The 72089-nt window shown below is 31.2% G+C and overlaps 4 protein-coding genes and 2 long non-coding RNA genes across 6 annotated transcripts in view; 2 read left to right on the forward strand and 4 right to left on the reverse strand.

The window, feature by feature from the left end:
- Positions 1–2555: 2555 nt before the first annotated feature.
- LOC139521244 (uncharacterized) lies at positions 2556–5156 on the reverse strand. Its single transcript, XM_071314705.1, has 3 exons — positions 4956–5156; positions 3212–3370; positions 2556–2662 (listed from the first exon to the last, which is right to left on the reverse strand). The coding sequence occupies exons 1-3, from the start codon at positions 5152–5154 to the stop codon at positions 2655–2657; spliced, it is 366 nt and encodes a 121-aa protein (XP_071170806.1). The 5' UTR covers positions 5155–5156; the 3' UTR covers positions 2556–2654.
- A 6292-nt stretch (positions 5157–11448) lies between these two features.
- On the forward strand, positions 11449–13739 carry LOC139518585 (uncharacterized). Its single transcript, XM_071310064.1, has 4 exons — positions 11449–11508; positions 12016–12232; positions 12657–12803; positions 13636–13739. Exons 2-4 carry the CDS (start codon positions 12028–12030, stop codon positions 13641–13643), a joined length of 360 nt encoding a protein of 119 aa, XP_071166165.1. The 5' UTR covers positions 11449–11508; positions 12016–12027; the 3' UTR covers positions 13644–13739.
- A 22649-nt stretch (positions 13740–36388) lies between these two features.
- LOC139518586 (uncharacterized) lies at positions 36389–40514 on the reverse strand. The gene is made up of 3 exons (XR_011663421.1): positions 40261–40514; positions 38650–38829; positions 36389–36841 (listed from the first exon to the last, which is right to left on the reverse strand). It is a non-coding gene; the product is annotated as an uncharacterized lncRNA (long non-coding RNA).
- An 11344-nt stretch (positions 40515–51858) lies between these two features.
- On the reverse strand, positions 51859–53604 carry LOC139518587 (uncharacterized). Its single transcript, XR_011663422.1, has 3 exons — positions 53410–53604; positions 52860–52991; positions 51859–51962 (listed from the first exon to the last, which is right to left on the reverse strand). It is a non-coding gene; the product is annotated as an uncharacterized lncRNA (long non-coding RNA).
- A 5605-nt stretch (positions 53605–59209) lies between these two features.
- Positions 59210–66310, forward strand: LOC139518588 (uncharacterized). Its single transcript, XM_071310066.1, has 4 exons — positions 59210–59322; positions 59853–60056; positions 60806–60946; positions 66217–66310. Exons 2-4 carry the CDS (start codon positions 59858–59860, stop codon positions 66222–66224), a joined length of 348 nt encoding a protein of 115 aa, XP_071166167.1. The 5' UTR covers positions 59210–59322; positions 59853–59857; the 3' UTR covers positions 66225–66310.
- Positions 66311–71381: 5071 nt separating this feature from the next.
- Positions 71382–72089, reverse strand: part of LOC139518589 (uncharacterized) — a 2474-nt gene continuing 1766 nt past the window's right edge. The window contains exons 3-4 of the mRNA XM_071310067.1: positions 71916–72068; positions 71382–71510 (exon numbers count right to left, since the gene is read on the reverse strand). Coding sequence (XP_071166168.1) covers positions 71509–71510; positions 71916–72068 — 155 coding nt within the window. The 3' untranslated portion in view covers positions 71382–71508. The remainder of the gene's footprint in view (positions 71511–71915; positions 72069–72089) is intronic.

The following is a 72089-nucleotide window of genomic DNA, read 5'->3' on the forward strand; positions in this document are numbered from 1 at the left end:
TAAGTTTGATGGGAAACACTTTGTTTTAAACGAGTTGAGTTCCGTTAATTGTATTGTTTACTAAAGAACATTTTACCTTAAATATCTTTATGCATACGGGCGCAGGTGAAAATCGCAGAGTTGTTAAACTTTACTTGTATTGTCTTATTTATACATGTGAAATACTGATGCTTTACATTTTCCAAGTATTTCTTGACTATACAGTGTTATAAACATAAGTGTTAACTATAAATCACAACATTAATACCATGGAATTTTGTCCAATCCGTTCCTAATTAACAGTCGTATTTTATTCAATTAGGTTAGAGCACGCTCTTGTTTTGTGCTGACATAGATATAAACAGATGGCTGATGTATTTTCTTGTTGATTTTTTGTGAATATAATGCCCATACAGTTTTTTTTATTTCTGTTACTTTCTCAAAAGGCTCTAATCAAGAAAAATGTAATTTTAGGTGATAGTAAAGCAAAATCTTTAAATCCAGGTTTCCCGTCTGCATAAGAAAATACCTGTTCCAAGTCAGAAATATGATATTTGTTTAAATTCCACTTGTTGATGTGTTTGAGCTATTGATTTTTCAACTTCTTAAAGGGACTATCTGTTTTGAATTTTCCTTCCAGTTTGGTATTTTTGTCATTTACCAAAACAAAAGATTATATATTGAGGGATTTTCTTACCATTTGAGCTAATGCAAGGTTTGTAGAATGTCTGACATATTTTTCTGTATATGGAGAAATAGTATAACGAATGTGAAGCACTGAATAACAGTGTAGCTTGTAATTCAAAAGTGTGCTACACATATTTTAGGTTAATTCAAATAGGCAGACAAATGTTTACACAGTACTTCCTTATAAACTAATTCTAACTTCTATTTTAAGGTAGATTCACGGTATACCGCCATCTTGGATTTTCAATCACAGAAAAATATCGGTCTAGTTATTTGCCCAAAATCTGCTTGGGAGACAGATTTGCAATTTAATGATTAGACTGTTTTTTATATAAAGAAAAATTTTGTTTGTTTTTAGGAAATTTTTTTTTCAAATGAACCAGTTATAATGATAACTCTCTTAGTAAATAAAATATACTATACTAATAGGGAAGATTTTCATTTTTACTTGTAGCAAGAAAAAAAGTTCGGTGACACCATGTTTCTTTTTATTCTCTTAAAATATATAATAAAACCTATCTTCTCACAATTTATTTTAAAATTCTATTTCATAAAAAAAAATTTATGCACACAAATGTGTTTTTTAATGAACAATCTAACGAAATTTAGACAATTTTCAACGACTCATAGCTTGAGAAATAGCACGGTGATCCACACCTTTTTTTCTTATTTTTGAAAAAAGCATAGTAAAATCTTCATTTTATCAAATTGTAAGAAAATTCTGTCTCAAAAGTCTATACTTATGATCTACCTTAAAGGAATAAATAATATAAAAGACTTTTGATGAAGTCACGGTCACGTGCAAAAATGTTTATAAGGTAATAGGGAGAAAAACCTTCAGCCACCAAGAAGCTGTGTTATATCCAACTGTCATACTAATGCGACTGTTATACATAGAAGTGAGAGGTTTAGCTAGCTATAAAACCAGGTTCAATCCACAATTTTCTACATTAGAAAATGTCTGTACCAAGTCAGGAATCTGACAGTTGTTAACCATTCGTTTGATGTGTTTGGACTTCCTTTTTGAATTTCCCTCGGATCGAGTTCAGTATTTTTGTTATTTTACTTTTTACATCCAAACTATATTATGATTGATTTCTTTAAGTATATTTTGGGCGAGTGATAATATCAGGTGAGGTGACAACTATATGTCAGGTAAAGTGATTTTTGTAGAAGTTGTCGACCTTTAAACCGCTGATAAATATCAAAGGATGGTATACAAAGTTGAAAGTATTGATATTTAACATGACTGATACTTAACACACATCCAATTCGAGGAACAGTTGAAAAAGACTCAATGACAAACGTCCACTAAACGCATTAATTATTAAGCTCATCAGAAAATGTTTATTTAATGTAAACAATTTTGATATTTGTTTTAGTTCACATATTTTTGTAAATATATTGGTATTTTAATGCAACTGTCATACAAAAAAAAAGGTTTAGCCTTCTTTATAACCAGGTTTAATCTAATATGTTCCATATATGTCGGGAATTTTACCAGTTTTTGGTGGGTTTCGTGTTGCTTATTCTTTAGATATATGTTTTTTACATGTGTACTATAGTTTGCCTGTTTGTCTTTTTCATTTTTAGCAATGGCGTCGTCAGTTAATTTTCGATTTACGAGTTTGACTGTCCCGCTGGTATCTTTCGTCCCTCTTTTAAAGCTGTTTTTTCATTCGTTTTATGTGTTGGAGCTTTCGATGTCGTCATAAGCACACAACAATTTAAATAACAACTAATAAGTGTTTCTGTTCCTTAGGTAGGTTTAGACTGGCATGTCATGTTCAGAAGAATATATATATAATTTAGTTAAATTAGTTAATCAAAACTCGTGTATTTAGTAACAAATGAATATGTGGTACTATGAAAAATAAGAAAAAGGTGCATAATAGGTACATTAATTTTATTGGAAAAAGTAAAAAATCTACGGATTATTGATGTCACTTTATGTTGTTGAACACTGCTTGTGTCTTTCTATTTTTTTCTTAATATCCTGTAAAATAAAATATATTATTGTAAACTTGTAAAGAAAAGAAACTTTTGTAATACATAAAATGTTATTAATTTTACCCAATACTTGTTTTCTATTTTGTTACTTAATATCTCTATTATTTCGGTATCAACTATAATATATAGAATACGTCAATAAAATATAAAAAGATGTGGTATAATTGCAAATGAGACATCTCTCCACAAAATGACACTGAAATTACCAACTATAGGTCACCGTACGGCTAAACGTATTGATTTTGTCGCAAATATAAATATTGCTGTACTTAAACATTTACCTACTCTTACCGTTGATCTGATCCTCATCATTTTAATAGTAAATAAGATTTATATCTCAAACAACATAATAATAAATCCCAATGAGCTTGAAAGCTCAAATGATACAAATGACTTATCGTACAGACATACTCAGAGCTAGATTCTTCTCTCAATTTAAATATTAAGTGCATAGTTTTGTATTTGTCCCATTATAATATACATGATTTATGAGAGCTGCTGATAATATTTAATCTGATGTATAATGGAAACCTACCTCTGTGACTCAATCCTGAGTTAGATCTCCATCCCGAATTAGATCTCCATCCTAAATTAGATCTCCTTCCTGAATTAAGTCCCCATCTGTCAGAACGTCCAAATCCACTGTCAAAATGGCTGCTTCTGTATGGATCATATGTAGCTGCTCTTTTGTGTCCTAAAGAAGTTATTACTATTGTTATATCTAATCAGCATTAGTACAAGTATTAGTTCAGATGATACGATATGTTGGTGCTTTAAAAATACATGTAAATATATAGTATGTAGACCTATCATTGCACCTCATCCTATAATAATATGTATCAAAATTATTTTGCATTTGAATTAAAGTAAATTTGGAATAAAGAAACAACGATAGTAACGTGACGTCCACAAAAAGTCAACTTTGAAAAATGAGTAATTTAGATATGTTACATGCATATTTTAATTAAAAAGACAATAATAGTAAATATGGACTATTGTCAAATTTGTTCTAAACATGCAAAATATAAGGTAAATAAAACAAAACATCAGGTATTTGATATTTACTGTTCTGCAAAAGTAAAGCTTGGATACAATTTGCGAAGTACTATTTACAGACACATTTATCGTTTGGAGTTCGGTTCAAATCGGGTTTTCTATTACTCAATATGGTTCAAGATGAAATGTGTGGACATTTATTGTTAAAAAGAATATATCTTTAAAATAAACACAGAATGGATAATTTTTTTTTAACTATATCACAAATAAAAAGTAAAATCACAAAAATACTGAACTTAGAGGAAAATCTAATGGGAAATAAAGGCAACAGTAGTATACCGCTGTTCAAAACTCATAAATCCATGGACAAAAAACAAAATCGGGATAACAAACTAAAACCGAGGGAAACGCATTAAATATAAGAGGAGAACAACGACATAACACTAAAATGTAACACATATAGACAAAATCCCACGAGAATAACAAATATAACATATATATATAACATCAAAACCAAATACATGAATTTGGGATAGACAAGTACCGTGACACGTCTTATCGCAATGTGAATTTACACTCAAAAATAAGAGAAAACAAACGACACAACGTTATAATGTAATACACACAGAAACGAACTATAATATAACAATGACCATATTCCTGACTTGGTACAGGGCATTTTTAAAGGAAAAAATGGTGGGTTGAACCTGGTTTTGTGGCATGCCAAACCTCGCACTTTTATGGCCATGTGAAATATAACATCAAAATGACAACACAGGACTACAATATAAATAAATTGGAGAACACAATTGACAAAGAATCACACGAACAACAGCCAACAAAAGGCAACAAGTTCAAAATTTTAATACGCCAGAAGTGTATTTTGTCCACACAAGACCTATGTGTGACGCACAGATACAAAAGTTTGAAAGCCGAAACGAGTACAAAGTTGAACAGCATCGAGGACCAAAAGATCAAAAAAAAGTCTATAATCACATGGCAAAATAAAATAACAGAAATAAAATAATCGAAGGCAAAAATCTGCCAAAAAGGTGCAATTTGGGTAACCTAATGTTCTATTAAAATGAACACTTTTCGAAATAAATACTTAATATAATACTATCTCATATTAATGCTTTTGTTGGTGAAAAAACGTCATTTGAAAACAAAAGAACGTAGATTATATATTGTAAATATGAAACCCTAATGGCAGATCATAAGGAATAACAATGGATATATGTGAATCTGTGTCTATAACAAATTATAAAGTTTATATAACTTACTTCGATATCCGCCATTTAATCCCCCTGACAGACGTCCACCATTCCAACCACTATTCCATCCATTATTCAGCTGTCTACTATTCCATCTACTTCCTAAAACTCTGGATCCCTGTGAACCCCATGATCGTTGATTGTAACTGTTAGCAGTGACTAAAGTAACCAGCACAGCAAACATAACAACAAAAGCTAAGGTATTCATGGTTTCTGAAAAAAAGAATAAATTGTATCAAAACTATTATATCAAATGTATTTTGTTTAAAACTACAACATATGTATTTATGCTACAACAGGGAAAATTGTGATCTTTTACAAATCAAAATACAAATGAAAAAGTTGCTTCTCTAATAATATGATACAACAAAAAACGTTTGTATAACTTTTCGAAAATGTACATTCAAATTAGTGTACACATTTATCATTTTCTCTCCTGTATGTTTCTGCGACTCAAAACATCTTACAATCAAAATTGATCGTAAGTTATAATGATAAATGTTTGATTGACGAGTATTTTTACTATCAAGGTTTTTTTTGTGTGAAAAGAGCTATTGTATCGTTAAAAGACAATGAGAGAGAAAACAGTATAAAAATGATACATCAAAACAATGCTTTTATAATGCATTTAAAATCTAAAATATTTGTCTACAAAGTTATAACATTTATTTAATTGAAAAACTAGTAAGCCAGTATTATTTCGTTTATATAAAAATGATGATATGATTGAAAAAGCTGAAATGATGAAAATTTATAAATTGATATAAAAAAATAAAGTAAATAACTTACCTTTTTTTTTTTGATAGTATTTGACGAACTAGACCAGCTGTGATAGAATACACTGAGATAGCAATCCGCTTTTATACTATTTTTTGTCAGGAAATACTTCTAAATGGGGAATTTTTTAAAACCCATACCACACAAGTAAACTACGTAGGTTTATAAACAATTAAATGTTGTAAAGGTTACAACTTTGACTAAGATGTCAATGTTATTGGCTAGTAGATCTTATGTCTTTTATGTTAAGTTAATGAGCACATCTGTCATATACAAATTACGTATTTTAAAATCATTATGCATTCAGTTTTACTATAATGGTAAGTATAAATTTTAAAGATCAGTACCAAAAATATAGATATTTTACTTTCTTCCTGTTACTTTTTCACTGTTTCACATTTCCATAATTAATCAACAAAAAATCGAAAAGAATACGTTCATATTTATACTATGTTTTCTTTTAAACTGAAAATAAAACTGAACACACATTTTTTTACGCCACTTGTACTTTTTTTTGCTGATGCAAATGCATTTAATTGGGCTATTAGAAAATAATATTTTATGAGAAATGATTAAAAGATTGGAAAATTATATTTTTTATTATACCTAGTAATTTAAAGTTTTCTGTATATATGTGTCTTTAAATTGTTAGCGAAGCTTATCTAAAATGCAATAAATAATCTCTATATATGGTCAGAAAATTTAATAGTAGATCGAAGCATAAACAGAATAATTAAAAGAGTCATCATTTTTTATTCAATCTTTTCCTCTGAGTAAAACAACTCTAAACATTGGAAACAATATTTTAAAAGAATTGGAATAATAGTTCTTTAAAATTTAGGATGTTTCCTATTATCAAAATATCCGAAATTTAAAAAAGAAATGCAAGGTATTGAATTAAGAAATATTTGATGCAAGCTATACTTATTTGTATTTTTAACATGGGTAGGCATTATATTCATGATTCTTTTTGCCCGAGCGATAGTGAGGGTTAAAATAACACGAATATAATACCTACCCATGTTAACACTACAACAAAGTATAGCTTGCATTAATTATTTCGATTCTGATTAGGAAAATTACGGTAATTTAAATGTCCGATGTATATAACTCATTATTTATAGTCGGGCATGATATGTACAATTCAACAAGGTAAACATGAGCTCTGTAGAGCTCTTAACCGACTTGATCCTTAAAACAAATAACAAATTAAAAATTATCAGCACATTTGACAGACTACACATACAAATAAAACACATGCATAATATAATAGCAAAGCAAACATGCATAAATCAAAGCAAGCTAGCTAAAAGAAAGGAAAAGCAAATTTTGCTTTAACTGGCACAATGACATAAGCTAAGCAAATAAATAAAAATAAAGGCAAACAATAAACAGAACATAGGGCCAGACGATTCCAGCTCTGAGAACAGCAAAGTTAATGTCTACATGAGCTACAGAAGCAGTTTTCTGAAGAACACCATGAACAAATAAAATGTTTGAACTGTTCCAAAGTTGAGAGGCTCCGTGCATGGTTAGGCAGGGAGTTCCACAACTTTGTTGCCTCAAAGCTAAAACTCATTTTGCCATAACTTGTAGTTCTTGGTTGTGGTATATCAACTGTGCGTTTATATCTAAAATTATATGAGTTATCTTTAAAATTCATTATATTGTGTAAAAACCCAGTACTGGATTTTATCAAAATTTTTAAGTTTCTAATGCCATGGTTCTCATGCGACTGATTTTAAGATTTGGTAATTTAGATTGTTCAAGTAGTTGTTCATATGATTTATTGTAGTCATTGTAGATGAATCTGAGCGCTCGTTCTTGCAGTTTTTCAAAAAAAAATTGTTGTTGCGCTCGCTACAAAAATGCCATGCGAGTGGACAGTAACTTAAGTGATTAAAGAATGGTAAATTGTCATTTTTGCCTGTTTGTTAAAGTGTTCAGAACATTTAACTGTCTGGCTGCTTTTTCGCATATATTAGATATGTGTTGGTTAAAGTCAAGCTTAAAATCAATGGTTACTTCAAGTAGTTTGACTTCATCATCGCATTTGATTTTGTTTCCATTTAAGTTAAAGACTATGTTGTTTTTGTGTGTTTTATTACCAATCGCTATGGCTTGAAATTTTTCTGGATTAGCCTGCATTTTATTTTGTAAAAAACCATGAGATTAATAAACCACTATCTTCCTCCAAGGATTTAATAACTGATGCACAAGAAGATCCAGATTTTGAAAGGGTATTGTCATCTGCATCTGTTTAAGTGTAGAACATTTGTGTGGGCTCTTTCATTAACCTCCCGTGTTTATTTATAAAGAGACAAACGACTGTCACTGTGATTTTTCAGAGGGAGGAGTTTTTGGTAGCCAGCATGAACGGTTGTCTTTTATAGATCAAATATGTCAATTTCGACAAGCAACACATTACAGTCATGATAAAATAAATAGTAATAACATGTGCATCATTCAAGACTTTGGAAGTGTTTTAATTAATAAAATATATTAAATGCATGCAAATTTGATAAAATTCATTATTCTTCAGTAGTCAATATACGCATGTGCAAACAAATTTTATTGTATTTAGGGCATGGCTTTATTCACAAAGCGAAAGAAGAACGTCATATTAGAATACCGTATAAGTTTCGAAATGAATATCTTATATGCAAGGGAAGTTGGTTAATTATGTTAATTCACTTAAGATGGGGAGAATTGATAGTTTCAAAATTAAAATTTTCTTTTTGTAATATATTCTGCTACGGAGGTGACCGATTATGTCAAATTCGAGGTATAAGTCTAAAAAGAAGGCATTGGAAGCCTAGTCTCTTGTTTTTTTAATTTCTAGTTATTTATGATATATTAATAAACTCATCATAGATACCAGGACTAAATTTTGTATATACGCCAGATGCGCGTTTCGTCTACAAAAGACTCATCAGTGACGCTCGAATCCAAAAAGGTCAAAAAGGCCAAATAAAGTACGAAGTTGACGAGCATTGAGGACCAAAATAGAACCCTAATAGAACAAAATGGATTATAAATCTATGGAAAAAGTAAAAAAAAATATACCGAATTCCCATGACTATTCAAGTCCCGAATCAACTATCAAAATCAACAGCTTAAACACAGTAACGAATCAAACGAACATCATAAATATATCTAAATGTTAAAGCAAATGTTCTGGTTTTAACATGTTCTCCTTTTTTAAAAGTGCTGGAAGGAACCCTGGCTCATACAAAAGTAAGAAGATGTTGAAAAGAAGAGGTGCAAAGTTCGTTCGATAGGAATTCCGACATTTTATTCATAAATTTAAGGCTCTATACACAATTACATTGTGATTTCTCATTTGTATTTTTCTACTGTAACAGTTAAACTTCCAAACACCACAATCTTTGTATCTAAAACAGGATGTATTTGCTAGTATTTGACTCTATTATTACAAATTCATTAATATTTTAATGCCTATAAGGTTTTGTGTTTCTTAATGTCATATACACAAAGTTGACATGATTATTTTATGCTTTAAACTTTGTACACATTAGACTTATAAATCCTTCAGCTATATTTAACAGACTATTGACTAGAATAGATCATGCGACGTCAAAATGAAAAATCTTGTCATTTCAATGACATTTGTTCCTTTTTCGTCATAGAATAAGTCAAAGTAAGATCACTATTCATATTTTATATAAACCCTCATAACAGTTCTTATCTTTTGCTTTAATACAGTAGAAAAATAATAAACAAATGAGAAAAGTTGGATTATATTTATATAACTTATGCATGGAGTTATAAATGCGATAACAATATATTTGTTATAGCAAACAAAACGTCCATCACAGGAGGGGGTCGCTAGATCGCCACGTAGCAAATAATCGATTACTTAAGTTAACTCTATATGTTACTTATTCTTCGATTAATTTTATGTATTTTCTTTAGTAAAGGAGGTTTCTGCATACCCTGTACGTTTGTGAACGTGATCAAACTTGCTAAGAAGATGATTATAAAACACTTTGTTGTATAAGTTTCATGGAAAACACATATGTCAAAACGGGTTGAGATTCCCTAACGTAATTGTTTACTGAAGAAAATCTTACCTTAGGTACCCTTAAGCATACAGGCACAGCAGATGAATATCTCAGGGTTGTTAAATTTATTTGTATTGTCTTAATGAACATATTTATATATGTTACAAATTCGTGAATGCACAGGTGTACGAACATCAATATATACCATAGATTTGATGGATTTTCTTGACATTTGAACTAGTGCACATTTCAGATGAGCACGTGTCGTTCAATTAAAAAAAAAATAATGCCCTATTTAAGCTACAAGAAGCAGCCGCCACACAAGTGTCCATCTAGAAAATTGGTCTTCACTTGTTTATTTGCTGATTTTAGATATTCTAAGAGGCCTTTGGAAGTGTAACATTTCTGAGTTTCAAACATATCAGACTAAAATGAAGCATTATGCGAGCTTCAATGATAAGTATTATTATTTGCTCTTTGGTCAGGTTTTCGTCTGTTTGGCGAAGAATTTCAAACTCGAAAATTAAAAATAAAATTTCCATTGCTTTGGCAAATCAAAAACCATGACAAAAAAAAAAAAAAAATCTATAAAACACAACATATAAAGGTGATGACAACACGAGAACGACGTTCATAATATAACATTTTAAAGAACAACATGCTTTAAATCAAATACAATGTTTCTGTTTTGGAATCAATAATAAGGAGCTGCTTAAAAATAAGATCTTAAATCATACGTTTTGAATCGACATTTTAGTCGTTAGCTCCAATTTATTTATCGTTTCAAAATGTGTATGCATTCAAAGTTACGACGCACTCTTTTCAGAATTACACATTATTATTTAGTCATTGTTTGTTCTGTGACTGCTTACAGCCCTCGTTTGGGTTTGATCGATTTGTATTCTTCGAATGAACAGTACGTAAAACCACAAAACTACCAAAAACTACCAATCTCCATGGAAATCAAAACGGAAAGACCATATGTAAATAGCTAGAACACATCAAACTAATGAATAATGTAAAATGCATCGATACTTCATGAAATACAAAAACAGCATTTGCATGAGTATCTATACGATAGAAAATATGCATTTTTGAACAAATTAATGTTAACTTTATTATATTCTGATAGTATAAATTCAACGCTACCTTTTGATTTTGACTTCGTAAATTAACAAAATGACTTCTGAATTTTTGTATGAATGAAAAATTAAGTTGCTTAAACAAAAATTGGAGAAAACTTAATTGTTGATAATGGTGCGAAATTATGTAAAAAATATTCCAGATTATAATGAATATTAAAAAAATATCAATATCACATAGAATTTGCTAACATAAAACATAAAATTATTTTAACTTCATATTTCGATAGATATTAGACCTCTTTCTACCAAAAGTAACTGTCAACATATTATTTTTGGAAGGCTGTCTATTAGTTTCTAAATTAAATTATTTCTTGTAATAGTTTACTATCATGTTAAATAAGTAAAGTGAGGGCGTAACCTATAATTTGTAATTGACAGATTTGACCATAACATTACTTAAGCGAGTGACATTGACATGTTGGTCATAACCTTCACAACCTGTAATGGTGTAATAAAATAACCTACGTAGTGTATTTGTCTAATTTTAGGTTTTATTATTCCCCAATTTATATTTCCTTGTTACAAAATAGTATAAAAAGGGAATGCTCTCAGAGCTCTCTATCCACTTGTGTCTTACAAGCCACTCAAGTACATCAAAGGCTAAAACAATAACATGTAAGTTGTACATTGGTTTTGTTTCTTTCATATTTATCTGTATTGTATATGAATTTTAAAGCTCTTAAATCTGAATTAATATTGTATTTAATAGGAAGAAAACTTTCTGTTGTGTTTCAAATACATCTCCTGGATGACCAATAATGTTGTCATAGCACTGTGCATATAAAACAATTGGAGGCATTAAGCCAATAGGAACAACTGTTGTCAATATGTCAATTTGGAAAAATACATAAAGCCTTTCATACTTAGTGTATATATCTCTTACTTGATTCATAAATGAACTTATTTTTCTCATAGACACTCATACCACATCTTCCTTTATCTATTATAATAGAAAACGCTTTAAAAAAGATTTTGCATTATTAAAGATATTAAAGCAGAAATGTACATCCTTTTGAAATAAATCGATAGCAAAGTAAACGCCTCACATTTATGAAATTCACGATCAAATTACGTTTCTTTATCATTGTGTATTTGGTATAATAACGCCGATGTATCTTTTAGTTTACAGAAATCATGAATACATTAGCAATAGTTGTCGGGCTTGCTGTGTTGGTTACTTTAGCCAGTGCTCGCAGTTATAGTTCCAATCGAGGATCATGGGATGGTCTGAATAATGGTTGGAATAATGGACGTCTGAGTAATAGTTGGAATAGTGGACGTTTGACCGGAGGCTGGAATAGTGGACATCTGGGAGGTGGATTGATTGGCGGACACAGAAGTAAGATCTTACAAACATTAAGTCTCATTACCAAACATACTTGAGAAATATCGTTAGGTTTTACTTGAATTAACTATTGTTAGGGTTGGACAGTTCAATGTTGTTTACTACTTAACAAATGAGGCATGTCATTGTACACTCGTATGATGATCTACTCCAAAAGTGTAGCTTTTTTAACGTTAGGCACCTTACAATCAATCAATCAATCAACCATTTTTCATTTCTTTTTAATGTACGTCGAATTTGTTTTTCCTAAACATTGTAAATGTAAATAAGTTAACATTTCAAGATTCATATACAATAAGATTAAAAGACACTGTTCTTTTTTAACTTTTGTTTTCATAGCATCAATAAACTGTAATATTATGCACGGAGATATGGAATGATAATATACCAAATATTATAATAATTCTTAAATTTATAGGATACAGAAGAGCAGCTGTTGGGTATAGATCAGTTGATCCATACAGTCATCTAAACAGTGGATTTGGACGTTTGAACACATGGGGAATTAATTCAGGAAGGAGATCTAATTTAGGGTGGAGATCTGGTTCAAGATGGAGTCAGCTAGGTAGGTTCCGGTTATTATCTAATTAAATGTAACCCGCATTTCTAATCTCTTATTATGTTAAATATGGATAAAAATGCAACCTTTTTTTGATTTCTTATTAAGACATAGATGTTACACCGAGTTTATAAATATAATAAGGAAACGTTGCAATATTTTAATTTTTTCAACTCTCATTAACATTGAACAAGTTAAAGGTCGATTGGCATTTATTTTAATATAATATTCCCTAGTGAAGTGTAAGAAAACCTATCCAAATTTCTAAAAAAAAATCAGAGCAAAATACCGAAATCCAAGGTAAATTAAAAAAAGGGGAGGTACATAAAAACTGACAACTTGTGACGTTATCCAACAAAGGAACAAGTAAAAAAGAAATCAGCTGTCATATTCCTATGGGGCAGGATATGTCTAACCTACCAAGGTCTCTGATATTTCCACTAAATTATGATTGGATTGTTTTGCCCAGTTTTTGGTTTTCTAATTTATATATTACGTTCTGTTTTCGACTAATGAGTTTTGGTATCTTATAGATATCTTTTATCCTTTCTTTTTCCTGACTTGTTACAGGCATTTGGCAAATAAAACTTGGTTACATACACTGAATTACACATGAAAAATAAAAGAAACTAACAAGCACATGATACGATAATATTACTTTTTCGTACTGGTTAAATATAAAATAAGGTTTTAATTTTGAGATAGAAAACAACCCAGTAATAAACCGATTTTTTCTTACGTGGCCTCTAAGAGTTTATATCATTAATTTCATGCGTACATTATAAAATAAAACAATCAGTTTATCTTCGAATTTACAAAAAGTACTTTTATTTTACAGGATATTGAGTAAAGAGGAGGATATAAGGAGGACATTACAACTTCTGAACATGACATTAATAATCCGTAGATTTTATACTTTTAAAAATAAAACTATAAATATAATATGCATTTGTACATTTTTTTATAATGCTGAAAATGCATTTGAAACTAAATAACAAGATATTGTTGGTGTGAGCTGTTGGTCATGTTTATACATATAAATACGAAAAAACACACACAAACAATCACTCAAAATTATTCATATTTTCTAGAATAACCTTAAACAAACACAATCATAACATAATGAGAGACAAGAATGCATAACTGTCTGAACACTTGAGGAGCTTTGTATGGGAGGTATGGGCTTTGCTCATTTTCGAAGGCCGTACGGTGTCCTATAGGTGGTAATTTCTGTGTCATTTGTTTTATTGTGGAGAGTTGTCTCATTGGCAATCATACTATATCTTCTATTTTATATTTGTGATAAAAATGGCCTTAAATGAATAACCAAACTTTTTTTTTTGGAATTTCGGACCTCTGTTTTTATATTAATTTATCAATTGAGAATTGATTTACAAAAGTAGGTTATCGACTATTTTTGTTTCGAAACCACGACTGCTGAACTGATGATACCATACCATCGTGGATTTACAATATAATAAAAGATTTGGTATTATTGCAATAAGGAAACTATCCATAAAATTCATATGAAAAACGAAATTAACAAAAAAAACATAACTCCGATGAAATTCATAGTTGACTATGTTATTCAAAACCAAATATTTGTATCTATAACAGGCTTTAATTGCTGGCAATTGACTATGTTATAGGTGTTTTATGAATACGTTGATACTTAGAAAGAAAATCTAAGATTATTTGTATGTCAATGATATAAACACAAACTTGACATGATTATTTTATGCAATACATTTTGTAAACATTAGATATATATAGCATTGAGCTATATTTAACAGACTTTGACTAGAATAGATCAAGAGACGTCAAAATGAAAATGTTGTCATTTGAATGACATTTGTTACTTTGCGTCACTCTATAAGTCAAGGTATGATCTTTATTTATTTCCTTATTACCCCTCATCTCATTTCTCTTCTTCTTGTGTCATAACGGATAAAATTATAATACAATAAAATAAAATGAAAAATTAAATGAATAACGTTTGAAGGTTCTTTTTCACATTGAGTTCTAAAAGAATTGAATAAAAAGTAAATTAACAAAAATACCAAACTCCGAGGAAAATTTAAAACGTAAATTCCATAATCAAATGGCAAAATGAAAAATGCAAAATAAAGGCAACAGTAGTATACCGCTGTTCAAAACTCATAAATCGATGGACAAAACACAAAATCGGGATAACAAACTAAAACTGAGGGAAACGCATTAAATATAAGAGGAGAACAACGACACAACATTTAAATTTATTTCATATCGTTTAAGAATAAGCGTATCTTATTGGATAAAAAGGGGCAACATGACATTCTTTATTCTTCAGTAATAAATTCCACCGGTCATTAACAGAACGAAACGGACCGGAAAACCGGTCGTTAACAGATTTTTAAATGATAATGACCGGTGGGGCGTGGTTTCTCTGTTTGAGTGACGTCCCGTAATAAAAAAAAAACAATTGCGAATCAGACGGTCTGCAGTTTACAGTTAGGAAAATGGAAGACACGTCTGTTAGTGCAGCCAACTCTAATGACCGTTTTGCTACTTATAAAATCATAGTAAACTTTATTTTGTATTTCATATACTAAAGTGACTTATAGTTATTTAAAACTATGACTGGTCTTCACTCTTTCCAATAGAAATCGTACATTATCAAGAGGTTACCACCAACAATTTGAACTTACGAATTCTTTTTAAAACATGGTTTCTCAATGAAATAAACATAATAGTTAGTGAAAAACTGGTCATTATCGTGATATGTGGACTGCCCGTAGGACAGTGGTATTGACCGCGCTGTCTCAGTCAATACCACTGTGCTGTGGGCAGTCCATATATTACGATAATAACCAGTTTTTCAATAACTATTATGTAAGTAACACACACAGAAACGGACTAAGCTTCAGACAAAATCCTATGAGAATAAAAAATGTAACATCAGAACCAAATACATGAATTTGGGATAGATAAGTACCGTAACACGTCTTATTGTAATGTGAATTTACACTAAAAAATAAGAGAAAACAAACGACACAACGTTAAATGTAACACACACAGAAACGAGCTATAATATAACAATGGTCATATTCCTGACTTGGTACAGGACATTTTTAAAGGAAAAAATGGTGGGTTGAACCTGGTTTTGTGGCATGCCAAACCTCCCTCTTTTATAGCCATGTGAAATATAACATTAAAATGACAACACAACATTACAGGACTATAATATAAATAAATTAGAGAACACAATTAACAAAGAAACACACGAATAATAGCTTACAAAAGGCAACAAGTTTAAAATTTCAATAAGCCAGAAGTGCATTTTGTCCACACAAGACTTACTAGTGACGCCCAGATACAAAAGTTTGAAAGCCGAAACAAGTACAAAGTTGAATAGCATCGAGGACCAAACGATCATACTTTTGCAAACAGTAAATTTTATAATGACTATACAAAAGATGTACATGATAAAACTGAAGTATTAACTATTTACAGGAAACAACTGAAATACATTACATAACCAGACAATTGCAACACAAAAAGTAGAAACATCCGAATAAGTTTAAACCTCAACGCCAAGTGACGTCATATTTGAAATTATAAAAAATGACAAAAAATGATGACGTCACATTTGAATTTGTAAAACAGATCATCAAAAAAATGAAAAATGACGTCACATTTGAATGAATAAGATAAAATTAGGATTGATTTAAGATTATATTTAAACTAAATACTGATATTGCATTTAATAACAATGCATATTTTAATACTTATTAATAGCAAACTAAGGTAGCAATTAACTATACTATTAAGCTATGTCCGGTTTGTTTTGAATCTAACTTCAAACGTAAAACATCGTACTGATTACGTTGAACAAAATCAAATCTAATAAATGAAGGCGGTGATTAATTTTCTTTACCATAACACAGGAGTATAATAGAAAAGACGTCAACACATTTGGCAAAATCCGATGAGAATTACAAATATAACATTAAACATTTAAACTAAATACATGAATTTGGGATAGATAAGTACCGTAACACGTCTTATAGTAATGCGAATTCACACTCAGCAAAACAGTCAAAATCGGGAAGAAGTCACGGTTGGTAATTAAAAGATAAGACGACATAATGACAAACCACAATCTACCATGTGGTAAAAATGTCCTTAGCTAGTTTGGTCAAAGACACATCGTATGGATCCATCAATTCGTGATGGTGTCCATAAAATTTACGGAGTGTCAATTTTAATCTGTCCTCCTCATAACTTTGTTGGAGCAGTTTCTGCGTAAGGAGCACACTCCTGTATATGACGTCCGTATAGTGTGAACAAGCACGACAATAACGTATCAATTGTGATATGTAAACACCATACGAAGGGGCAGAGGGTATGTCACTGCTGAGAAACGGGAAATTGATAATTGGGAAGTTGAAATCGTCCCGTTTATCATAAATTTTCGTGTGAAGTCGTCAGTCTGCTTCAATATTGAGGAAAAGATCAAGGTATGAAGCAGTCCTACTAGTATCAGTAGTATCCTTAATTTCAAGTGCACTGGGATATATGAGATGTAAGAATTGGCTGAAATATGGGTTATTCAATGATAGAACATCATCAATATATCGGAAAGTAAAATTAAAGAATTTCGCAAGGTGCTTTTTCTTTTTGTCTTTTAGAAGGTTCTGAATGAATTCTGCTTCATACGAGTACAAAAACAAATCAGCCAGCAGGGGTTCACAATTAGTACCCATTGGAATACCGACTGTCTGTTGAAAGACAAACATACCAAACAGATGGACATAACCGTCATATTTCTGACTTGGTACAGACATTATCTTATGTCGAAAATGGTGGATTAAATCTGTGTTTAAAGCTAGCTAAACCTCTCATTTGTATGACAGTCGCATCAAATTCCATTATATTGACAACGATGCCTTAACAAAACAAACAGACATAATAGGTGCAAATGTCAAAAATAGGGATACAGCAGTCAGCATTGTGTTAATATCTTAATCATTATTAAAACAAACATGAAGGATTGAAATTACTTGGACCAAATCCTTACCCTGATAGGCACATGTTTATGTTAACATACACTCTGATGTTAAATCACGCGTTTGATGTACATCAGTAGATCAGAATGTAAACGTCACACAGGTAAAGATATAAAGTATTTTTTTCGTTTTAAATATGAACAAAAAATAGTCTATAGTTCTTTTATGCATATCCTCTGTAGAAACTAAATAAGAAGTCCCCCTTGTCCTTCTTGTCTTAGTAAATATGAAAGACAAGAATAAAATTTATCATAGAACAATTACACAATGGCGGGATGTTAAAGTACAGAGTCACTTCATATGTATCAAAGAAACACAAATAGACACACGGACAAACACATTACCTTACAAGAAAGATACAACAAAAATTATAGAATGATAACACAATGACAGGATTCATAAGTACCGAGCCACGTCAAATGGATAACACAAAAACAAACCAAACAGTAAAAGTAATATTGATAAAAGAGTTGTTATCAATTGCATAATTTTTATTTTTAAGTACTCGGGGACAGGACAATAATTTTCGCGTTGATAAAGACTCTCTATATAATATAGCAGTGATCGCCTCAGGGAAGAAACTTGAAATTGATAGTTAATAGATAGTAAATACATTTTATTTATAGTATATCGTAATGTATGTTCAAAGTAGACATACACGCAAAAAATAATGGAATTTAACAGAAAACGGACATTGGAAAAAAGGGGAGAGGGCGTACAAAAATTGTCCTGTCTTGAAGCACCTATGAATCTTAATAACACCAAATCGCGAAAAATATGGTTTAATTAACTTTTGAAAACTAATTATTCACTTCGGCCATTGGTCTCATTGAAAATCAGTTTTTTTCTAAAATCAATAAAACCACATATTTACCGCACCAAAAGACAATAGTTGTATATTATTATAAAACCAGTTGTTGGCATGATGCGGGGTATGTTTTTCTCATACATTTTATGATGCCTAATCTTTTTTGGGAGGGATTGTTCTTGAATTTCATATGACGAAGATATAATCTTTTAATCAATTTAATTGAGGTCTAGAGCTGGCATTTCATTAACTGCTAATAGTCCTTTGTTATAAATTTATGTATCATTGTAATTTTGTTACCTACTCTGCCATCGGGCTCGGAGTTTTTTTAACTGAGTTTTACTGTGTGTATGTTATGTGTTTCTTTATTCTACATTGACTAGAGGTATAGGGGAGGGTTGAAATCTCACAAAACATGTTAAACCCGTACACATGAAACGAAAGGATAACAACTGTTATATCTATAAGGATAATATGTAGAGTTTTCCCCACATGTAATATGCTTTTTTTCAATTGGGAAACTCAGCATCTAGCCTCATTTGTAAGAAATAATAAATCTAGTTGTCTAACATAAATATAGGATATATTACAGTTTAGTTAACACAAACGCTTAGTATCTATACAAAAAATATGTCTTTTTGAACAAATGAATTTTAACTTCATTACATTCCAATAGTACAAATGCTTATTTTTTGACGTCGTAAATTAACAAAATACATTTTTCTTATTTTTTATGAATGATTGTCGCTTGAACGAAACACTGAGAACGATAAATAAGTAAAAATATTCTCACATAAGATAAGGAACACTCCAGTTTATAATAAGTATAAAACTAAAAATATCAAAAGAACACATAATTTTTTCTTTTAAAAACGCCAATTTTTTTAATAGATTTTCTGTGAAACTATTTACCTAGATTATATGCCTTTATCTACCTAATGTTACTGCCATACATATTATTTTTTGTGGGTTTTGTATTAGATTCTAACTTTAGAATTTAATTGTAGTTTATTTAATGAATGGCTATTATTTATGTTGAATTCATTGAACCATAAACTAAATTTTTGACTCTTCACATTGAATAATCCGCAATGAGGATTATGTAAAATGTGAAGATTCAAAAATTAATTTCACGGTTCATTAATGCAAAATGAATTATTAGCTTACAGAACTTTTTATATTATTTATATTAACAATAACAACGTACACACATGTTGGCGTATAAATACACAACGTCAGAGTGGGTGTACGTGTTGCCATATAAATTGACAACATTGAAAATAAAAGTAATAATTTTAACCACTCAGAAGACGGTAAATACACCAAATTTATTTATAATCTTTTTTTCTGAATTCTGATTTAATACATAGATCTAACACCGAGTATATAAATAAATTAGAGGAACTTTGCCATTTTGGTTTTTCAAGTTAACAGTTTTAATTATGAAACATCTCGTTACCCTTTTTACAAGTTAAAAGGTCAAATAAATGTCATTCAATTGAATATAATAAACCAAAGTGAAATATAAGAAAAGATATCCAAAATAAAAAATAAAATAAAGCAAAATACCAAAATTGCAGCGGGATTTATCGTTTTAATGGTACCAAACCTTCTCCCTTTTTTGAAACAGTAGTATAACATCACAACATAGAAGGACACACTATACAATATCAATTGGAAAGCTTAACTGAATCAAAAAAAGTAGTAACATACATTAACAGACAATGAACGAATAAATTTGATCTGTGATACAATGCAAATACATAGTTAATAAAGAATAAGGGATGAATAATTAAGGTAAAGAGTAAAACAGGGTTTAAACTAAGGTAAAAGTATAACACTGCTGTGAAATCTTAAATATTTTTTGAAAAAACATCAACTTTGAAGACATAATTGGTCATATTATACACAGGTAAATGAAAATAATACTTTCTCTTCTGTGAATATAATCTTCCGTTTAGGAATACCAAGACATTTTATGTATATCTATAAAACTTATCTAAAACTTGGTACATATGTGGTGAATAACAACAATAAAACTATACAATCAGTTACGAAAAGATTTTTTCTAATGTAGTTTATGAAAGCTTAAAACCAAACTTATGATAATATGAAGAAACTGTAGACCTCATAGAAAAGAATCAGTGGTTGCATTTATTTTATGTGTACATTATAAACAGATATATCATGTTAAGGAGGGGTATTTGCAAAAAATACCAGTCGTGAGAATGTTAAATTTCGCGAGCCGTAAGGCGAGTGAAATTCATTCTAAAGACGGGTATTTTTTGCAAATACCCATCAAGAACATGCTATATCTGTTTAATTACACCGAATGTTAACTTTCAAAACGCATTGATGATCATGACGTTACAAGCGTCCAGTCGAATAGAGAATGTTTTGGCAAATACCACGGCAGAGAGGGTAAAAAAATGCATATCCTTTTGGATATACCCCGGCGGCGTTAAAAAATGAACGATATTCATTTGATAACAGTAAATTAGTGAAAAATACACTGGCTATCAATCAATCAAAACCCAGGATTCTTACATAAGGTGTAATTATAAAAAAACAGCCGTCTTTCTCTTTGAATTAACTGGAATAACTTTTATTTTACAGGATATTAAGAAGAGACGAGGACACAATCAGTACATTACAACATCTGAACTTGACTGCACTCATCCGTTGATTTTTTAATTTTTCATATAAAATTGTAGATATGATATGCAGTACTTTATATTTTTATTAATGCTGTAAATGGATTTTAAACGTTACAACAAGATATTGGTATGAACTATTGATCGTGGTTACATACAATCTGACGAAGAAGACACACAACGGCAGTAAAACAAAATTAGAAAAAAACACATAATATAAATTTACAAAACACTTTTTTTAGAAGTGCCCTCAACTTTTACAATCAAAAATGAGAGCCAAGAATAAATAAACTATTGAAGAGCTTTATGATCAAAAAGCCAATTACCAAACATTATTTGAGGCATTTCGGACCTCAGGTTTTCTATAAAGTTATCAAAAAGCAAAATCACTTCGAGGAAAATACAAAAAGTCAAGTCTTTACTTCCTACAGGGATTATCTTGTGTAGAAAATGGTGGATTGAACCTTGCGTTTTAAATTATTATCCTGGTACCTTTGATAACTAATTAAGAATAATTTTTAACAAAACGAATTTGACAAACAAAACCAAATCACTGAACGACAGGCTCCCGACTTAAGACAAGCTTACAGAATGTGCCTTGGCTAAACATGTATATGTCCTTATATAACATGGAAAAGTGGTATAACAACCCAATATCAGAACAAACATCAATTTGAAACTTGCTACAATATAAAAAAAGAAAATGTGGGATAATTGCCCTAAAGACAACTCACCACAAGAGACAATCTAATTTTTTGAAGGCACTTATAACATTCTCCTTTTCTTGTTTTGTTTATTTTCGGCCTTTTTCAATGTTTATTAGGGTATTGTCAGTTCAGTTTCAATTCGTGTTTACACTTAAAAAACATAAACAACTTTATATTTCATATGACTATTTTGTTGATAAATTGTGATGTTTTGTTTTTATTTTCATTTATTGATACATTTAACATATCCTTTTATTAAATTTTGTTGATTTTTTTAAAAGTTTATTTTGAGTAATCGGTATTTATTCTGCAGTCGTTAAATTGATTTACAAGATTATATTAAACATTAACCTGTAACTAATTGTGTTAATCATTTTGTTTTGTCACTGAAGGGACTATAAATATTAAATCAAATATGTAGCAACTTTACCAGACCATAAAGGAAAATAGGTATTTAGTCGGATCTTAACACGTACTTGTGATTTGGTTAAAACCGGTTTTGTTCAAAATATACGAAGAAATGTCGAAATGTTCAGGACTTAATTAAATCCGTATTTCGGTAGGATGGTGCAAGTATACGATTTTTATTGCGTCTTACATTTTGAGAAGCGAATAATCTTCAACTACTTTATTCAAATATTGTGTAAAAACGTTAATTTTTAGCTATGAAAGTCAAGTGGCTCGAGTATTTTTCTGAGGAAGTTTTAAAAAATTGCAAAGAAATATTTTTACATTGGGTTAGCTTTAAAATTTCATTAGTCTTAACTATCTATAGATTAACAACTTTTGGTTATATTTATAATTTAGAATCATCATTAAAGGTGGGGGACGATTTCGCAGATAATTAATTATATTGATGTGCCATTTGTATGCAAGAGTGACATTTCGTTGTATTATGTGCCAATTCGAAAAAGTTATGCGAGTATTCTCTCCCCTTAACAGGTTCATTATTTTATAATTAAGTTTAGGTTTCTGATATAATTTTGAATAATTACAAAATGTATCAATTCAATATATTTCAGTTTTTGTTATTGGTGTATCAAAAACATTGATGTACGAATATAATTTCATAAATTTGAAATGTTTAAAATGATTACATACCAATATAAAGAACCGTTCATCATTTTTGAAAAAGACTATGAACGAAAATCGATTTATTTATCTTCCCTTGGTGACAGATTGATTGGGAAATGAACCAGCGTAATATAATGGTAATCACAAAGAGGGACCAGCAAGCAATTTTTAATTGTAGCTTATTCAACGTTAAAACAATTTTCCAATATAAACGAATGCTACTTTATACAAATATAAGGACTTTGTTAGCTAAATCTACAAATTTTATTAGATATTTTGATTTTTTATTGCAATAGATTAATATGCTAAAATATGTTATTACTACTCCAAATGTACAAGGTATATAAATAATATTGATTGATTGATTGTTGGTTGCTTAACGTCCAGTGGCAAATATATATAAATAATAAACTAAGGTTAAAGTATAAAACTGCTGTGAAATCTTAAACATTTTTTAAAAAAACATCAACTTTGAAGAAATAATTCGTCATATTATACACAGGTAAATGAAAATAATACTTCGTCTTCTGTGAGTATAATCTTCCGTTTAGGAATACCAAGACATTTTATGTATATCAATAAAACTTATCTAAAACTTGGTACATATGTGGTGAATAACAACAATAAAACTATACAATTGGTGCTCAATAAAACTTCGTGTTCTCCGTGTACAGGTGCCGGAACAGTATTTTAGAAGACATCATTTTTCCCGTTCACCTATTATAATAGGTCTGTAGGTCAATATCAGATTGATATCAAAACACACAAAAAACAAATTATATCTCTCAAGGTATAAAGTTTTGTATTACTTTCAAAAATGCATAGCTGATGGAGTAAATATTAAAACAGTTAATGTTTATAACAAATTTTAATGAGCTATTTATATAGGAAAACGTATGTAATTTTAATCATATATCTAATGATTATATTAAAATTTTATAATTAAATAGTTTATGGTCGAATATAAACCTTTGATACACTTTTAAACCTTCTTCTTCAAAATACCTTTAATGTGACAAAAAGCAAATAAGATACAAATTTTATAGGCTAAACGTTCAAATTTAAGATCATAGATGCCCATGCTGTAACTTGTTTGTGAATAAAACTTCTTTTTTTTTTTATATATTTATGACAATTTATTATTCAAAACCTTGCAGCTGCTACTCATACCTTGTAAAACGTCAAAAGTGTCTTATTATTAATTTGATGAACCAGGGCTATTTATTTCAAAGAACGTCGGAAGATACCAAAACCTGCGGACCTGTGTTTTTACATTTTGTTTCTTCCTAATTTGTCTGTACGCCTCTTTGTTTTTTCTTTGTTGATATATTTGTTTGATTTATATTGATTAAGATTAAACCATAAGTCAGGAGTATGACATTTGTAATCTATTTGTTTGATTGGTTGAGTTTCTGATTTTGCCATTTGCCGACTGACTATCCGTTTTACACTTTCCTCGGAGTGCGGTATTTTTGTTATTTTACTTTTGACTTACGGACTTTTATGCGACTGTGATACAAAATGAGCGGCTAAGCTACACAAAAAAGCATATACCAAGTCAGGAATACGACAGTTGTTATTCATTTGTTTCTTGTTTTTAGGCTTTTGATTTTTCCATTTGATAAGGGATTCACCGCTTTAAATTTTCCTCGGAGTTCGGTTTCAAGTTGACTTATTTTCTTTCCACATACACAACAAGTAATGTTACAACTGCATTGCGTAATGAAACAACTACATTACATACTGTTGAAACAACATAGAGTAATGACAAAACTGAATAAAGTCAATGCAAATCCATAGCATGTTATATCGAAAAATCATTTAGTAATACTGTTACTTGAGTTATATCAAAACATCATTATGCAATGTCAAAATCCTATTATGTAAAGACGAAATATTATCAGGTAATAATAAAACAATGTAACGTTACATCATAGTACCACATAAGTCAACTGCAAGGTTACAGCATGATCATACATTATATTTGTTAGTGATAAATACTTAAAAAGAGGCTTTCACGGTTATAGCATGGACATCAATGATAATAAATTCAAGCGTTTATCTTATAAAAGTTTGTTACTTACACAGCTACTTTTGCATAGGTACTATTTTGTACTAAAAATATGTAGTAACGGAAATTTACTTTTAATATTTAATACTTTTTCTTTACTTTAAAATTATTGTAATATCTAGGTACTTGTATTTTACAGTACTTGATTTGTACTAAATATTTTGGTACAGAAATATTACAATATTCCATGTTTGAAAATCATAATTTTAAGAGATTTGAAATAGAAAAACTTTCAAAATGCTGAAAATGTAACGGTAGTAACCAAAAATCTTTAGTACCTAAGTTTCAAGTACAAATCAAGTACTGTAAAATACAGGTACCTAAATATTACAATAATTTTAAAGTAACAAAATAGTACTGAATATTAAAAGTAAATTTCCAGTACTACAGTTTTTTAGTACAGAAATAGTACCTATGCAAAAGTAGCTGTGTATTTGCTTTTGCTCACATTCAAGCAATTTGGAAGAAGGAGTTTTAAAAGTATACCAAATGCATATCTTTGATCATAAACTTTTTAATCAAAATATAAAAATATAATCATTAGACATATGATTTAGATTACATACAGTTTCTACATAAATATCTTATTAAAAACTGGTATAGAACATTAACGGTAGCATATTTTGCTGCACCATAAACGCATTTTTGAAAAATATACAAATCTTTAAACGCTAAGAGATATGATTTGTTTTTTATTTGTTTTGATATCAATCTGACATTGACCTCATGACCTATTATAATAGGTAAACTAGAAAATAATCTTAAACGAAAATTCACAAAGTTTGTTTGGAGAAGTAAATTAGGGACTTCGGGGTGTATGTTCAGACTGTGGTGCTTTTCTACCTCAGGCATAGATCACTTTAGCTGTATTTGGCAAAACTCTTAGGGTTCTCAATGCTCTTCAACTTCGAACTTTATTTGGCCTTGTTAACTTTTCTGGATTCGAGCGTCACTGATGAGTCTTTTGTAGACGAAACGCGCGTCTGACGTATATACTAAATTTAGTCCTGGTATCTATGATGAGTTTATTTACGTTACAATGACCTACGCGCTGATTGGTTGATAATTCATGGGGTTATTAGGACGTACAAAGTGTGCATGTCTAATAAATCAAATCATAAATTAGCCATTACACGTTGTACATTTGGTGTAGTAATTAACATGTGTGATTGAATATCTATATTCTCTCCGGTGATAAAACTAACGTAAAGATTAACACAATTAGTTACAGGTTAATGTTTGAAATAATCTTGCAATTCAATTTAACGACTTCTTAGAAACGGGGATATGCGAGGCACTGCTCTGTATGTTAAATTCTATGACCTTGCAATCAACAACCACTGAATTGAATAGTATTTATCGTTATAGATATCGTGTAATAAATATTATAAAAGTGCATGCAATATTTATTTAAGTACATATACATGCATTTGTTCAAAAATTTCGGTTAAAATTTAAATTTCAAGTAACTAGTTGTATATGACTTAAATGTTAACGTAGATAATTGAAATGTATTTTATTTGGAGATTATATTGTAGTGAAATAATATAAATGTTTGAGAGCCAAAAGTAGAACAAACAATCACAATGTAATAATATTGACAAATAAATTCTACCATCGTCAAAGGGCGATATAATTCCAGGCCCAAATAACTGAAATTAGAGCTTTTCAATCTTTTTATTCTCTTGTTTTATTTTAGACAAAAGTATGATTTATATAGCCCAAGGATATATATACCTATATCTTATTTTACAAAGTACAAAATGTACAATTAATTTTCTAGACTTGTATCATCTTGTTTTTTTTCTTTATTAGTCTCCCTTACGCTTTTCATACATTTAACAGTAGTTCTTGATAGGTTTTGTAGAACCATAAATTCAAAACAAGTATGGACTCCATTGAGGACTACGCCAGAGCATGGTCGAAACGAGTAACATTTAAACTGGATATTTTGTCAGAATGGGACAAAACAATCAGCACTCTGTTAAACGTTGATCAATAAGTTGAAAAAACTTTCTGACTGATGGATCATAGTCCGTTTTTAAATCGTACTACTACGAGTGTCTTGTTAAATAATTATGAATCATTGAGCACTCAGTTAATCCGACATATCAAAACATATCATAAGTCTTTCATCGCTTCAATGAGCATTACTTTAACACTAAATTGGATACCTAAGCTTCATGACATTTCGTACAAACAATGGTGCATTGCCGGCTTATCTGCATATTTTACAAATAAAATTATTCGCTAGATGGACATCAATTCTGTCCCTAGTTAGAAAGGGTCTAAATAATTACTGTACAAATGTTTACCCGCGTAGTGGTATTTACCATATATGCGGATTCTACAAAACTCTAAAGAACTTCTTGATAATTCTAAATCTCGATCTTTCTATGAAATTAGTTGCATGCAAATTTTTTGTTTGATTTTTCAACCCTGTATACCACCATTCCCAAAGTGAAATTGAAAAATCATAAAAAAGATATAGTCCACAGTGCTTTTCAACATAGAAATGGAAGAATACGCTATACAATAATGAATTTTTGATACCAATCGGCATATTTTGTTAATAGTGAACAAAAAGGTGAAACATGCTACACTAAAGAACAAGTGATCATTATGCTAAAATTTCTTTTACAACTTATTTCCTATGGGAAACAAACTCTGAGCTTCTTCTTGCCGACCTTTTTTATTTTCATCCTGAAAACTTCAGACTTCAGACATTTGTCAACAACAAGAGTATCAAAGAAGTCAGTCAATATTGTTAGCAAAATTAAACAACATTACACGGTGCCGTGACATATAAATATCATAATTACAATGTTTATTATCTTGATCTTGATGCTTTGCAGATCAATTAATTTCACATTCAGATATATTGATGATGTTCTTTCCATTAACTATCCAAACTTTTCTGATTGGATTTCATTAAAATGCAAAATCACCAAAAAACTGACAATTCAAGACGGAATGTTTCTAATAAAATGGTAAAATCAAAATCTCAAACACACCAATCGAATGAATAACAACTGTTATATTCCTGACTTGGTAAAGGCATTTTCTTATGTAGGAAATAGTAGATTTAACCTGGTTTTATAGCTTGCTTAACCTCTCACATTTATGACAGTCGCATAAATTTTCCACTATATTGACAACGATTGATTTGTTAACAAAACAGACATAATATCACTATAAAAACAAACAACTATGTAACAAACAAGCACACACAAAATTCATATAGACAAAGTACATTAGCAAATATGAAAGACAAGAATACAAAAATTTACCATAGCACAATAACACAAAGACGGGATGTATTAGTATAGAGCCACATCATATGTAACAAAGAAACATAAAAAGGCATATAGACAAAGCACATAAGCACAAATGAAAGACGAGAATACAAAAACTATAATAGAACAATAACACAAGTCGGGGTTTATAGGTACAGAGTCACGTCAAATGGATATCACAATTTTGCTCATGAGCTTTGTCGACATAGATAAAGATGTGGTATGAGTGCCAATGAGACAACTATCCATCCAAGTCACAATTTGTAAAAATATACTCATTATAGGTCCAAGTGCGGTCTTCCTTCAACACGGAGCCTTGACTCACGCAGAACACCAAGCTATAAAGGGCCTTTAAAATGACTAGTGTAAAACCATTCAAACGGAAAAAAACCAAACGGTCTAATCTAAATTTTAAAAAAAACAGTATCGAGAAACACGTATGAACTGCATCAACAAACAACAACTACTGAACATCAAATTCCTGACGTAGAACAGGTGCAAATAAATGCAGCGGGTTTAAACGTTTCAAAAGGTATCAACCGTCACTCTTATCTGAAACAATAGTGTAACATCGCAACACAGTAAAAAGTAAAATCACAAAAATACTGAATTCCGATGAAAATTTAAAACAGAAAGTTCTTAATCAAATGGCAAAATCAAAAGCTCAAACACATCAAACGAATAGATAACAACAGTCATATTCCTGACTTGGTACAGGCATTTTCTTATGTAGAAAATGGTGGATTAAACCTGGTTATATAAGACACACTATAAGATATCAATTAGAATGGCCCAACTCAATTAAATGACATATTAACACAAATGAATATAAATTGAACGAATAAATTTGATCCATGACCCAATGTAAATATAAAATCATAAAATAAGGAGTGAATAAAGCTAGGCAACAGTAGTATACCGCTGAGAGATGTTAAACAATTTCGGAACAACAGCAATAACCTTGAACGAAATGCCGCCAAATAGAATAATGTACACAGGTAAATAAAAAGTATTTTGTTGTAAAGTATGCAGTATAAACGGAGAACAGAAATATTTTAAAAAAATTAATTAATTTTGTTGTTCATAAAATATATGCCTTTTTGCATATGAATTTGACAGCTGTTGTCCATTCGTTTCATATGTTTGAGCTGTTGATTTTGCCTTTTGACTAGGGATTTTCTGTTTTGAATTTTTCACGGAGTTCGTTATTTTTGTTATTTTTACTTTTTTGAATACTTTAGGTGTAATACCACCAAATCCTAGTACGTCGCATCCGGTCGAAAAAAAAATGTTCCCTTGAATTTAACAGTTGTACGTAATTGATCCTACATTGCATTGCAGTAAAATATTTAAGGGTCAAAAACATATGTCTTGGGTATTTCAAAGCACCATTATTTTTTTATTTGGGGTCTCTATAAAATATTTGGGAAACTTGAGGTTACATGGTTACTGAAGCTTGTACACAGATTAAAAAAAGGGAAAATTTTATTGGTTAACTTCCAGTGATGGTTATTAACTTATATGCAATGAAATGTTATGTGACATTTTTTCTATAGTACTGTACAAGATAAAACTTAACGCATGCCAAGTATTTCTTTATTTGAAACATACATAAATTCTGGACAATTTTTTTAAAAGTGCAAATTTAACAAGGGGAAAATCAATGGTGGTATTACACCTAATATTGGAAGTCCTCCAAAACACATTTTATGAGAAAATTTCCATTAAATTAGATTCTACCATGAATATTAGTTCACAGAACATACTTAGTGTTTTGAGAAGCTTTTTCTCTTTATTTCTTATATTCTGCTATAACAGAAAAAAAATCCTGAGAAGTACTTTAATAAATATAATTATAGTTATAAGTAAATGAAATTATTTTTAAAGCAGTAACAACAAATTATTCACTAAAAGAGAAGCTTTTTACATGCAATAGGCACTACGTGGCTACAAATTACTACGCGTAGAGCATACAAATATTTTTGATATTCAACTTCAATTTTGTACGCGCATTAACATTTATTCAATATAACGCTGTGTGTATACATACATAGTATTGTATTCACTTAAGTGAAATTTATCTTAAAACAAAAATATTTTTGTTATAAATGTTATGATTTAATTCCAAAGATGTTTGTGATAAAGTTACGCAATGGTATATTTGACATTACTTTGTTATTTTTTTATAACAGAACGGAGGTTTTAACAGTAACACAATAATATATTTTCAAAACTACATCTAGGCCAGTTTAAACTTATGACTATGTTATCTTTCAAAGTTGGTTTATAAGAACATCAAGATTATATTTTACCTGTTTTATGGGCTATTTTCTGTTTTGTCTGTCCGCTTTTCCGTCTGTCCAGAAATGTATGCAGTATAAAAAAAGAAGACGTGGTACAATGAGACAGCTCTTCACAGAACACTAAATGACACAGAAATTATTAATAATAACTATAGGTCACCTCACTGTCAATTATTTTTTCATTCGAACTTTTTGACGTAATTTCAAAATACTAACGATACAAACAGTTCAGCGAGCACCCGTTTTGATCAATTGTTTCTAACATACTTTTGCAAAGTTTGCATAAACTTTGACAAACTTTACACTCGCTGCAAATGCTTCTACTGTTTGTCGTTCGTCGTTTTGTTAGTTCTAACGATGCATTTCTTTCTAACTTTAACATTAAATCAATTATCTAAACGTGTTCTTGCTTGTCATAACTTAAAACAATGTCTAAACTTACTCTAATTTAGGTATTACCCTCCTTTCTTTCATTAAATTAACAGCTATGAAATAAAGGGGGGTAATACTTAAATTTTAGTAGTTTTAAACAATATTTTGAGTTATGACAAGCAAGAACATACCTCTTTTAATAAAAAAAAGGCTTCATCATCACTATCTTCATCCATTCATCTGATTAAGATGAAGAACTGCCGATAAAATGAAATATGCATAGAGAATCGATGCACCCTGTATTTATAACATCTTCTACGGAGGCTATTCCCCCGCGTAAAAAGTTCAATTAACAACAATATGTGCATGCGTTTTTGACAGTTCAAACAGGATCAGCAAACTCTGATTAAACGATGTATTTGTTTCTACTTCTGTAACGTATAACAAATGGCACACAACGTTTACCAAACTTTAATTAGAAAGAAATGCACTCTTGATCTCTTGATAGATATATGTAAAGTTGTAAACAGTTTCAGGAAAGGTATTACTCCAGGGGATTGAAATTCTACTTTGGGTCAAATTTTGGGGAAATATGTGACATCTTTGCCCTCTTTTTGCAATATTTTAAAGCAAATACATGCAGGTTGTTGCCATACAGCATAAAGAAAATAAATATCTTTAACCATTCAACTACTGGATATCAAATCTATGAAAAACACTGATTACATACTTATGCACATACCGGTATATGACACAAACAGTACGATTTATTTGTAAGAAAGCAAGGAAAAGGGGATGGTAAAGTTTATGTATATTGCTATATAACATAAGTACTAATCCAGTGACAAATCTCATTTTGTGGTGTTATTTCCAAAAGAGAACAATACAACTACCATTGCATGTCAGTGTCCTCTATGAGGAAGTTTTTATAAGCATTTGAGTTCCTCTTTGTTGAGTTAGTGCAAGTCTCTCATACTGCCCACACAGTGCTCGTCGTGTCAGCCACTGCCTCACCACGATTTTATCGGCGCCCGTTGCTGTCTACACCATCTTGTTCGTCTTCTATGCACTCTTCAAGCTCCGTCATAGCTATAAACATGTCTCTCTGAGCTCTTACCATCTAGCTCACAAATGCAATTGCTTTATGTCTATGTAGAGATTTTAAATGTATGATTTTACTCAAACCTTTTACTGAATATAACCAATTAACGGAGAATGTGTCCATGGGACATTGATAATACCCAAGCTAGCATATATAACATTATAAAGGGTCATTACTCAAATTCGCATTTGAACTGTTTTATGGCAATAAGCATTGCGTATACGGCGTTTCCTAAAGTTTGGTTGAGGCGGCGGGGAATAAAAGTTTAGGACGTTTTTATACTAAAATTGGGCATACCCGACTAATTCTAGCTCGTCGAGTAAAGTTCGTTTAAAGATCGTGAATTGATCGGAATAATCGAACAAGTATTCATTTTGTTGTCGGGATGGAGTCGTGATGGAGTCGTGGATTGTCGAGTTAAGGTCGTGTACAGTAGGATGGCGGTCGGGTGGAAGTCGTAAACAGGCCCGAACAAGAATTTGGTTGAGCTTGGTCGTGGAAATTTGGACAATCGGGATCATCGAGTTGATCTGATCGGCAGTGTGAACCTAGCTTTACTGAAACATTGTTCAATGTTACACGAGTGACTTCGATTAATATCAACCTGAATGGCATTCACTCAGATAGGATTCTACTTCGTCAAAAACGGGGATCAAACCAGGAACCTTTATGTTAGTAGTCAGATGCGCTAACCATTTCACCACTGCTCTCATCATACGATATTTTTTATTATCTCAGCCTATATATTATAATATTGTCATATTTTATATTGATATTGGTGTTCTTCAAACATGTCAAATGCCTTCAAACCTTGAACATAATTCTTTACGTCTACTGCATTTGATAAGTAGCATGAAAATTGTCTAGTTCCAATCAACTGCATCACCTTTTTTTTAATTTTTGAATTTAAAGAGTTAAAGCTTCAGTAAGATGCTACCAAATGTAAACTTTGGTTGGTTAACAAGGATGGTTATATAAATTGTAACCTCCTTGGTTTTAATAACATTATTCACCTATGACTGAGAATAATTTCTGTACAGGTAAATATAGTGAAGTTTAAAAATCATTTAAAGATGAAGCACTCCTCCACGTAGTTTTTTCAGAGGTACAAAATTGAATGTTTTAAATATTTAGATTTTTTAGAATTACGGTATTTTAATTTTTTTAATGTCATTTACTTGTTTGAATGATACCTACATTTTCATGAAATATACATTGTACGCTCGAATGGTTTAACATCTGAATCATGACAACACAATATTGTACATCTTGTTTACTTTATTTAATTTTCTGGATACCATGCATTTCATATGCAACTTTTGATGAACATTGGTGTAATTTCTTTGGGTCAAAACAGGGGTTCGAAATTGTCTTTCTTTTTGTAAAACTATTCAGTAACGTGCACCTAAAATCGACATCATGTAATTTGCGTCTTACACAAACTAATCACTGCTTAAAATTGAATTATGGGTAATATTTAGAAAACTATGTAGTTATAGATAATTCAAATATTTATGAAATTCGAATTTGTTGTATAGGGAAATTTCTTATTTTGAAAAGGTTACTTTGAAAAATTACGCACTGGGATAATTCACTATTCGTTTTTATCAAATATTTAATTTAACATTGAATAAAATCATTTTTAAATTAACTTGTTTCCAAAAGACAAAAGACAAAATTTAGCTTTGCAGCCAAAAGAAGTTTTAGTTGAGGCAATACCTGTTTTCATTTTCCAATTGTGGGAATTCCTCATAAAGTTCCAGATCAATCAAAATCGTAATGCATGAATATTTTGATAAAGTTAGTTATTCAGAGAATTTGTAGGATGAAGTAAGTACTTCAAATTAAAACTCATAAAAGTACCCACATAACGATGTGATTAAAATTTGAAGACATTTTAAAAATTACATCTGATTTAAATATGTAAAAAAAAAAAAGGACAGTATAAAGCTTTATATTCTTTTATTCAAACATGTTGATGACATATCTTTGATACGTTAACTAACTTGTTAGACTTCGTGACGAAAACAAGATAATGATTGATACCGACAGACAACCCTTCTCATCTTCTTTTCTGTTCTCTCTTATTTATAAAACTGTATCTCATCTTGTTTGTTGTTAATTCAACAAATGATTTTTTTTTTTCTCAGAAGGATGAAGCGGAAAGTTTCAATTTTTTCGATGGTGAGTGCTTGAATTTAACTGCATCCGATTAAATTTATCGCAGCTATGATACTAGTTATTAGTGATAATCTTTTTTATTCGACTATACAGTGAATTACCAACGTATCCCATGTTTTACTAGTTGCAGCTAGGTATATTCTTTCACTTGAAGAGAGACATCTAGTTTATATCAAGTATCTTGGTTTTTGGAAAGTTTAATGATGATTTCGAATGAAGCATCACACACGAAAGAAGCATTCCATATATAAAACATACATTCATGTATATATAGGAATCATTGCTGTAACCATATGCATAAAAGTACAGGGGAATTTCCCCGGGCTACTTACAAAATTAGAGCAGGCTGGTATACTTTATTATCAAATGCCTTAATCTATTGTTCTGTGTTTTGTTGGCAGCTTAAAGTTAACTTTTAGCTCCAAAAAAGAGGTGTTTCAATTTTAAAGGAAATATGAATAATAAAGATTGAGAAAGAAGCAATTCCAAAATCAAACAATCTGTTTAGTACTATCATTTATAAGTTCTGCAATATCTTTATAGTTTTGCTTTTGCTGTATTGCAATATTAATAACTTGTTTTCCAAATATATTCTGGGATTTTTTCAATGACAATTTTCAAACCATCACAACTATAAAAACAATAAACCTGTATCGAAACATAACTCATTCTACGTAGAAGAAAGACCTGTATGGCCAGTGATCTGAGAAGTCAAATTACTATCTTAATAGCCTGTCAACACAGAGATTATCAGATCAAAACCCGCACGAGGCAGGTACACTCGATTCCAATCATAATAGACTATGAATTCCAGTTTAACTGCAAAAGGTCGGCGTTTAACTTAAAGCACTGTGGCTGCCTCTACCAAATTAAAACTGACCGCTACGAAATAGAACAAAAGTGCTGAAAGTGGCGGTAAACACAAAAAAATTAATCGATCAATATTCGTGAAAGTGTGTTTTCAAAAGGTTGTCATATCAGCATGTAAGAAATCGTAAGTATGCCGTGTCGACCGGTATCAACTTGATTTAAACAAACATTTTTTAAACGTGTAAGGAGTCAATTGATAAGACAACTGTACAAACAAGCCTTCTTTTAAAAAAAAAGGGTTGTCTGTGATACATGGTTAGAACGAGAACATACGTTGTATTTTAATAAATTAAGTAAATTGAATAAAAAGTCGAAAGACGTATGATTTATGATACATGTTCACAGTATACTATCTTCATCAACAGAGGTATGACCCTTACACAACGTATGCCTCAAATGAGTCATGAGGAAGAACCACTGATATAGACACGGGTTGTTTTTGTCGTTTGGTTTTATTGACTCATATATTATAAGAAAATGACTGTACCAAGTCAGGTATATGACAGTTGTTATCCATTCGTTTGATGTGTTTCAGCTTTTGATTTTGCCATTTGATTAGGGACTTTCCGTTTTGAAGTTCCCTCGGAGTTCAGTATTTTTGTGATTTTACCTTTTTTGTAATGCATAGCCGTCTTAGATATATGAGTTGAAAGTCCCTATGTCCCTTTGATATCTTACGTCACCTTTTGATACACCATGGACCTTTTTTTATTAACCAAATATATCGAATAAATACTAAGCAGAACATTTCATAACACATTAGCATGTTATCATAATGTATATTATGGTTGTATTTCACACTGCGTGAAATGCAACTACCAATTTACCAATAAAATTGTTAAATGTTCAAAATCTATAGATGCTATAGGATGTTTGTTTCGTTTGGTCTCATTGACCCATTCCCCATATCTTCATTTATATCCATCCTAGATATACACTTATCTTGAAGTCCTGATACAATGAATGATGATATAATAAAAAAACGTTCGTCGAAAATTAACTTGTGTTAGGTATAAGGTACATGCAAAACTAAGGACAACAAATCGATTGCGTATAGTAGCTTATTACCCATTTAAAAAAGGCCTAAATATAACAAGATGGTAAATTTCATTAAAAAGCAGTCACTGCTTATTTTATTTTTTGCCGAAATGCAACATCTTTAAAAACTTAATGTTACATCTGAATCACGTAGTTATACGAACTACATTGAACGTGTTATAAACATCAAAGAGACTCGATGCCTGGTTTGTCATTTGTACACAAATTTGGTCTCCCACTACCAGTTGCATGCAGACAGTTTGGGTTCCCATATCATATTGGTTATAAGTGAATAGCCATACATAAATATCTCCATTCTTCCTTAGAGTAGTGTGAGCCGTTACAAGGCCTGACATCATGGTAACAGACACCAAGTAAATACCACCCATTCCTGGACCAACAGTAAATATACCAGTAGTGCTACTGTAACCAGGATCCGTACAAAGAATTTGGTTGTATTTGATACATTCTGTAACATTGTATGGATTATAACCTCCGGGTAATGTCGCTGTCAATGAAGCTGTAAACAGATTTCAATGGATTTTAAAAATGTATATTATACGCACAAACATAACTGCACATTAAATACTTTATGATGATAATGCATTACTTAATCTCTAGCACAATTTATTCTGCAGTCAGCTGTTAATGACCATCTATTCTTTTACTGTTATGAATCAAAGTTAAAGGACAAAATTAGTAGTAAAGATTGATCTAAATTCCATTTAATTTGTTCCAGAACAATTACCGTTATCTTGATGATATTTAATATATTAAACATAGGGTGAAATTTAAACAATTGTCTTCCGCTAAGTCATGGGATTGAGAAAAATATCTCCTTCGTATTAACCGTTCAAGTTTTGGCATTTGAACGTAGAGTGTACAAACACTTATTTTAACATGAATAGGTGGTACAAATATGCAACAATAAGTTTTTATCTTAGGATACATGTATGTTAAGTTGTTATTGAAATTAAATAGATAGTTAACGACCTGTATACACTTAATGCATATGCTGCATTACAAGGCTTTTTCAAGCAAACTTCTGTTTAGATGTGTTAACAGCTCTGTTTAACAATATTATTAAATAAAACAAAAACCAGACTGTCCAATTTCCTCCCCCTCTAAACAGTAAACTAAACATTTGTGTTTCAAGTTAGTATAATTTAACATAACACTAGCGCTTTCTTTTAATTTAAGATAACAATCAAAAGAGGGGCGAAATATACCAAAGGGACATTCAAACTCATAAGTCGAAAATAAACTGACAACCTGATGGCAAAAGTACAATAGATTGTCCGTTAAACAGATTCATAAAGAACCAAATTCAATGTAAACGTGTATTTCCCATTAGTATTCTGTCACAACATAAAGTTGTAATCGAACGAAAATAAACAGATTTTTTAGAATTTCACATGTACGGGATTGAGGGATTATATTCTATTATTAATTAAATTACTGGTGAAAAATTATCAAAGTCATCATACTCAAAAATAGTAAAACAAGAACGGATTCATTATATTGATAATATTTTTTATATGTGCAAAGCGTATTCCTTCGATGTTTTCTACAAAACTTTGATGTCTGGCATTTGTTTATGTCTTTAGTTTTCTTTTTTTTTTAATAAAACATGCAGTTCTAAATTTCAGTATGCAATGTACTGTTTAGTATGTATTTATTATAGCATGCATTTGCTTTAAAAAAAAACTGACGTCTTCAGAAAGAAATGTGTTTTAATTTTACTACTTCCTAAAATTGCAAATTCTATTTTGTTAATAGTTTTTTCGCAAACAGAGAGCTGTGGCGGGTTAATTACAAACTCGTGTTCTTTCCTGCACCCCTTCTCCACAAGTTACTGAGCATGATCCATAAATACCCCCATGGTCCCCAGTTGCCATTAACTAGGAGAAGAATAGATCAGGTTAAAGCTTTCATCTAACTTATTTCTTTACTTACTGAGCTATACTCTTGTAAGTCACAAATCTTGTTTCAAGACAAGAACGAATTCATTATATTTATAATATTTTTTATATGTGCAAAGCGTATTCCTTCGATGTTTTCTAGAAAACTTTGATATCTGGCATTTGTTTTCATTTTTTTTTAAACCCGCAAATATAAGTCTTAATGTATTGCATATTATCTTTATTTTATAAAAATGTGTGTTCACTTGAAGAAGTTATATGGTTTTAATTGACATGTACAACTTGTACAACAGTACAACACAGAGCTTACACATGATTATGTTGGTTTGTTTCTATGACAGAATGACAACATACATTTTGTACTTGGACAAGATTAATAACATTTGATTATAATTGAGATTCTTACCTGGACAATCCATTTTTGTACATGGTTTTTGCTCGATTTGGGGTCCATTTTCGGATACACAGTCGATTATAATATCGTCCCAAACCGGTATACATTGTCTTGCTCTAGTTTGGGTTCCCACGCAAATATCGCAAATCCAGCTCTCCCATTGTGCCCAGTAACCAAAATGAGTAGAAGATGCTAACAAGATAAAGTTGCACACTCTTATTGATCATAATAGAATTTCATCTGCCCTAGGAAATCCTTCAAAATTTCATGATTTGTTAAAATTTGAGTAAAAATGACAAAATTTTATATATTCAATACTATTTTAAACCGAAAAATAATATCAGCTAGGAAAATATATGTGTGTCTAGTTAAGCTGTATTTCAGCTACTCCTGTCACATAGGTATCTCTGTTTTTTCCTGCATCTTAGAACTTAAATGTATCTTTCAGTCGAGGTTGTTTTCATATTACGTATGTCAATGGCGTTAATTACTCAGATTCTGAATTCATAAATTCGGGTTTTTTTTATTTCTTTTCTTTAAAACAAACTTGAATTAATTCAGATACTGAATCATTTTGTTTGATACAGTTGATAACGTTTCTGTCGATTATTAAAGTCATTTAATGCGAAATTTCAATCTTTTTTATTTTATCATATTTTCAAACGTTTAATTGTGTTCGCATAAACGTCTATTCGCTAGTTTCCAGCATATCTAAAAGGCTTATTCTCTTTTTTTATCCATTAAATTGCCGTTCAACTTGTTCTTGAAATTGCACCAGATCGTGCCCGTTGTACTTATATGACGTTGCTGTATGATGAAGTTCAGCCTCACATAGTTAAGTTGAAGAATGCATGTTTTCAAATCAGGTTTAATACATTTTGTAGGTTTTCACTTACTTCGATATCACATATTAATGATTGTAATTGTTTCTAAAAACAAAATTTGTTATTTTAGAGACAAGGATTTTCTGGGCTAATTTAATTGTACATGTATGATTTTTTATGAACCTTATGTTCACTAAACGTAATTAAAAGGGATTGTTTCAATTCCCAAAGATAATTTTAGAAATAAGAACGCCTGGTATGCATGTGACGACCCAAGTTATGAACGCCGTCAATGGTTGTCCTTTGTAACATCTTTCAGTTTTCCCAGTAACTCATATCTGTCTGAGTATTCTCCGCAAAAAACATGTGTATATTGTTAAGAATTAACCAATCCACAAATTCGTTTCTATAATCTAGTAGTCCTGTAAGCATGTATACACACAGAGCTCAAGACAAAGATTTGCATCATACCAGCTTAAAATAATGTGCTGATATTTTAAATAGCAATGTATTAACCATTTGGGTTTTTTTTTATCTCAAAGGACTGACCGGGATATTGCAAAGTGTAACTTAAGATTATTAATTCTTTTTCATTTTTTTTTTTCATGCCTATAGCTTACAAAGTTTAACCATCACTAAAGATAAACAAACAATTGTTCAGGTTTGCTGTAATATTTGTAAGTTTCAGTCTAAAGTATTGAAGGCTACATCATATGTTTAATATTATTGGTAATATTGCTGTATTTCTCTGTATAGTCATTCAAGATTTGATAATTTTAACAATTAAGTAATTACATACCTGCTGAAAAAAACAAATAAAAAATCAGAGTTAGCAAGTGCATGTTGTCTGTTCTGCGTCTCTGTTAAAACTTATTTTAATGAATGATGCATTGTGGTGATCGTCTGCTTATATAGTCAGGTCGTCGTCTTGGTTACCAGCTATGACAAGTTCATGTACGTGTCAAAATGGTTTTTTTTTTCTTTTTTAAGGTTTATAATTAACTACATTCACTATTTATTGACTGGATTCGAGTGTTAAAAATGTGAATATATTGTGTTCGCTCTATTACATCACTTTTGTACAAGCTGTGACTAGTTTATTTAAAGTATAACTTCTTTCTTTGCCTTTTAAGGATTACATCAACTAAGTAAAATCACAAAAATACTGAAAACCGAGGAAAATTCAAAACGGAAAGTCCCTAATCAAAAGGTAAAATCAAAAGCTCAAATACATCAAACGAATGGATAACAACTGTCATATTCCTGACTTGGTACAGGAATTTTCTTATATAGAAAATGGTGGATTGAACCTGGTTTAATAGCTAGATAAACCTCTCACTTGTAGGACAGTCGCATCAAATGCCATTTTGAGTGAGATTTTAAGTCAGCAACATAGTGTGTGCGATCATTTACGTATGATAAAATAGTAGCATTTTCACTTATGAATGTATGTTTTTGTGTTTGTACGTGTGTGTTTGTGTGTGTTTGTGTGTGTGTGCTGAGTTGCAGACTCATTGATGTTTTCATTTAATCATATTGTTTTATGTTTCTTTACTATGGCAATGTTAACAACTTATTGTTTAATATGCAAATGTCCATTAAAATAAGCATAGCACAAACACCTCAAATTTCATGAACAAAAATATAGCATGATAGGACAAGTTTTAAATTCAAAGCAATTCATTTGTCTGTAAATCTGTCAGCAGCTGACACTACATTTTTTCTTGAGTGTTTTAATCAATAAGATATAGAAATCCTTTCAAAATTGACAGGGCCGTTAGCCATTGTTCACTCATCTTCCGAGGGGGAGAGCATGTTTTTTATATACGTTTTTATTAACATACAGGAGAAATATTTTTTTAATTTTGAAGTTGTTCAGTGCTTGTCGTTTGTTTATGTGGTTCATGAGTGTTTCTCGTGTCTCGTTTTTTATATAGATTAGTCCATTGGATTTCCTGTTTGAATGGTTTTACACAAGTTCTTTTTGGTGTCCTTAATAACTTGCAGTTCGATGTGAGCAAAGAATCTGCGTTGAAGGCCGTACTTTGACCTATAATGGTTTACCTTTTACAAATTGTGACTTGGATGGAGAGTTGTTCATTGTCACTTATACCACATCTTCTTATATCTATGTATTACATATTTGTTTGTGTTCGTCATTTTGTAAATAAATTGGGCCGTCAGTTTTCTCGTTTTAATTGTTTCACATTTGTCATTTCGAGGCCTTTTGTAGCTGATTATACGATATGGGCTTTGCTCATTGTTGGAGGCTGTTACTATAGTTGTTAATTTCTGTGTCATTTTGTTTCTTGTAGAGAGTTTTCTCATTGGCAATCATACCACATCTTCTTTTTTATATTCATGCTTGTTGAATAGTTGGATACTTTTTGTCATATATGTTTAAGTATAAATGGGGTTGTTGGTTTTCAATTTAGATTTGTTTCACAGTCAGTCTGTCAAGAATTCTACACGTTATATGCTGTGTTCATAATTCTCTAAGTCCTTTTATCTGAAATGGTTGGCTCGCTGGAAATCATGCGACACCTATATATACTTATTCTTATTTTAATAAAAAAAATCTATCGAGCAGATACGAGAATGATGCTCCTTAAAAGTTAATTGTCAAAAACTTGTAATTTTCCGACATTGTTTATGACGTCTTTACACTAAATCAATTGGAGATGTACTGATTGATATTTTGTCTTTGATACATGGTATTTATTAATTGTTATTGGGTAACTGCGAGTAATCTGAGATCGCACATTTGTGTCTTTAGTGATTTTTCAGTGGCTAGTTTTGTTTTGGTATCAATCTGACGGTTGAAGCCCTTTCAACTGATATCTTTAATTTGTTTTTTGTTTTGCTGTTAAACTGCCTACCACTTTTAAGGGATGGATTGGGATCCCGTAAACCACAGAATATTCTGTGCATGTGCCTGTCTAAAACCAGGATCTTGTTATTAAATGGTTGTCGTTTGTTATTGTATATCAAATTGATTCTCTTTTATCGTTTTGTATATAAATCATTGTTTTCTCATATGAAATGTTTTACATTTTGTTAAGTCGGTCCTCCGCTAGCTTGCTATGTGTTATGGTTTTCATGTTTTATTGAAGGCCGAACGGCGACTTGTAGTTTGCTACCATCAGTGTCATATGCTTTTGGACGATAGTTATCATTGCAATTATACCACATCTCCTAATTTGATATTACTGTTTGAGACTTCTTGGTCGTTTCGCTGTGTAACTAAAGTATTTTTGGAAATTTGGCGTAAATTGAAGAGGAATTTACTTGGCAAAAAAAAAATCAAACGTTTTAAATTTTGATTAATATAATTTTTTTGTCGGATTTCCTGCAACTAAAATAACTAATCTCTCATTTTTGTTGAACAATTGAAATTAAAAATCCCGTAAACCACAGAATATTCTGCATATGCCTGTCTAAAACCAGGATATTGTTATTAAATGGTTGTCGTTGGTTAATGTATATCAAATTGATTTTCTTTTATCGTTTTGTATATAAATCATGGTTTTCTCATATGAATTGTTTTACATTTCGTTACGTTGGTCCTTCGCTAGCTTGCTATGTGCTCTGGTTTTCACGTTTTATTGAACGGCGACTTGTAGTTTGTGTCATTTGCATTGGATAGATAGTTGTATCATTTGCAATAATACCACATCTCCAAATTTCATATTACTATTTGAGACTTCTTGGTCGTTTCGCTGTGTAACTAAAGTATTTTCAAATTTTGATACATAATATCATTTTTTTGTCGGATTTCCTGCAACTAAAATGACGAATCTCTGAATTTTGTTCGTATTGTTGAACAATTGAAATGAAAAATCACGCAAAATTTCACAGGTTTTTTTTTTCAATCTAAACTAAAATTGTTTTAATCAAGTATTAAGGTCCCACTGTGGTAATATGTTCCACTTTATTCAATATATTCGCTACAATGCTTTTGAAAACGCTACTTCGTCCTTGAAAGAAAACTAAATGCGTCATTACAAAGCTGTTACATCTAAATTATTCCTAGTGATTTTCGTATCTAATAAGCAGAACGCCAAAACTGTTAAAAATACCATTAAAAAAACCAGATCAACAAGTATATTTCTGTGGAATTTTACATATGTTTGACAACTTTTATTTGCATAAAACATATTTTCCTTATTTAGCAAATGAATGGATTTTTACATGTTCTTTACCATGTTTACTCTTTGGTCAGCACTTCAAAACTCTTTGGTCATCACTTCAAAACTCTTTGGTCAGCACTTCAAAACGATTAATTCAATTAGACACAAGTTACTTAAATATCGATCGATTTTACCTTGGAAACTTTTCAATTTTTTTTAATTCGTTTTTTTAAGATAGAACTTCTCTCAGATTAAATATGCAGGTAGTTAAATGTCCAAAATGTTAAAACGTAATCACCGTTTATGAATGATGAGAGACAATAATTTGCTTGAAGTTTGTTTGTGTGTTTTAACGTCAATTTTGGTCTCATGGCTGTATCGTGGCAACCATTTGTATTGGCGAAGGAAGCCTCAGTAACCAAGAAAACCACCAATCTTTACCAGAAAGACGAGAAATCATAGTTAAAATTAAGATCGGAGTCGAACACTTCTAGCCACTAGAGTGTTTTAAAGTATTGTGATAATCGTCTCTTTTGGTACCGTTCGCGATGGGTAAGCTTGCCTTGTGATAGATTGTTCTGTGCTGGTGATTAAATCCTGATCGGTGATTGTTGTCATTATAAATATGTAAACAAAGATGAAAATGATGATGTGTGACGTTTTCCTTAATAACAGATGAATAGATGTTTAATTTTGTTATTTATTAGTTTAAATGCGAGCAACTGAAGATAAAAAAAGCCCTCTATTTTGCCATTTACGTACCACAAAAGTGCACATTTCAGAAACATCTGGTACGAAAATAAGAGGCTTTGAAGAGCCGGTGTCGCATGTTTATATATATATATTTATCTTAATTTCTCAATAAACCATTTACATTGGAATGGTACAGAGAACACATGATATTAATAACAAATCAAAATATATGTCTAGGTCTTTAAGCATCTTCAACAATGGGAACTCTATAACATTGTGCAACTATAATAGAATCCATAACAAGAATTTCTTGTTTGTTTATCTTGTATTGCTTATCATTTATATTGTTTACAATTTCTCCCTATCTTCTTTAGTTTTGCAACAAAGTGTTTAAATAAATCTTCATGTCAGAACAACCACTCCAATAAGGAGACGACTGACGATGTCGGCAATGTTGACCTATTTGTAGATGTTTAATATCTTGCTGATCATTTTTTTGTAATTTGACGTGTTTTTTTTATCTCGTATAAATGTTATAGTTTTCAAGATAATAGACAAAACTACGAAAAATGGTTAAAAATCGTCCTTAAAGAGCAATACCTCCAATAAGGAATCGATTGAAGACTTTGACTTTAGATCTTGTATTGCTGATAATTTGAGCTTGTTCCAGTTTCCGTCTATTTTTTATAATTTTTGAAATAAAGGTAAATACACAAACACAAATAGTAAAATCGTCATTAAAGGGCATTATCTCCAATAAGGTGTCGCCCGATAACTGCCATGTTGACTAATTTGTAGATATATATTTATTAAAGGTATTGGTCACATGACGTAGTAACGGTCAAGTGATTGTTTACTATAAACACGTGTTTTTGGGTACATCAAGCACATGGTGTGTGTTTATGTTCAATTTGATTGGATGGCATATACCCGCAATGACGGTTTAACGGGTATATGCGCTCATGAGATTCGTGAAAAGCATGATTAAGTATTACTTAAGGGGTTCTTTTGAGAAAATAAAGTTATTCGAAGTTTGCCTATAGTTAACGTAGCAGCAGTTCGTTATTATATTGACCCATCCACCCACTCCTGTTATGAGTTGGTTTTTGTTAATGTGGGTATGTCCAAATATTACATTATATTTAAATGAATTTTTTTTCTTTTTGATAGATTTTGATTATGTTACTGTATATTCTATTATATGATTGGAATGGCAGTGTGCTTACCTGAATTTATAGTGAAGGACTTTAGTTTGAAGATATCAAAGGCTGCTACACCTGTAGTCACACTTAATCTATCTATGTGTTTTTTAATTTATTAAATAATTTATATTCGTTTGAGCTGGAGAATGAGAATATAAGTTTTCTTACTGATCATTTTTGCTCTATGTCAAGTTTCTCTCTATATATTATAGTTTTTAAGAAATTATTCAAAAAAGAAACATGAGTAAAATTTATCTCAGTACTTTTGTCCTTTTGAACAATTTCAAATACACCCTGCCCATAACAATACTTTAATAAACAGGAATATATGATATGATCGCATAAACCAACGGTCCGAGATTTGAATAATTCTCGAACACTTTACAAAATCTGCACAAACAATACTTACTAGTAAAGGTAGTACATTATACAAGTACACTGTACCTATAAAAGAGGGGCAAAAGATACCAGAGGAAAAGTCAAACTCATAGATCGAAAATAAACTGACAACGCCATGGCTAAAAATGAAAAAGACAAACAGACAAATAATAGTATACAAGACACAACATAGAAAACTAAAGACTAAGCAACACAAACCACACCAAACACTGGGGTGATTCTCTGGTGCTCCAGAAGGGTAAGCAGATCCTGCTCTACATGTGGCACCCGTCGTGTTGCTCATGTTATTACAAACCCGGGAAATAGTCTAAGTCGGTAGTTCACATTCATGAAAAGGGAACGGGATTGTAGTTATGACGTAAGGAACATATCCATATCGGTAAAAAAAACTATATATGAAGTACTGTAAAATGTCATTGAATGAATTTGAATTACATGTACACAGTAGATTTTTTTCATGTTCTGTAACATATTTGTGAATAATAATGATGATTATTGATTTTCCTTGTCAGAAAAATTTGTTGAAAAAGTACAATGTCTCTAGTGTTAATTTGAATTATGTATATATTGTAGTATACAAATTAACAATTAACTTTTATAAATGTTGGTATTTGAATGTTTTTTCAATGCGTGTACTCAAGATGACGACTTATTAACCTTGTCAAGAAGGATTGTGTTGACTTGACTTCAGCTTAATATAGCTAACACTGACTGGTTAATCGTGTCTGCGTCTTGTTTGTTTTTTCCTTACACGCGGAGAATAATATCTACAATTCCACATGCCCAACACAATTTGGCATGCATTTCAGTTTTTTCTTAGATCTATTTATTGATTTATTAAAAAAATACTATAGTGTTTTAAAACGTCTGAATATTGAAACTTGTTTTACACCCGACTCTTACCCATCTTCACGAAGTGCTCGTTGTAGTTTAAATTGATGTGTTAGATTCTGCATATTATACCCTGCTATAGAATAGGACTTTTTATAGACAGGGGTAAGTTTCTTTTCATTTAAATTGTCCACAAATATCCACCATAATATTTCAATGATACATAATGCATTTTGATTCTATACGAACTTCACAAAAATAGTTTTTAACAAGTAAATACTATTTAATATGTCTTCAGATATTCGATATGGACGGTGTATTCATATTTTTCCACACCGTGCCTGTTATCAGTTGGTGGTAACACCGTGTATTGATTATGAGCAAATGCATACAATACATGTATGTAGCAGCTCAATGATACTTTATGCATTTTGATTCTTTAATTAAAGCTAGAAACTAAAACTCAATGACATATGAACAAGGAAAAATAATTGAAATTCAGATTTGTTTAAAACGATCATAGCATGCATACTTGTTTTATACCAAGAGACCCTTAACAACGGCTACAACAACAAGTGAGTGTTGCTGACACTAATAAATTCCTTTAAAAAGGCGTTTAATCCTTATAATTCTTAAAAATTGAAAAATATACACTCGTAACCTCTATCACACGTAAATTGTATATTTGTGTTATCGAATTGGCCTGGTGCATGAATATATGTGTTGGTTAACGCAAAAATATGAACTCCGTGAAAGGAGTAGGTCCAGTAAGACCCTTTTTTGGCCCCAAAATATAGCAGTTTTACAAAATTGTTAAAATGTAAACTTTTAGTTATTTATTGAACAGTAGAATGCTTCTGCTACATATATATGGGCTGTTTTTGACAATAGAATGCACATATATCGGGTACTAGCACCATTAAGTCATGCTAAATTTCTGAAATTTTCACAATTCTAGCATTTTAGTTAAATTCTAGACGGTTTTCGTGTAAAACGGAAGTGGCCGAATTCGTGTTCATCCTTAATATTGAAATGCAAGTTGTATTTTATGATAATACATAACATATATAAAGATTGAGGATGAACACGGATGCGGACACTTTCATTTTTGACAAAAACCATCTGAAAAGTGACATTTTTCGGCATATTTGGTAGAATTTTCATATTTGAGCTTGAATCGGATCGTTTTTAAGGACTTAATCAGATAAAATCTTTCACATTAACTAATTGAATCAAATGAAATAGACACTTAAGTGTTTAAAAAGTGGTCAAAATCTTTTGTCAGATGAACCTGAAATTTGAGGCCAAAATCGGTCCTTACCGGACCTACTCCTTTGATATCTGATAAAAAATAAACTACAAAAATAATTGAGATTATAAAAATTTTATATTTTCAATAATCTGCTTTAATTCAATCAAATATTCGTGTGGGTGCGTGGGTGTTGCAGCCTGTAGCTCAATGCCATATTTGGCATGACCATAGCGGCGCTCGCAGCATGAATCAGAATTTTGAAATTCCCGTATCAGCTTGAATAGAATTTTGGAATTCCCGTATCAGCTTGAATAGAATTTTGGAATTCCCGTATCGGGCACTTGTTAATTTGCTGTCGACAAGAAAGCAGGTGTTACGCAAATTAGTTATCCGAACCCGCCCAACCTCCCTATGAGAATAGTTGCTGCTGTTTTTGTTTTATATTTTCAGGCACGGGTTTGCTGTATTTGATTTCAATATTACGGTTACCAGTATAAAAGTCGGACCTTCATAGTATTGGACCCAAAAGAAAGACGGAGCTGGCCGGAGAAGACCTGCCAAGAAAACAAAAAAGGTCGGACATGTGGTGGCAGAAGTACCTGGGGAAACTACTGATATCTCATCAGGTAATGAGTCGGAGGAGGATGCACGGGCATTAAGGTACAAAATTGCAAATAATTCCATTGATTTCACTCCGTCACAAGAATCTAGCGTTCATGACACAATGGGGGAACACGTGTCTTTTAAAATTAAAGAAAAGATTTGGGAGGGAAAGTTTGAAGAACTTCATTCTCTTTTGAGAACGCAAAAAGAAATGGAAGAGGTTGACGAGGGCGATTTGAAATTAAAAAGGGGGAAAATTTGCATCGAAAAAAGATCGTCGGGGGTTTATTTGTCATTAAATGAATCGACTTCAGCATTCATGATTTTTATGAGCGTATACATTAAGAAATACAGTACACGGGCACAGGAATTGTTAAAATATATGCGCGATATAAGATTAGTGGAAACAAGGTCAGAAAACTGGGCCATCTGTGACGAGCAATTTAGGCTAAAAATAGAAAAGAATCCAAATTTATCTTGGGGAAATATACACGGTGAATATTGGCTATTACACATCACATCTCCCACCGTACATAACAGTGGGTCAGTGCAATCACAGGGTTATAGAACAAATACACAAAATCGTGGTAATTATAACTCAAATGCAGCTACACTTTCAAACAATAGAAAACATCAACAATCATAGGTAACTATTGGAAGTGTAAATATGTCATGTAAATACTATAATAATGGTAATGACTGTCCCTACTTCCCTCGTTGTAGGTTTAAACACATTTGTGAAATATGCAGTGGCAAACACAGAAAGGCCCAATGTAATAACCGGGCCCAAGGAAGAAGTAACAAAAAGTATTAATTTTTATTCATTAGGAAATACTCCTATAAAAATGTATCAGTCTTGGAAAATTATTTAGAATTCTACCCACTTAACAATGTAGCACATGAAATTATATCTGGTTTCAAATACGGTTTTTCACTAAAATATTTTGGCTTTAGGGAACCAAGGGAGAGTTTCAATTTAAAAAAAGTGCATTACAGCTACCCAAAAGTTTTTAAAAACAAATTAATGAAGGAAGTTAAACTTGGTCGCATTGCTGGTCCTTTCAGATACCCACCTTTTCCCACACTTCAGGTATCATCAATGGGGCTAGTGCCAAAAAGGATGGGGATGTCAGACTGATTCAACATTTATCCTATCCTGAGAATAATTCAATAAACGATTTTATTGATAAAGATCATTGTTCAGTGCAGTACAGTTCAGTGGACGAAGCATCATGTTTGATTAATAGACACAAAACATTTGCACGATTGAGCCAGTGTGACGTAAAAGCGGCTTTTCGTTTGTTGCCAACTGCCCCGGACGATTTTGACTTGTTGGGGATAAAATTTCAGGGTGAATATTATCTTAATAAAATGCTCCCTATGGGGGCCTCAATAAGTTGTGCCCTGTGGGAGAAATTTGCAAAAGCTTTGCATTGGATAATACAGCTAAATAGCGGAAATGATGATATCCTCCATTATTGAGATGATTTTCTTTTTGTCGAGTCGAGCTAAACATCAAAAGTTGGCAATACTTTGAAGTTATTCCAAGAAGTATGCAACAAAATAGGCATTCCTCTTGCTAGTGACAAGACTACTTTGCCGACTACATTACTTATGTTTTGGGGTATAGAATTTGATACACAGAATTTAATCATGCGACTTCCAAATGAAAAACTTGTCAAACTCTCACAAAAAATCAGAGATACCTTGGACAGATTTAACATTGCCATAAAGGTGAGAGGTATGGCTAGCCACAAAACCAGGTTTAACCCATCATTTATTTCTTAAAATGTCCTGTACCAAGTCTGATAAATTGCAGTTGTTATCTTATAGTTCGTTTATGTGTGTGTTTCATTGTCGTTTGGTTTTTTGTCTCACTTTAGTGTTTCTGTTGCTTCGTTGTTTTCGTCTTATCATGCTCATCGTTGATGTGTTTCCCGTGGTTTTGGTTTGTAACCCAGATTTGTTTTCTCTCAATCGATTTATGACTTTCGAACAGCGGTATACTTCTGTTGCCTTTTATTTAACATCATAGTACCTCAAAAGACAACAGTAAGGTTGCAGCATAAGCATACGTGATTAATGCTTTAAAAAAAAGCTTTCATAGTTATACATGTAGCATGGCTAGCAATGATCATAAATTTAAACCTTTGGCATATACAAGTTACTTATTTTCTATTCGTCACATTCAAGAAATTATGAGGAAAGAGTTACAAAAAGTATACCAAAGGTATATATTTGACCATAAACTATCTCATCATATAATACAAATGTAATCATTAAGCATATAATTACGATTGCATACGTTTTTTATATAAATATCTGGATAGAATCTAATATAAAACATAAACTATAGCATATTTTACTGCACCAGCCATTTTGGAAATTAAATGTGGTTTATTGACTGAGTGTTACAATTTCGTTTAAACTCTTGAATTCAAAAAGATTGGAAAAGTTAGGATAGATAATAAATAGAAGATCATCATGATATATCTGAAAGTATAATTAAATGATCTGATTGTTGTATACTTTTGTTTTCGAAATGTGACTGAAAGAACTCCGACTCAGTTTGAAATGTTTAGTATGGAGAAGTCGGCAACGGGATGCGCACAGTTTGTTTATTCATTCGTTTGTTGTGTTGAGCATGTGATTTTGCCGTTTGATAAGGGACTTTCTTTTTTAAATTTTCCTCTGAGTTAAGTATTTTTGTGATTTTACTTTTTCTCATATGAATGTTGACAATTTGTTGTAAATTCGACCTCCAAATTAAACTTATAAGTTGCTATACGAAAGTCCAGCAAAAAATCACCACTTGTTCCTCGATGTAGCATGTTTTACCTTTTTGTTCAGTATTAACCAGATATGCAGAATGGTATCCAAAAGTAATAAAGTCATTTGTTCTTGTGTTTGTTTGTTACATATTTGTCTGGTTTTTTTTAAAGTGATAAAGATCATAACAGAACGTTGACCTATGTACCCTTTTTTTTTACATTTTTACCTGTTATATCTGTTTGTTTTGTTCAAATATCGTATTCAAAATGATGGAAATTTATGCGATTATCGTATAAGTAAGAGGATTATTTTCAAAAAGCATAGGAAAACCTTCATATATGACTAGGTTTAAGAAAATGTTATCCAAGGATATCTTAGCTGATGATCCACCTTACGTGTCTATGCTTGTTCTTTTTGTAAGAATATGTATAACCACGATCAAACGTTCATATTAATATCCTGTTATAAAATGTCAAATGCATTTTCAGCATTATGAAAAAATTAGCTAATGCATATCATATTAACAGTTTTATTTAAAAAAGTAAAAAATCTACGGATGATTGTTGTCAAGTCATGATATTGTAATGTACTCCTTGTGTCTTCGTATTTTCTTAATATCCTGTAAAATAAAAGAAATTCAAGTTAAAATTATTTGTTTTTCTCATAATGTACAGATGAAATAAATACATCAACTGAATATTTTCTATATGATCTGCAGTTATTTCAAATCTTCATTATTTGTGTATGAACTAGAAGACACTACGTAGAAAAAATTCAGTTACTTTTTGTTCTTCTAAAATTTTTAAATTACTAAATTTTAAATCGAGACTTTATAGCCCTATATTAACACAACCTAATTTTATATTGACCAGTACGATAAACTAGTGTTATCATATTATTCGCTTTTCCTATTTTTTATTTGTAATTTGAAATAAATTGAATTAAAGTGTATTGTATTTGTAAAATATTTGTACCAAGTTAAGAAGAGGTAAAGGATACCATAAGGACGTTCAATCTTTTACATTGAAACAGTACTTAATATACAAAATAGCAAACTTAACACTTGGTTATACCATTAAAAACTTAGGTAAATGTCAGATGCCAAGGAGCAGTTAGGCAGATATTGCTCCATGGGAATATCCCAGTTGGTTTCTTTTTTCACTCAATCTAATGTAAGGTCACTTTTGTTGGCGTCATGTACTTGCCCTTTTTGAATTTACCTTGAATGTTTTGTAAATTGCTATATTTTTTGTATTTCATAATATTTTAGTGGGGTAAGTTATATTCAAACTATTGAAATTTATATCGACCTTTAACTTGTTATAAGTTAATAATGTAGCAAAAGTTAAAATGTGTTAGTTTAAAAGTATCAGAATGGCAAAGTTCCTTTCTTATATCTATATAGTCAGTGTTAGATCGAAATCAAATAAAAGACATTTGCACCAATATTTCCCATTTTAAGAGATCATAGATGTGGATAACATTTCATAGCTATAGGATTAGAATTGAAGCTTACCATTCCATCTTGTATTAGATCTCCACCCTGAATAAGATCTCCTTCCTGAATTAATTCCCCATGTGTTCAAACGTCCTAATCCACTGTCAAAATGACTGCTTCTGTATGAATCAACCGATGCTCGTCTGTATCCTATAAAATTAATAACTGTTATTATATTTGGTCTATTATCATTCAATACCTTCGTGAAAAATGTTACAGTAGGAAGCTTAAAGCTTTAAAAACACACGTTAAAACAAACAGTGTCTTTAAATCTTATTGGCTAGGAATATGTTCATGTCATATCTTTACATATACAATGTTTAGGAAAACAAATACGACTTACATTATATATATAGAAGTGAAAACACGTTGATTGATTGATGGATTATTAATTGACTAACGTTCAGTGGCTACTCTTTCTGGAGGAGATATTTAAACGAATGTATATTACACAATGACATACATCATTTAAAAAATAGTAGCAAATTTTGAACTATGAATGACCAACTTTAACAGAATTAAAATGTTCAAATAAAAATAAGCGTTAATTATGTTTAAAAGATTTTACTTCTGTGTTCGCCAATCAATCCACCTCCTAAATGTCCGCTATTCCAGCTTCCTGTCAAATCACCACTATTCCATCGATTAGTTAGACGTCCACTATTCCAACCATTATTCAGACCGTCCCATGATCCTTGATTGTAACTATCATAACTGCGGCGAGCACTGGCTAAAGAAACTAACACAGCAACATGAGCAAGCCCGATAACAATTGCAAATGTGTTCATGGTTTCTGTAAAACAAAAAGATACATCAGCGTTATTATACCAAATTAACAATGATAAAGAAATCTTGTGTGTTTTGACGTTATTTTTATGTGATCCTTATAGATATGAAGCGTTTACTTTGCTATCAATCTATTTCAAAAGAAATTGATACATCTGCTTTAATATCTTAATCTTTTAAACGCGTTTTGATAAATTGATTCATAAATCAAGTAGAAGATATATGCTTAGTACGAAATGTTTCATGAACGTTTTCCAATTGCAAATATTTGACAAGAGTTATTCTTATTGGCTTTGTTACCTCTTATTGTGAGGAATGCATATAAACTGAATATTTTTATTTTAACATTAATTAAGAATAAAGTTTTTCTTCGCCAGCATTCTTGAACATCTTCGAGATGTATTTGGAATACAACAGAAAGTTTTCTTTGGATCAAATACAATATAAAATCATATTAAAGAGCTTAATTCATATAACTTGTAGATAAATATATAAGAAAAAGCAATGAACAACTCACATGTTTTTTTCTTTTAGAGTATGATGTACTGTAATGGATTGTAAGACACAAATGGATAGAGAACTGAGATAACATTCTTCTTTTATACTATTTTGATACAAGGAAATAAATATTGGGGAATAATAAAACTCAAAATAAATCAACTGAACTACGTAGATTTTTTATTATACCATTACAGGTTGTGAAGGTTATGACCAACATGTCAATGTCACTCGCATAAGTAATTTTATGATCACATCTATCATTTACAAATAAAAGGTTCATTATTACGCATTCACTTTACTAATTATACATCATAAAAACTGCCATAAATAATTTGTAGATTGTGGCATTAACTTTAAGTAAATAAAGACTATTATAAAAGAAAAAAGTTTCACTGAACATCAAGTTTAAAAAAATTAATGTTTGAACATAAAGATTTTCTGTGTTTTTTTAATATTTTTTGTTTTATATTAATTACGAGGGTAGACCTACTATATGGGAGACAACTCTTACCCATGTATTTAAAGTCATTTGTATGTTTAACCATAGCAATAATTTCAAAAGTGATCAAGCAATTATGTTGTCTACATTTGACTGTGAGAATGATGCAAACTTGTACATGTTACACACCAACAAGTATTACATTAAGGAACTTCTTATTTTTAAGGATTAATAAGCAAGATATGAAAGTGAAGATGACAATAACAATCAGAACCAAGGAGTAGACAAAGACTCATAAAACCAAAATACATTTACATCAACAGTTACAAATAATGAATAAGAAACCACAAGAACTCTACTAAAAACCGGGAGTGAACTCAGGTGCTCCGGAAGGGTAAGCATTTCCTGCAACGTATACGGCAACCGTCGTGTAATTTCTTTGTTCAGGTCGGTAATGATGGAAGGTTATTATGACTGAGGAAGAATATCAGATATGATTTCTGACACACTTGTGTCATGATGGCCAATCAGCTCATGATTGCGACCGTAACATTTTTGAGTGATGACCTTAATTTAATTGATTCATAGCCCTGTCTTAGCAACTTTTGAGGAAGCAGTATTCCTTGTTAAACAAAAGCAACGTACTTTGCGCTAGATCTAGAGTAACGTATAAATTGAGACAAATATACTCCATATGCTGGGGCCGCTAGGATATTGCTACACAGAAATGGAAAGTTGACTATAGAAAAATTAAAGTCATCGCGTTTTTATAAAGTTTGGTATTTAACCTACCAAGTAATCATTTCGAGAAAAAGGTCTGAATATGAAGCAGATTTATCTGTGTCGGTAGTATTTTTGATTTCAAGTTCACTTGGATATATTAAATGTAAGTGATCATTGAATCAATTATTATTCAGAGACAGTACATCATCAATATGCCGAAAGGTGAAATTAAAAGACTGGGCTAATTTCTTTTCTCCTTTCTGCAATTCTGTTTTGACTTGAGTAATCAAATGTATGTTCATAATTATAAATTAACTGATAACAAAACTTTGAATTTTGAAAAACTAAGGCTTTTCTTCCTCAGGAATAGATTACCTTAGCTGTATTTGGCAACACTTTTAGGAATGTTGGTCCACAATGCTCTTCAACGTCGTACTTTATTTGGTCTTTCAAACATTATTTGATTCGGGCGTCACTGATGAGTCTTTTGTAGACGAAACGCGCGTCTGGTGTAAATATAAATTTTTAATCCTGGTATCTATGATGAGTTTATCTGTAAAAGCCCTTGGATAAATTCTGCTTCATAGGAATATAAAAACAAATCTGCAAGTAGATGAATGCAGTGGGATTCCAATAGTCTGTCGGAAGACTAAACCTCCAAATGCAACAAATATGTTGTCAATTAAAAAGTCCAGCATGGGATTGATATCCTCTTCGGTGTATTTTTTGCTTGACTCTGAATGATTTTTCACAAAGAAAACCGAATTCCTACCAAAAACTAGATATTTAAAACGTCTAGTGCCCTTTTTGTTAAAGAAACATAAGTTGACGAGTTCTTTCAGTCGAGCATTAAGTTTAGTATCTAGAATAGTGGTATAAAGAGTTGAAAATTCAAAGGTTTTAATGTTGGTACAATGTTTTAATGATTGAGGTTGTAAATTAACTAATAACTCTTTCGAATTTTTCAGTATACACATCTGATTAACACAACTTCTTGAATATGCCGTGTCGAAATATTTCTGAAGTCCTTCTTTAACTGCAGTGAGTATGACAGTAAGAACTTCAGAAAGGGGTCCAGTGGAACACTTGGAAGAACCTGCAATATACCTTTCCTTTTAATGATGCTTAGCAATCCAATATAAGGATGGAAGATCCTGATCTTCATTTTTTGGATTAACACCAAAGGAGATTAGAATCGATTTGTGGTTTTCAAGAATGTCATGCTTCGTAAGCGTACTAAGTGTACATGTAGGATTTCCAATAGAAAATTACTATTCATTCATAAAATGCTGTAAAAATCATCAATGTAATGAGGAGTTCTGGAACGACTATATCTTTGGAATTTTTCAAATGTGGTACAAGTTTGACTTCTGCAAATTAAAGAATGCAAAGACAGTCTGTAGAAGCTTTTGTAGGGGGAACTATTTAGTTCCAAAACTTTCATTTTTTCTTGTGTCTTGTAAGCCAACTTGTTTACAGATTTTGAAAATTTCATATGTTATTTGTTATGAAACCTATTGCTTTTAGATCATTCGACATAGTTTTGAATTTTATATTGATCACTCCTTGCATAAGTTATACGACTTCCTAAAGGAATCGATAAAAAGAATTTTCTTAACACTTTATTCTTTATAAAAAAAAGATTTTTTTACTGTATTGTAATTTCGTACTTTATAACAGCCGATGAAGTGAGATTTAAGAGTGGTTAAACAAGAAATGAAAAGTTATTATACTTTGACTTATTCAGTAACGTAAAATATCAATATTTTCTTTACGACGTCACTGGATCTATTTTTAAAAATCAACAGTCTGTTTAACATAGCTCAAGGATATATCTTTCTTATGTTTACAAAGTGTATTACTTAAAATAATCATGTCAACTTTGTGTATATGACATTTACAAACAATCTTAGATTATCTTTGTTGGCATCAAAATATTCATAAAGATGCGTTTAAACTCATCATAGATACAAAGATTAAATTTTGTATTTACGCCAGACTCACGTTTCGTCTACTCAAGACTCACAAGTGACGCTCGAATTAAAAAAAAAACACAAAACCAAATAAAGTACGAAGTATAAAAGCATTGAGGACCAAAATTTCTACAAGTTTTGCCAACTAGCATAGTCAACTGCTATCACATACTGTTATAGATACAAAGATTTGGTTTGGAAGTTCAACCGTAGAAAATTACAAACGAGATATCACATCCAGCGTATAAAAATGTAATTGGTTTTGGAGCCCAAATTTTCAAAAACAAATCAAAGGCAAATCAATTGGCAAAAAAAAACAGATAGTATAGGTAAACATTTCAAAATTTGATTACCGTAGACAAATATAGGCAACAGTAGTATACCGCTATCCGAAATTCATAAATCGATTGAGAAAAAAACAAATCCGGGTTACAAACTAAATCTGAGGGACACACATCACATATAAGAGAGCTACGACACAACAGAAACATAACAATAAAATATAACACGCACAGTCGAGAACTATAGTATCATAATTGCAATTTCCCTGACTTGGCACAGGACATTTTAAGAAAGTATATAAACTCATCATAGATACCAGGACTAAATTTTGTGAATACGCCAGGCGCGTTTAGTCTACAAAAGACTCATCAGTGACGCTCGAGTCCAAAAAAGTTAAATGGGCCAAATAAAGTAAGAACTTGAAGAGCATTAAGGACAAAAATTCTTAAAGTTTTGCCAAATACAGCTAAGGTAATCTATGCCTGAGGTAAAAAAAAGCCTTAGTATTTCAAAAATTCAAACTTTTGTGAAGAGTAAATTTATAAATATAACCATATCAATGATAATTCATGTCAGCACAAAAGTAAGCAGTGTGCTATTAAACTTAATCACTATAAAACAAACAATAACTATGTCAACAAGGAACAACACAATGCCATATAAATACTTTAAAGACATAGCACATTCGCAAAATAAATGAAGACGAAAATACAAAAGATAATTCTTATGCAACATTGTTTAATTTGTAACGTTCATTTTGATGTGATAACGTCACCAATACTCACGACATCAATTCACAAGTGATGCTATGAAAACGTAGCGAAAAAACGCAGACGACGTTGGACAGATTTTAAGTGTTTGATTTTGCGATGTTTTCTAACAGTTTAATTATATTGAGAGGATAAAATTGAAAATGAAAATCAGGATTATGTCAGAGACAACAACCAGACCAAAGAGTAGATAACAACGTAGACGCATGGTCAGTTAACTTAGTGTACAATCATCAAATCACCAATTTGGAGCTTAAAATACAATACTGTTTTCTCCTTACACATCGGTGAACACGAATTTGACAGCTCGGGTCCCTATAATAATAGAGCATTTCTTGCGTTTTCGATTTATTTAATCAACAAATTAAAAACACACATACATGTGTATAGAAACTTGCAAATTACCAGGTATCTCAAAAAATACGATTTAAAAATCATTTCGAGTTTTGGCAAATTTATCATGAAAATGCATGTTTTTTCTCAAATCGCAAAAATCGCAAGAAGTGTTACACGGGGCTAAAGAAAATGTGTGTTAAGTTAAATTTTACAAGTCCATGTACAATTATTAACGTATTTCTTCCAGTTTCATTAATTTTAAAAATTTGTGAGACATAGAAAAGGTTTTAGGCATAAAGGAATATATCTATATTTTAATACTGATCTTTAAAATTTTACTTCTATCTCTACTGTACTTTTAATACTTCACGATTATATTAAACTGAATGTATAATGATAGACGTAATTTGTATATGACAGATGTGCCCATAAATTTCACATAAGAGACTTAACATCTAGCCAATGACATTGATTTGTTGATCATTGTCGTAACCTTTACATCATATAACTGTTTATTGATATACGTAGTCTACTTGTGTTATTTTGGTTTTCAAAAATCCCCATTTAGCAGTGTTTCCTTTAAAAAATAGTATAAAACCGAAATGCTATCTCAGTGTTCTCTATCGCATATCGTATCATTCATCAAATACTTTCAAGAAAAGAAAACACAGGTAAGTTATTTACTTAGTTTGTTTATATCAATTTAGAAAATTTTTACTATCTCAGCTGTTTCAATCTCATATTTATTAGAAAATGATACTTGGTTACTGCTTTTTCAAATAAATAAATGTCATAACTTTGCTGATTGATATTTCAAATTAAAAAGCGTGATAATAACAACCCTCGAAAGAGCATCGTTTTCCTGTATCATTTTTTAGTATTGTTTCACTCATCGTCTTATAGAGATACAGCGGCTCTTTTCACAAAATGCGTTAACAGTAACAAAAATCGTACGTTAAACATTTTTCCAGAAATCGATTAAAAAGAATACTTAGTTTTATGTACCTTTTTGGAAAACTTAATAATTTGACAAACGTTTTTTGTTGTGTCATATTATTAGCAATGCACACTTTTTATTCCAAATTTAAAATTTTTTTCAATGATTTTTATTTGCCCTGTTGTAGCATAAATATTTATGTTGTAGCTTTAATCACAATTAAATTGATAAAGTATTTAATAATTTAATTTATCCTTTTTTCAGAAACCATGAATACCTTAGTTTGTGTTGTTATGCTTGCTGTGCTGGTAACTTTAGCCACTGCTAACAGTTATAATCAACGATCATGGGGTTCACAGGGATCCAGAGTTTTGGGAAGTAGATGGAATAGTAGACAGCTGAATAATGGTTGGAATAGTGGTTGGAATGGTGGACGTCTGTCAGGGGGATTAAATGGCGGATATCGAAGTAAGTTATATAATATTTATTCCATTTATCAACAGAGATTAGCAAATGTCCATTATTGTTGGTTTATAAACTACAATTTGGGCTTCTTATTCACACATAAGCCACGTTCTTATTTATATGACGTAGGTTGACCAACAAAAGTATACAACCCCCCTTTCATAGATATAAGTCATTCATATGAGCAAGTAGTACCCAACATTGCGTCCATTCATAAATTCTGAACAAATTTCAAAATAGTCAATGTTTACTGTATTTTTTTTTATGAAAGGATGCATGCAAAATATCTAAATTGCTTATTTCTAAAAGTTTACTATTTTTGGACGTTATGTTGCTTTCGTTGTAACTTTTTTCAAATTATACTTCAAAAGAAGAGGGACGAAAGATACCAGACTCATAAATCGAAAATAAACTGACAACGCCATGGCTAAAAATGAAAAAGACAAACAGACAAAGAATACAACACATGACACAACATATAAAACTAAAGAATTAGCAACACGAACCCCACCAAAAAATGAAGTGTAAGCAGATCCTTCTCCACATGTGGCACCCATCGTGTTGCTCATGTTATAACAATTTAATGTATATGTAAAAAAGGAATTTTATACTTATTATTATTAGATGAATGAGCGTAAATAGGTTGATATGTTTTATCTACTAACATGTATGAATGGAGCACCAATATAACTTGACATTTTGCACTTTAAATAATTATAAAATAATTATAAAACATGATATTACTTCTGTAGGGCACAAAAGAGCAGCTACATATGATCCATACAGAAGCAGTCATTTTGACAGTGGATTAGGACGTTTTGACAGATGGGGGATTAATTCAGGGAGGAGATCTAATTTAGGGTGGGGATCTAATTCAGGATGGAGTCAACAAGGTAAGTTTCGATTATGCATCAGATTAGATTTTCTCAGCATCTCTGAACTGTCATATGTCTCATTATGTTTAATTATTCTTTTAAATGCACGGCCGACACTCGGCTAACCGAGAGTTTGGTCGGTTAATCTATATTGAGTATGCGGCTATATCGGCGGTTGGTCTGTTAATCGGGTTGGTTATACGTCTGTTAAGAGTAAAACTCACAATTTAATGTTAAACTCTGTTAAATATACAGATTTTTGCCATATTATGAGAACCACATAAAAAAAAGAAAAGTGTCTGACAAAATGATATCTATCATAGAACAGTTTCCACCAGTAAAAAAAATGCATAGCCTGCGCAGTTTTAAGTAAAACGAAAAGGCGTCTCGCAAGTATGTGGTTTTTATGCTTGTACGCATAGCAATATTTTGGATAGACGGCTAAAAAACATTTTTATATATGATTTAAAGGACACAAAATAGTACTTTGGTTCTAAAAAAATAATTGTCATTGATAAATATTTCATAATTGTTATATAAGTTGAGTAATACCACATTTTAATGAATATTAGGGGACTAAAGTCTGTTAATGGGTTTATCAATTTAAATCGTGTCAGTTAAGAGTTATTTAGCCACGACAATAGTCTTACTACCTTTAGTTTATATTTTCACATTGAAAAAAATTAGATGTACTTGTGACGAAAAAATTACAATACGGTGCAACAGTATCCTTATAGAAAGAGAACTTTAATTTTAATTTTATTTCTTTGCATTTCCTTGAAGGGTATGTCACTTCAATATAGCGTTATATGGACTGATTGGCCGCTCGAATTCGCACGAATTTATTATTTACGCCAAGTTATCAATCAGCCTTTTTTTTTTCTGTTCAAAGTCTGTAACATCTATGAATCTGTCATGTGTTGCAATGCAGCTGGTTAAATTAAGGCTTTTCTACCTCAGGAATAGATTACCTTATGCCGGCATCACACATTGGCGTATAGACCGGCGTGCACCAAACGTACAGAGAAAATTGACAAAGTCGGTATACGTTAGTTGCATGCCATAGGAACGCTTAGCAATCGTTCAAAGCGCGTTGCATAAGTTTGTAGTACGTCGACATACAAAGGTAAAATTGAGAAAGGAAATGGGGAATGTGTCAAAGCGACAACAACCCGACCATAGAGCAGGCCAAGGCCACCAATGGGTCTTCAATGTAGAGAGAAACTCCCGCACCCGTAGGCGTCCTTGATCTGGCCCATTAAAAAATATGTATACTAGATCACACAAGACTAACAAAGACCAGAGGCTCCTGACTTGGGACAGGCGCAAAATTGCGGCGGGGATAAACATGTTTATGAGATATCAACCCTCCCCCTATTCCTCTAACCAATGAAGGAAAGTAAATACGCTTGATGAACGCTACAATCCCAGGAAATTTGTATGCAGCATAAAAAACATACAACATACGCCAACATACGTTTCTAGTACGCCCAATACACGCTTAAAGCTCGTTTTGCACACGTTACAAATATGATTGACAGGTTAAATGCATCCAAAATTACTAGCGTATTGGCAGCGTAAATGATTTTGAACACTCCAGTGCTATACGCTGATGTGTGACGCCGGTATTAGTTGTGTTTCCTCAATGCTTTTCAACTTCGTGTTTTATTTGGCCTTTTAAGGACATCCGATACAGTTTTTCGATATAATGTCATTTTTATAGTTTTGAAATATGTTGTAGGCCTTCGCGAGTTATAAAATAAAACACAAAATAAAACATAGGTCACCGTGCTCGTTTTCGAGAAAATTGAGGCTGAAAATTGGGGATATGTGCAATTTTGCAAAAAAGGCAGGCAATGTTATAAAATTTATGGAGCAAATATTCTTCGTCGTAAATTATTAAGATCGGGTTCAATTTGAAGCTGTGATAAGTGACAATAAGTAAAAAAAATAATCCCTACACGAATGACTATACAATTATTCAAGCCTTGCTTAAAATTGCGGACCAGATGCTCAAAGTGGTATTTTTTTAATCCAAAAATATGGAAATAAAGTGTTAATGGAAATGTCATTTTTATCATTTTTTGCATAAACTGCATTTTGTCATGCTTTCTCCAAATCTCAAAAAAAATATATATGTCACCGTGCTGGATTCTATGATAAACGCGATTTATCCTAAAAATTGCGTCCCCCCCCCCCCCCTTTGTCACCTCAACGATAGCGCTAAAGTGCACGACGTCGCTGGCAGACTTTTTCGATGTTATCGCTGCAAATTTCCGGCGACATTTTTCAGATGTATATATAAATATTGCTTGTAAAGAGCAACCTATAAATAGGTAATATTGTTTTCGGAAATAAAATCATGTAAGTCATGAATACATCTCTTTGTTTGTGGTCTAAGTGAGAAATATCGTAAGAAAAGTGATTAATTACTGATGATAATTTTTATGGCTTTTAAAATTAAAGACATTGCAATTTAGAACTTGACATACAGGTACATGTACTGTACACACTCGTGTATTAACGTATGTTTTAATTTATACCATATGTTGACCTCTAGATGTTTGTTAATTATTTGTTTTGTTTTGTTTGGTGGGCTGCTGTTTCATTACAATACTCCTTTAAATTCCTCCATTCACGTTTTAATCACTTTTTAGAATGTCACATTAATTCATAAAATTAAACTTTTATTCGGGTCAATGATAACAATTGAATAAAGTTGGGAGGCTCCTAAACAGTTTAAAATTCACAGTTTTTATAGCTGACTATGCGGCTTTTCTCATTGTTGAAAACCGTACGGTGACCTGTAGTTGTTAATTTATGTGTCATGTTGTGTCTCTTGTGGAGAGTTGTCTCATTGGCGATTATACCACATCTTCTTTTTTTTTTTGTGTCAGAAAACAAAACAAAATCTTATAAAGGAGAATCTTCAATATGCTAAAGGATGCTTTTGTCCCGACAGAGAAACTATACCATAATTATTTCAATTTTTGATTTGGCAAAAACGATTGAATTAATAGGGAGAGGACTGGACAAATTACCTATGCGCAATTTCATTGGTAAATTATAACTATATATTGTTTTCACCACAGCGCGACGCATTGCGGGGTACATAAAATATCGCACGTTCATTCCTCTGTCTGTTCTTCCAGTCCTTATGGTTAATTAGATTTTTTCAAGTATACAATTCTTGCCAAATTTCCATTAAACTGATATCGTATGGATACGTTCGAAAATCAGTGCATATCAACTATCCTTTAAAAAGAGTTATGTCATTCGAAAATTTTGGAAATTGCATTGTATTTGCTGTCATTCCGTCATTTCTCTTATATATTTGTAAATGAAATAAAAAGAACAAAATAAACAGCTCGGAACTACGAGCGCATGATACGCATGAAAAAAACCCATAATACATGTTTTAAAACAACACGGAAGGGGGGGGGGAATAATTCAACAAACAAGTATGTGAATTTGCAATAATTTTCTATTATTTCTGAGATACAGTGCGACATGTGAAAACCATCTCTTTTTTCATAAACTCATTAACTCTAAAAATAAAATTTGAATCATCCTCAAAAAGTATACAGATCTTCAGACATGTTTACGACGAACAGACGGAAGCCGGACATTTGTATACCATAATACGTCCTGTCAAAATTTTGCATGAAATATTTGCCACTGGACGTTAAACAACCAACAATCAATCAATTTATAGGACATAGTCTTGGTATTAAGCTGGCATTTAAAGAAGCATCGTCCTCATATCAAAAATGATAATTGACATGCATTATATTAGTAACACCAAAAAGGGTCAGTCATCTCGAGATTGCTAACTATACGATATTTTGTTGAAGATCTCACAGAAACAGTAATGTGTTTTATTTCTTATGGTTTTATTAGACTGCTATCCTGTTAGAATCAAATGCACTAATATTAATGGTGTAGAAGTTAGATGCTGGAGAAACAGAAATTGGAGCATCGAAAATCCACATTATGTTTCTAATTACGGAAAATTACACGCATTACGTCCCGCTAAAAGTGACGTTTTGCGGGCGCGCCAAGAGTTAACTCCCTTGAAACTGTATCGGATGCCCTTAAACATTTTTTTCGTCACTGATGAGTTTTTCGTAGACGAAACGCGTGTCTGGCGTAAATATAAGGCGTAAATATAAAATTTCAATCCTGGTATCTATGAGTATCTCCGGTATGTATTGTCTTTTGAAACTAATATTACTTTGATATTACACTTTTTGAAACCAGTTCTATCAATTTTCAGATTCCATTGTCTAAACTTATGTTTCATTGTTCATGTGTTGTTTCCATATATTCTAGCCACTAATCTTGAGTCTATCCCTTTATTCAGATAACACCCCATATAGCAATTAAATTATGCTTGTAATGTCATTCATAACTCTTAACAGACCAATTAACAGACCGAGTTTTATACATCCGACCCATTAACAGACCACATTTTTATCAAAAATTGATTTATGTCACCAAAATACAGTTTTTCGTGTAGATTTTTCACATATTGATGTTAATATGGTAAACAAACATAATGCCTGTCTTTTTTCGATGTTCAAAATATTGCATGCAAGTAAACTCAACCAACTTGTCATTTTTGTGTACATTTTGTGTGTGTAAAATGTGTATAAATTTACTGATGAGTAACTCGCCTTTTCATTTTATAGATCGTTTATTGAAGCTAGAAAAAAAAAAATTACACCACTGGATTCAGTACTCCAAATCGTTTTGTCAGACATGAATAGTTTTTATGATATAAATATAATTAAAAAGTTATACAATGAAACATAATAACCTTGCAATGATTTTCTCGATAACACCTGATTAACAGACTTTAGCCAACCCGATTAACAGACCAACCGCCGATATAGCCGCATACTCAATATAGATTAACCGACCAAACTCTCGGTTAGCCGAGTGTCGGCCGTGAAATGAGAGTTTTGTTTAAGTCATATACTATATATGTATACTACAGGAAGTTCACCATTCGATGTTGTAAACTAATTGTTTTTTTAATTTTTAATAGATATTAATCCCATTTTTTTTTTAAAGTTAGGAGTTAAACAAATTTACAATCGGTATATTCTCATCATCGACGACATCTTATGCTAGTTTTTCTAACGAATTCTGTTATAGTTGATATCAAAATAATGAAGTGAATGTCAACAAAATGGGAAAAGATGTAGGCTTTAATTGATTATATTTGTAAACTGTAAAGATATTTCCTTATTTATAAGTTAACAAAAGGTTTTATTATTTTACAGGATATTAGGAAAGCCGAGGACACAAGGAGTACATTTCAAGATATGAACAATCATCCGTAGATTTTTACTTTTTTTAATAAAAATTGTGAATTTACTTCCTTTTATAAAAATGAATATGCATGTGTAAATATAAAAAAAAAGATGTGGTATGATTGCCAATGCGACAACTGTCCACAAGATACCAAAATGACACAGACATATACAAATATAGGTCAACAGCCTTCAACAATGAGCAAAGCCCATGGCGCATAGTCAGCAGTTAGTAATTTCAAACCTCTAGAAGAAGGGGTAAACTGTAGAAATTTTAGAACAGGCTCACATTGACAGTTTATAACATCCTAACATTTATTATTTTGTTATAGCGCTTTCATGAGTTTACATTCACAAGCATCGATCATGACTATAACACATGGGGGACAAAGGTGTTAGGGAATATGGTCATTCTTATATTATCCCAAATTCATGTATTCAGTTATGATGTTATATTTGTTATTCTCATCGGATTTTGTCTAATGCTAAGTTCGTTTCTGAGTGTGTTACATTTTTATGTTGTGTCGTCATTCTCTTATATTTAATGCGTTTCCCTCGGTTTTGGTTTGTGACCCAGATTTAGATGTTTTTCTATCGATTTATGAGTTTTGAACAATGGTATACTACTGTTGCCTTTATTTATGCGGGTATATCAAGCTCATTGTAAACAGTTAAAGAGTAGACCTTAAAAAAAGCATTCAAGTCAACTTTGAGTAAGGCATCAGTTTTTATAATAATTCATCAATAGAGTTGCAAATATAGGTTTCTGAACATGTATGTACCTACGCAATGACCAGTAGGCTACTTATACCAAGTTGGGACTTACAGTCTACCAGCGGTGCAATCGATCTTATGAAAATATCTTATATTATTTTTTGCATCTAACGCTCTTTCCCTTGTAAAAGAAGGACGATAGATACCAGAGAAACAGTCAAACTCATAGATCAAAAATAAACTGACAACGACAGGGCTGAAAATGAAACACAAACAGACAAATAATAGTATACATAATACACAACATAGAAAACTAAATACTAAGCGACACAAACCCCACCAAAAACTTGGGATGATCTCAGGTGCTACGGTAGGATCAACACATTCTGCTATAAATTGGCACCCGCCGTGTTATTACAAACCCAGTAAATAGTGTAGGGATACCAAAGGGACATTTAAATTCATAATTCGAAAATGAATGTAATTTTAGAGTATCAATTTTTTCCAACTCTGCCACACAAGGGGAGACAAATCAAATAAAGGCAATTTTACAATAGAATTTGTTAGGAACTAACCTATTTTCAAGTCAGGAATATGACAGTTGTTATCCATTCGTTTGATGTGTTTTGACTTTTGATTTTGCCTTTTGATTTTTGATTTTCCTTTTTGAATTTTCCTCGGAGTTCAGTATTTTTGTGTTTTTACTTTTTATTATGTAGCAATACAACGGGTCTCGTGATTCCTTTTTTATTTTCTTATCTGGAACCCTAACATTAGAGCTATCTTCTCATATTTTATCTCATAATTCAATTGTGTTGTTTTCGTTTTCTTGCAGAAAATTGGGTTTTTCATGCATGATCTATACAAAATCTGTCAATTTCAATTGTGCTTAACCTGTAGCGTAAAAATAAGTCTCATGACCAATTATTTATATTATTTTTTTTAAATACGTGACATAAACTACGTTTTGCAAATTATTAAAAAAATCTATGGATTATAATTTAGATACCCCATCTACCTAAAGACTGTTTCCACTGTTTTAATCTATTGTTCTTATGTTGTACTGTCCCCGGTTATGGGAGGGTTGATATCTCGCCAACATGTTTAACCCCGCTACACTCTTTATGTATGAGCCTGTCCAAAGACAGTAGCTTGTAAATCAGTATTTGTGGTTCGTAGATGTGTTACATATTTGTCTTTCGTTCATTTGTTTTACCATAAAATTAGGACGTACGTTTTCTTGTTTGAATTGTTTTACTTAATCATTTTCTGGACTTTTATAGCTGACTATTCGGTATGGGCCCTGCTTATTGCGTAAGTTGTGTAAAATATAATTAAAAAACCTCTATGTATGTTTTCTGCGTCTGAAGTGTGTTTACGGATCCGCCTTAATACGGACGTTCATGGCGAATATTTAAAAGCCAATAATGTATACATCTACATCTGTAGACCTATATGTATATGACCAAGAGGGTAAAAATGAAATCATAAAAATATGTACACTATGTTGTACATATGATCCAGTCTTCTTTCCCAAAATGTTACCTAACGAATAACGTAATCATCAGGTTGTACTTAGATGAGCAGCAGAAAGGTTGCGACTTGAATCTGATTACCCTTCCGAACACTTTATATTAGGTACATTTAAAAATTTGGAATTCTAAACAAATGATCATTTGATATTAAGTTTATGTAAACTTTGTAAAAATAACGATGTATCAAATGGTTATTATGAAATTAAATTTGAAAGAGGGCTACTGTACACAAGCCAGCTATTAACCCAAGAGTTCCAAATCGTGATTTTGTTTTCTTTTTAGCAAAGGTGTTTACAGTTTATTTTTGATCTTTGAGTTTGACCTTCCATCTTGTATGTTTTGGCCCTCTTGGATATTTATATAAATTTACTTTGATGGTTGATACTTTTGTATATTAAAATATGAATAAACATATGTTTATGATTCAAAAGATTTATATTTTTAAGTTAATACTTCAGTTTTATCATGTACATCTTTTGAATACTCATTTTATAAAATTTACTGTTTGCAAAAGTATAAATTATTCTAAATTATAGGGATTTTCTGGTAACTAACAGAAAACCCTTGCCGTTTTTGGCACAACCTTTTTGATCTTTTGGTCCTCGATGCTGTTCAACTTTGTACTCGTTTCGGCTTTCAAACTTTTGTATCTGGGCGTCACACGTAGTTCTTGTGTGGACAACATACACTTCTGGCGTATTAAAATTTTGAACTTGTTGCCTTTTGTTGGCTGTTGTTCTTGTGATTCTTTGTCAATTGTGTTATCCAATTTATTTATATTGTAGTCCTGTGTTGTCATTTTGATGTTATATTTCACATGGCCATAAAAGTGCAAGGTTTGGCATGCCACAAAACCAGGTTCAACCCACCATTTTTTCCTTTAAAAATGCCCTGTACCAAGTCAGGAATATGGCCATTGTTATATTATAGTTCGTTTCTGTGTGTATTACATTATAACGTTGTGTCGTTTGTTTTCTCTTATTTTTTAGTGTAAATTCACATTGCGATAAGACGTGTCACGGTACTTGTCTATCCCAAATTCATGTCTTTGGTTTTGATGTCATATATATATATGTTATATTTGTTATTCTCATGGGATTTTGTCTATGTGTGTTACATTTTAGTGTTATGTCGTTGTTCTCCTCTTATATTTAATGCGTTTCCCTCGGTTTTAGTTTGTTACCCCGATTTTGTTTTTTGTCCATGGATTTATGAGTTTTGAACAGCGGTATACTACTGTTGCCTTTATTTATTCTTATTTTAAAACGTGTGAATCCTTAGTATGATAGCAAATGAGACAACTATTCACCAAATATAAAGGAGAAATGATAATAAAAAAACTCTACACCGTATAAACAGATATTTTATAAAATAAGTATAGAACTAATCATGATATGTATAAACTTATCATAGATACCAGGATTACACTTTATATTTACGCCAGACACACGTTTCGTCTACAAAAGAATCTTCAGTGACGCTCAAATCCAAAGACTTTAAAAAGGCCAAAGTATTTGTGTGATCTTTTTTTTCTTTATAAGTTTGATGTTCTGATTTTAGTGTCAGTAAAGCCGTGGACTTTCAAAGTTTAAGTAAAATTGAGAATAAAAATGGGGAATGTGCCAAAGCGAGAACGACCCGACCATAGAGCAGACAACAGCAGAAGGTCACCAACAGGTCTTCAATGTAACGAGAAATTCCCGCACCCGGAGGCGTCCTTCAGCTGGCCCCTTAACAAATATATACTAGTTCAGTGATAATGAACGCCATGCTAAACTCCAAATTGTACACAAGAAACTAAAAGTTAAAATAGTACAAGACTTACACAGGCCAGAGGCTCCTGACTTGGGACAGGCGTAAAAATGCGGCGGGGTTAAACATGTTTGTGAGATCTCAATCCTCCCCCTATACCTCTAGCCAATGCAGAAAAGTAAACGCATAACAATACGCACATTGAAATTCAGTTCAAGAGAAATGTATATGTCACATTTTTATGTTTGATTTTTTGGGATATTTTTCAATACGTGTCGGCAATGGGTACCGTTTTTGTTCAGTTTGGTCATTTCCACTTAACTTCTAGTGAATTGTCTTCCGCAATGATATCTTGTTGTTCAGTTTTAGGTATAAGATATAGGAAGATGAAGAATAAATGCCAATGAGACAACTCTCCATTTAAGTCAAAATTTATAAAACTAAACCATTATAGGTCAAAGTACGGAATTGAACACGAAGCCTTTGGTCACACTGAACAGCAAGCGTCATTATTAATCCCGACATTATATTATACTTATATGGTAATTTTTTATAAGTTTTGACATTTCTTATTGCTAATGGGCTTTAACTATATCCACTAGTTTTTCTTTTTAATTGTTAGCATTGTTAAATGTTTTAATATAGATTAAGATAATAACACAATGTTGACTTCTGTATCCCTGGCTCAGTATTTAAACATGTTGCCATTATGTTATTGTGCTAAGGTTATTAGAATCTTAATTTACGGTTTGCTTTTGTAGTTTGTCTATAGAGTGTCTAGACGCTTTTATGTCTTTCGTTGTTTGTGGTTTTAAAAATAATAAGATTATAACACAATGCTGACTGCCGTGCCATTTTTTTTATTCTTCATTTAAATATTACAAATTTTAGAACGTGCCACCTTTGCCTGTGACATTATTCATTTTTGTCATTCATTGTTGTATTGATTAATCCTTTCTAGATCGCTTTATTCTACTTGTTTATATAAGTATTTGATTTGCATAAATATCTTTAAACAATTTAATCCTGATTTGTATTCTCTTTTGAATTGTGGTAAAACATAAAAGGTAGGGTAATACATTTCCACAATAAAACCAAATGTAACGCTTCAGTCACATGATGTTACAAGAATATTTAACGAAGGAAATATGTTGCTTATATTGTTTTATTTTATTTTAAAAAAGTAATAAAATCTACGAATTGTAACGTTGTATGTACACATGATGTATGGTGGTCCCTTCAGTCCATCTCAGTTTAAATATTCTGTAAAATAAAAACAGATGACTTATTAAATCAGAAAAAAAACATAACTTGATTAATAATAACTTTATTTCTATGACATTATGTTTGTTTAATGTACCGAGTTGGTACATTTTATCTTATACCGTTTGAAAATTTTGTATTCCCCGTTTGTGATCCATATTGTGCACTTTTTACTTGTTTATAAATAAATATCAGAATTATATCAAGCTTAACTACTATTTATGTGGCATTTATAAACATACATACTATATGTAAATGTTAACGTGCTTGTTGATAAAAATATATTTAGAATAGTCTTACGCTACATTCCTTATGGCAACATACTTAAATTTGAAGTTTTCACAAAATCATATAAAACCCAGAAGGCGGAAGCATATTTTAATTGATTTAGAAGTAAGTACTTACACCATTGTGAATTATATCTTAAGTTTGATCTCCATCCTGAATTGCCACCCAATCTATTAAATCGTCCACTGTTAAAATTATTACGGATACTTCCTCTGTTTCCTCTGTATGAATTACGTGGCCTGTGAACAGCTGATCTTCTAGATCTGTATTCTACAAAAACAAATAATTTTA

This window comes from Mytilus edulis, chromosome 4, assembly GCF_963676685.1.
Source record: "Mytilus edulis chromosome 4, xbMytEdul2.2, whole genome shotgun sequence".
NCBI lineage: Eukaryota > Metazoa > Mollusca > Bivalvia > Mytilida > Mytilidae > Mytilus > Mytilus edulis.

Coding starts and splice junctions, on each gene's coding strand:
- LOC139521244 (XM_071314705.1), bottom strand. CDS start 5,154: ATGAATACCTTAGCTTTTGTTGTTATGTTTGCTGTGCTGGTTACTTTA. Junction 3,371..4,955: donor ATTAAATGGCGGATATCGAA/GTAAGTTATATA, acceptor TAACTTCTTTAG/GACACAAAAGAGCAGCTACA.
- LOC139518585 (XM_071310064.1), top strand. CDS start 12,028: ATGAATACATTAGCAATAGTTGTCGGGCTTGCTGTGTTGGTTACTTTA. Junction 12,233..12,656: donor ATTGATTGGCGGACACAGAA/GTAAGATCTTAC, acceptor TTAAATTTATAG/GATACAGAAGAGCAGCTGTT.
- LOC139518588 (XM_071310066.1), top strand. CDS start 59,858: ATGAATACCTTAGTTTGTGTTGTTATGCTTGCTGTGCTGGTAACTTTA. Junction 60,057..60,805: donor ATTAAATGGCGGATATCGAA/GTAAGTTATATA, acceptor TTACTTCTGTAG/GGCACAAAAGAGCAGCTACA.